Source organism: Porites lutea, chromosome 4 (genome assembly GCF_958299795.1).
Source record: "Porites lutea chromosome 4, jaPorLute2.1, whole genome shotgun sequence".
Taxonomy (NCBI): Eukaryota; Metazoa; Cnidaria; class Anthozoa; order Scleractinia; family Poritidae; genus Porites; species Porites lutea.
The window spans coordinates 17,660,834-17,732,922 of NC_133204.1; the positions used below are offsets into that span (position 1 = coordinate 17,660,834).

The 72,089-nt window shown below is 39.1% G+C and overlaps 2 protein-coding genes and 2 pseudogenes across 2 annotated transcripts; 2 read left to right on the forward strand and 2 right to left on the reverse strand.

Moving 5' to 3' along the window:
- The first annotated feature begins 34,235 nt into the window (after positions 1–34,235).
- Positions 34,236–45,053, forward strand: LOC140934322 (uncharacterized; annotated as a pseudogene).
- LOC140932848 (uncharacterized) lies at positions 41,526–42,209 on the reverse strand. The gene has a single exon (XM_073382352.1). It carries the CDS (start codon positions 42,207–42,209, stop codon positions 41,526–41,528), a length of 684 nt encoding a protein of 227 aa, XP_073238453.1.
- Positions 45,054–49,863: 4,810 nt separating the features above from the next.
- Positions 49,864–50,340, reverse strand: LOC140934323 (uncharacterized; annotated as a pseudogene).
- A 10,477-nt stretch (positions 50,341–60,817) lies between these two features.
- Positions 60,818–65,180, forward strand: LOC140934324 (uncharacterized). Its single transcript, XM_073383968.1, has 8 exons — positions 60,818–61,018; positions 61,676–61,686; positions 61,762–61,909; positions 62,217–62,395; positions 62,642–62,738; positions 63,227–63,562; positions 64,314–64,407; positions 64,775–65,180. The coding sequence occupies exons 1-8, from the start codon at positions 60,818–60,820 to the stop codon at positions 64,906–64,908; spliced, it is 1,200 nt and encodes a 399-aa protein (XP_073240069.1). The 3' UTR covers positions 64,909–65,180.
- Positions 65,181–72,089: the final 6,909 nt, after the last annotated feature.

Here is a 72,089-nt window from a genome sequence, read left to right on the forward strand (position 1 = left end):
GCTCTACAAGAAGTGTGAATTTCAGATTGCATCCAATGCATGATTCGAATGGCAAAATATAAATACTGCTGTGTGGGTGAAAGGAAATATTAGTACGGGAATCAACCACGAGGGGGTACTCCCCTATACTGATAAGCTATATAGGTATGTGCGGCCCATCGGGTAGGGTTTTTACGCCATTGTGGTCTGAAAACTGGTATACACTTTGCCCATTTTGGTCTGAGATCGGGTATGGTTTTCGAGGGAACTACAGGAGTGTCTGAACATATTTGTCGTTTCAATAGCATACAAATGAGTAAGAAATAAAGAGAGATATGCAAATTGGAAATGGATTTGAAGAATTGTTTTGTTTGCGCTCTAAACTAAGTAATGATAACATAATTTCTGCCTAAAGGCCAGGTCTGAAAACGGGTATGGATTTTAGAAGTCTGGTCTGAAAACAGGTGTGGAAAATTACTTTTTTTGGTCTGAAATAGGGGCAGGATGTCAACCAATGTTTGATGTTTTACATTTCAGTAAGCTGAAATACCTGTTTGGTACATTCACCCTCAGTGATGAGAACTGTGCTCACACGCTTCACCAGGTTAAGTTCATGCCATCTCTCGCTCATAAGCATCACTGTACAGAATATTCTGAGTTTAGATCAGACAGCGTATTGTCTAGAAATCGAGCCCTTCGAATAAACTGATCCATTTTTTCTACGAAGGTAACGCAAGTCCCACACAACATTGTTGACCTCGCTGACCTAGTATCGTCCTCAGAAATTTTGATCCCACATGTTTTTTTTAACTTTCTAACACAGATCTTTAGTTGAACTGGCCTTGCTGAATATCGGAAGCATATAGTGACTCTGATAGGAACCGCCACATAGCCTGCAAACTGGATTTCTTGCAGAAATCTTTATTGGAGTTGAAATACTGCCATTTCGATTTCGGTATAATGCATAAATTATTTTTTGTTGATCATTTTCTTACATAAATTACCTAAATCAATCAACCAATGAAAATGACAGATCGACTGGCCAATGCCAGGGCCTTTTCCCGCCCCACCTCCCAAGCCAGGGAAAAGCGCCCTGGGCACGAAGTTGCTTCTGCCTCATTCTTGTGTTATAATCAGTGCTACTCTTTCTGTTTTAATTTGGCATACTTCCTGGTAGACAGTAATAGTTTGCCATCCTCACTTGAAGAAAATAAACACAAGATGATGCATGTTTTTGGCAGCTCATCAACCCATGGTGTCCGCCTGCTGAGACTCCACTACCCCTTAAAGGACACTTTCCACTAGTGGATCTTGACCATATTTTCACTCACTTCAAGAACCTTTCCAATTACTTGCACTTTATCGTAATTGGCCAGGTGGACTGCAACAAACGTTCCCTCCTCAATCTTCTCCAAACAGTTATCAACACCTTCCACCTGGTTTTCCCACTCCCATGGTGAGCTCATGAATCCAAGAAAATTTTATGGTAATCAACCAAAATGTAAACAATGACGTCAGCCAAGATTAGCCTATAGCAGTCTGTCCTGATGCGTGTTGCACTTAACATTAGGGAGCTTAAGCAAGAAACATAGCGACAACGGGAACATGAAAAACAATAGGGGATTATAAGCAAAACCAGAACTCTATGCATGTGCATCACACGTTTTTGTACATTTGTTTCCTGTCACTGCATGACTATGACGTGAAACATCCTAATTACACATTTTCAGGACAAGAACACTGTCACAATAAGTTTCTTTTTTTTATTTGCCACTTAATTACTAATGTATTACATCTATAACAGGATCTATTAGCAGGAGATCTCTGCAAGCTCAGCTCAGCTTTTCCAGGAAAGTCCCCTTTAATTTATGCATTAGAAACATTCGTATTGAATATGGTGGCTCTACATATTATTAAGCAGGAAGAGTATCACTTGTGAACAACACAGCGTTAATGTTACTTTGAAAATTGTAAAGTCAACACTGTTCAAAAGTCTTAACTGACGTTTCAGCAATGCTGCCTTCTGCAGGGTACAAGACTAAGTACCATTAAAGAGTTCATTAACTTAGCTCGCATGCCTGATTGTGTACACACGTATGGCGCGCCGTTGTTTCAAAATTCATTTTTTCTTTGGTTATAAATTTTTAATCTTTTTCTGTTCTGAATCATGGATATAAGCGCTGAAAATGAGAAAGAAGGACTCCTTGATCTTTCCATTATTGCTTTTTCGTCGTCATTATTAAGAACACTCTCTTAGTAGTTTACTATCAACTCCAATCAATCAGTTTTGCAGATCGGATTCACCGACCAGTTATCGATCAAATTATATTGTGCTAATTTTCTACCAGATACATAAAATCAACTGATTGAAAATACACTCAGCTGATTGATCATATAACAACTGATCGATTTTAGTCACAACTGAATGAAAATACGTACAACTGATCGATCATATAACAACTGATTGATTTTAGTCACAACTGATTGCAAATACACACAACTTATCGATCATATAACAACTGATCAATTTTAGTCACAACTGAATGAAAATACGCAATACTGATCGATCATATAACAACTGATCGATTTTAGTGGCAACTCAATGAACATATGCACTACTGATCGATCATATAACAACTGATCGATTTTAGTCACAACTGAATGAAAATACGCACAACTGATCGCTGATATGATAAATGTTCCATTTTAGCGACAACTGAATGAAAATACGCACAACTGATCGCTGATATGACAACTGTTCGATTTTAGTTACAACTGAATGGAAAAACACAACTGATCACTCATATAACAACTGATCGATTTTAGTCACAACTGAATGAAAAACACAACTGATTGATTTTAGTCACAACTGAATAAAAAACGTACTACTGATCGATCATGTAACAACTGATCAATTTTACTCACAACTGAATGAAAATACGCAGTAATCGATCATTTAACAACTAATCGATTTTAGTCACAACTGGATGAAAATGTGCACAAGTGGTAGATTGCACAAGCCGAGTTTATGCTGATCAATAGTATAGTACCCGACAACTGATCGATTATCAGCAAAACTGATCGAAATTTGAGACAGCTTATCATGGTTGGTTACGGACATATGATAGGCCATTTGCACTAAGCAGTCACGTGACATCGTTTTTATGAAAATGAAACTTATATGATTTTGCCTTCGAAAAACGATGAGTGAGTCACATCTTGAACAAAATAATAGTAATTTGGTTTTTCAAACCGGCATCATTTTCTTAAAATGAGTAAGTTCGTAGCTGGTCAGGTGACCAAAATGTGATTTTTAAAATTATGAATCACCTCTTTCTGAATTCAATTTTTAAATTAGACTTCAAGGAATGTTGAAAAGATGATGTGGTAACGTTTAAAGCACATCTGAGCCTAACTGTCACACGTTTAACAAGATATAAGCAAAAAGTAGTTTTGGCTGCCATGTTGGAAGGCAAGAGTGTGCCCTCCAACATGGCGGCCAATACAAATCAAACTGCATTGTTGAAAAATCAAAGTGCCTTAAAATATCTTCCTTGAATGTTTTTCCCCTCAAATTTAAGGTGTAAGATAACTTTTATGTGCTCTGTAAATTTTTCATATAAGCAAGATTCCAACTCATTGTTTAAAGGAAGCATTGGTCACGTGACATCTTAGTGCAAGTGGCCTATTGATTTTACACGACAGATTACTGATTGATGATATGCTGGCTGATCGATTCTACGTATCTGGTAGAAAATTAGCACAATATAATTTGATCGATAACTGGTCGGTAAATCCGATCCGCAAAACTGATTGATTGGAAGAGACTATCGACAAATTTACTTCGACAGGAAAGAAGTTATGTCTCTTAGGTGATTTTAATTTTATGTCTACAAAAAATCGAAACCTGTAATTACAGTCGCGACTTCTTAATGGCTCTTTAAAGTTGTTATCTCCTTCCAACTATTGACAAACCAACACATGTTCACAAAAATTCTGCAAGCTTAATCGATAACATTTTTGTGAACAATCCTGAGCAGGTGCTAATCAGCAGTAATCTCATTACTGATGTCGGCGATCATTTTTCGCAGTTTTGTATTTTGACATCAACAAGAGATAAAATTAAACGGAAGCAAATTAAAAAACGCGATCTTTCGCCTTTCAATCGTGATAGTCTTAACAGCGACCTTGCTACGATTGACTGGAGTTGCATCATTAAAACGCATGCAAATAATGTAGAGGAGCTATTTTCAACTTTCTATAGAAATTTTAATAAAATTATAAATAAACATGCACCGTTTAAAACCCTTTCTCAATGTAGGATTAAACAATTTTCTAAGCCTTGGATTACAAAAGGTATAAGAACGTCAATCAAAGAAAAAAACAGACTTTACCAAATTGGCGATCAGGAAAAGTATAGATATTATCGAAATAAAATTTGCAGTCTTACAAGTTTGAGTAAGAAACTATTACTGCGCCTTTCTTAATAAGAAAAATAATATGAAAAAAACATCGCAAGGCATAAATGAATTATTACATCGCTGCAAAAGAGAGTGTAAATCTGTTGGTAAATTAAAAGACCCAGATAACAACAATAACCTTACTAATGATTCCTCGTGTATACCTAATATCTTAAATAACACTTTTCAAATGTTGGCAACATCTTAGCAAGCAAATTAGCACCGGCAGAGCGCCCCTTCACAGAGTACCTAAGAAAGTCCAGTTCACCAGAACATTCGTTTTTCTTCAGACCTGTAACTCCATCCGAAATTCAATTTCAATTTTATCTATACCAAACAGCAAATCGCATGGCTTATACTCCTGTCCCAATCAACTTCTCTAATACTCAAGCGAAGTCATATCTCAAGTTCTCTCAGATATTCTCAGTACATCTGTCTCTCTTGGGGCCTACCCCCCAAAACTTAAAATATCAAAAATTATACCTGTCTTCAAAGCTGACGATAAGACCAACACTTCCAATTACATGCCGATTTCATCATTATCAAATTTCAATAGAATCTTCGAAAAAATTATGTACAACAGAATGAGAGACTACAAACACCCGTTCAATTTAATTGGGACTCGTTCAATATAATTGGGACTAATTGCTGTTAGCTGTTATTGCCTGTTATCAGCTATTAGAGCCAATTGGGATCAAGATTATCTTTGGCTAAGAGCTAGTCTAATGTTATCAGATAACAAACCCATTAGATCCAATGGCAAGCTTGTTAGTGAATAACAGGATAACAGCTAATAACAGTTAATAATACTTCACCCATTATACCCAATCACAAGTTTGTTAGAGAATAACGGGATAATATGCTACATTCCACAAGTGTGAATTTGACCCGTGAGGTAAAAATCTATTTCATGACAAGTCAGTGCATCATTCTCGAGTTACATACTGGAAGGTTGCACGCATATACGCACATTTGATCCATTAGCTGCCGTGAACTCATCTAAAACTCCTTTTGGTTTATTTATCATGGTTTTGAAAAACGTCAAAATTTTGCCGTTTTCAAATAACCGATAGGCTTTTTAACCCAGCACCTACGAAACAGTGGAATGTTCAAGACTAGAACAAGAAAATCAGAAAATTACTTTATGATCTTTGAAGAAGCGTAGCTCATATCAAGCATGCAACTATCCAACGATCTCTCGATAATAGGTCAGTGATACAATAGTTGTGAATAGGAAACTAAACAAATCAACACTGCCCAGAGGAAGTTTATCAGTTATCAAGTGACAATTGCTGACATTCCATGCCATTCCTGCACGCAAATTTCTTAGACAGTACACTAACACATTTATTTTCTTAAGTTGAAATGATCTTTACACTTCTGTTTATTTCACTTAGATTTAACGATGAAATCTGTTTAGAATAAAAAGAAAGGCAAACTTGACATCACCTAATGAAAAACCGCCGTTTCCGTTTTTCATTTTGCACTAAGCATCACTTTTTAAAGACATATTTATACGTAAAATGTAATAACTTTTATACAGAAAAATTTTGAATTGCCAGAAAGGTTTTACTCTGACACGTTTTGAGAAACCTTTTGTTTGACCATTATTCCGCGATCGATCATATTTAACGGGCACATTTTTACGCGCCCTTAAAAGTTGTTAGAAGAAAGTTGCGAGTATAAGTTATTTAGTCATACGGCAGGGCGACTTGACGGAACGCAAAGAGAGCGTTACAATCTAATGGCATACAAGCGACTGCAGGCATCTCATGACATGTCGACTTTGAGATAACTATCAATGGCTTTGAATTCTTTCCATGTGCGAGAAAACAAAAAGTATGCAGACAGGACCAAAGCGGCAATATGTTATGGTGATAATGGCCGATAATCAAGGCACCATCAATTGTGATGAATGGTGAACAAATCTACTCTTTTTGCTGAACATTTTAAACGGTATTACAAAACAAACGCACTCTCTATTTAAGTCATGCTTGTCACAAAACCCTTTCATTTTCCCATTCATATGAAACAATTACTTTCGTTATCCGTTTTGGCGCCAAAGTCGGTACCTTTGCGCCAACTTTAATTCTCGTCACGTCCACTGGTGTAAAATCGATGTAATAGAAACAGAAGCCTGTTCGAAGGTGCAGTAGAAAACTCAAAGTTTCTTACGAAAAGTTCTCTTAAAAATCGACATATTATAATGCCCCCCCCCAAAAAAAATAATATAAAAAGCTTACCTCGGGTGTTACTTCATTTTCATCTAGAAGAATATATCACAAAAAGTATCATGATGTGTATGTATCCTTTCGCGTCCAGCAATGGCCTTTTTTCTCGTCTCTCTTAATTCCGGAAGTGACTTTTGTATTACGACACCTTTCGGAAGTAAAAATTTCCAGGACTACGCTTTCTGCTCTCATTTTTGGACTTGCCCCAGAGCAAAAGATTTCCTTAGGAATTCTCCATGTTCACATGAAAGGACGGCTTACGTGGGTGAGTGGGTACGCAAACAATAGCCCTTTCTGCTCTCGTTAACTTTAACAACCGGCTGATCAACATTTTCCGGCTGTACTCTCTTCACTATTTGATATTCCCGTATTCTTGCATTTAATCAATTTTGTATATACATTGTTTTATTCAAGTAAGCATACTACATATTATTTCCGAGCATGGAATTTGCTGACAATAAGAAAACCATGACTCAGGCCTTAAATGTCAAGCGGGCAACATTTTTTGGCTTATCTCTGTTCTCCCGCAATGGCGAATTTTAACAGCTTTTCATATCAAATGTTTTATTCGCGTGAAATATGCTACGATAGATCACATTGATTAAAACGTGTAGTTATTAAGCATTCTAATGGAAGTAAAACCGTGACTTATCGTGAATCAGTGTGTAAATTAATATAGGTACAAAAAGCATTATACATAATTGTTCTAGGTCCACTTTGCGATTTTAGCACCTTAAAATTTTCTAAAAACTTGCAATAAAACTTATTGTCAGATTGCCATACCCACAAACAAAAGAAAAAGCACCTCAATAAACCAAGGGTAAAAATTGAAACGCCAACATATTTTGCAGAGTCTTTCAAATAATGCTATGCCGGGCTAACAAAATCATAAATTGGAGGTACAATTGTCTCGGGTTACAACAACGATGAATCTCGAAAATCCTTTATTAATGGATAAATAAATCTAGAAATAAGTGTGCATGCTTGACTTTAACTATGGTAAAGAACATTTCATACGTATTGCGGCTGGACAGATTCAGCCACTTACAACACCGGCTCATTTTTAACCGGCCCTATGCGTCTTCTTCAGTTCCACAACATGCACACAGAAAACGCCAAAAACACTCCAAATACAGGGAATAGATACACGTCTTAGCCTAACTTACGTGTTTTCTTCGCCAAAATATTTGCGACAAAAAGCGCGAAATTTGCTTTTTATTGATGTCAAGTTTTTCACTTGCACACTCTTAGTATCGTCAATGACCTCTACATTGCGATAGAAGATGAATTCTGGAGCTACTTTATCCCAGTCCTTTTTTTCAGGTCACTGAAAAATTCCATTTCTCTCTGTCAGAAAATGTTCAGCAGAAAGAGTAGATTTGTTCACCATTCATCACAATTGATGGTGCCTTGATTATCGGCCATTATCGCCATAACATATTCCTGCTATGGTCCTGTCTGCATACTTTTTGTTTTCTCGCACATGGAAAGAATTCAAAGCCGTTGATAGTTATCTCAAAGTCGACACGTCATGAGATGCCTGCAGTCGCTCGTATGCCATTAGATTGTAACGCTCTCTTTGCGTTCCGTCAAGTCCCGCCGCCATATGACTAAATAACTTATACTCGCTACTGTAGTGTTTCACGGTTGTGAAACATCCGGATTTAACCAAAATAAATGCACACAACAACAGATTCAACTCGACACTTGACCATGTGCTTTTTTAATTACCCATAACTCATTTCGACCGTACACAATTACATCATCGATACTACAGCTACTATCTTCCAACAACTTTTTAGGGCGCATAAAAATGTGCCCTTTAAATCTGATCGATCGCAGAATAATGGTCAAACAAAAGGTTTCTCAAAACATGTCAGAGTAAAACGTTTCTGGCAATTCAAAATTTTTCGGTATAAAAGTTAATACATTTTACGTGTAAATATGTCTTTAAAAAGTGTTGCTTAGTGCAAAATGAAAAACGGAAAAGGCGGTTTTTCGTTAGGTGACATCAAGTTTGCCTTTCTTTTTAGGGAGCGCCTCCAAATATCGGTAGGGAACCCGATCATGGGAAACGGACCCGATTAATTTTCCGATTGTTCGGAATCGGTACCGATCTGTAGGCACCAGTTGCCGTTTCCGATTACGATAAAAACTTTGCCGATTCAATCGGAGCCAGTTGACATTCCGATGTTCATCGTCATATTATTTTATCTGATACATAAAATGAAGCGTCACAAAACCAAAAGAGTCGTTTCACTCCAAAGTAATTTGTATCGACTGTACCTTTTTCCTACTCCATAACAAATAACAATATTGTATGTTCCATGTTGTGTTTCTAGTTTGTTGATTTGATGCGTGCCTACACGTGATTTTGGACGTTTTGCAGAGGTATTTCCTTCAGTCGATCGCAGACACCACGCTGCTCCATAAAATTTATGCTATGAAAATTAAAAGGAGTTAAATATTACGGCGCAAAACACCACTGTTTTTCGTTGATACATAGCAAACAAAACACCATACTGAGTAGTGTGTTCTTTACTCGATACTTTCTAACAATGCAATCCAAAAACATAACTCACTTTCTCGAAACACAACTGGATGCATAGACTTGTTACAAGTAGACCTCAACGGGTTTCCTAGCGGAGCAAGAGCAAACCCATGGATGATATAAAACCACGGGATAAACTTTTATGAAAACTTGCGACTTTCATTCAACGATCCTCAACGCAAGGTGCAGTGCGATCTGCGGCAAAAAATACTGACCAATTAGATTGCAGCCTCAGATTGTCTCCAAAGAATTAGCAAAAAGAACTGAAAGATTCCCACACTCGTGAGTCACGGAAAACATGGAACGAAGTTTCATACAAAGAGAGAATAGCTTAGCGACTTAGCTGTTTTGTGAGCTTGAGCATGGTGCCACGTGAAATTGCTTTCCATTCTCAGCGCTTAGGAAAATTTGCACTTGACTCAAGGTGGCTGACTTTTTGACAAAAAGCAGAACCTTTTTTACCGGAGTGTTCAACTAAAGCAAACTGTGCATACATCCGGTAAGTTTGACTCAATTTAATGGCGGAAAGAGAATCGAGGAAGAGAAAACCAGTTGAGCGCCTCGATCAGTCACTTTTTTGAGTTCATATGCAACCAATAAACAACTTGCAGCCTGATTCTCAGACGATGTCCTCTTCTCTCCTGTGGCAATTTAAGCAGTTAAAGTACACAACATGGTAACAACATTTGCATTTTGGTCGTGGATGTTCTGACTTCTTTGTATTTTTTTCGCTTAAAGTCCTAAACTGGTTATTCCTTTAAAGATTTCTTTCATCATGCGTTTTGGGTTCCGGTTAGCATGGGCCCTAGCTATTTTAAAATTGTCATTTTGAGATCGTACACTTGAAATGTACATGCTCTTCAGCGTTGTTGAATGACCTGCTGTTTCTTCTCGTGCCCATTTTGATACACAAATTTAATATTTTCTGGTCATACTCTGTCATGGGTAAATACAAACAAATGTTCGAAACTGTGACGTTAAATTTCGGTTGAAACAAGACACATTTATAAGAAAGATAATGTTAATAATAAGAAGAAACACTTTATCTGCTGGTCTAGAACATTTAAATTGGAAATTAAAAGTGTTTGCATCGAGAAACTATAGCTGCCAACTTTTTCTGAGATATAAGCGTCGAGAAACAACATTCACGATTTGAGCTGCCAGATATTTTTTATTTATTTATAAGAAAGATAATGTTAATAATAAGAAGAAACACTTTATCTACTGGTCTAGAACATTTAAATTGGAAATTTAAAGTGTTTGTGCATCGAGAAACTATACCTGCCAATTTTTTCTGAGATATAAGCGTCGAGAAACAACATTCACGATTTGAGCTGCCAGATATTTTTGATGACCTTTGTTAATTGGCCCGATAAAGACTTGAGACCCGTTGTCGATTCCGACATTCAACGGAATCGGAAAAAATCGGTGCCCAATTGATCAGCATCGGTGTGACCCGACGCAGATATTTGGACGCGTTCCCTTATTCTAAACAGGTTATTTGAAAATGGCAAAATTTTGACGTTTTTCAAAAACATGATAAATAAACCAAAAAGAGTTTTAGATGAGTTCACGGCAGCTAATGGATCAAATGTGCATATATGCGTGCAACCTTCCAGTATGTACTCAAGAATGATGCACTGACTTGTCATGAAATAGATTTTTACCTCACGGGTCAAATTCACACTTGTGGAATGTAGCATATTATCCCGTTATTCTCTAACAAACTTGTGATTGGGTATAATGGGTGAAGTATTATTAGCTGTTATTAGCTGTTGTTCTGTTATTCACTAACAAGCTTGCCGATTGGATCTAATGGGTTTGTTATCTGATAACATTAGACTAGCTCTTAGCCAAAGATAATCTTGATCCTGATTGGCTCTAATAGCTGATAACAGGCAATAACAGCTAACAGCAATTAGTCCCAATTATATTGAACGAGCCCCAATTAAATTGAATGGGTGTTTATATTGAAGAGCACAGCCTATTATATTCGTTTCAATATGGTTTTCATCAAGCTCACTCTACCCAACATGCTATTCTTGATATGGTAGAAACTATACAAACCAATATGGACAAGAAACCCTTTTCATGTGGTGTTTTTATTGACTTAAAAAAATCATACGATTTTACTCTATAAACTAAATTATTATCTCTTCCGTGGAATTGTCAATCAATGGTTTTCCTCTTATTGATCAAATCGCACACAAACTACGGAAATTGGCTCTCATAGATCTAGTAAACTAAATATCAATTGTGGTGTATCCCAAGGGTCTGTCCTAGGTTCACTTCTCTTCTTGCTATATCTTAATGACATCCAATATTGTTCGAGCAAACTCCAATTTTTCCTTTTTCCTGATGACACCAACGCTTTTTATGCTCATAAAGATTTAAAGGCACTGGAACTAACAGTAAATGCAGAATTACACAGCTTTTATAACTGGCTGACTTCAAATAAACTTTCTCTGGATATTAAAAAGTAAACTATGTAATTTTTCTTCCATACCAAAAAAAAACCAACTATGATCCCCAGGTTAATGTTTTTGACAATGAAAGCAGTAAAAAGGCTACCCTTGAACGCATACTTACAAAACATGTGCCTCGACCTCTGAACATTTTTGTACTAAAGAATCTCGACTCGACGTCAAACGAAATGCTTTTTCGCTTGTTGGGGTCAAAATTTGGAATGGGATACTTTAAATACGCCGATTCAGGAAAAAACCGGAAGTTGCATGGAAGCGAGGCCTAAGGGCCCTCACACTTAAAATGGCGACGTAACAACAAGATTCTTGTAACCAAAATAAGACAAGTGCTGCACCCACATAACATAATCGAAGTGAAAATCGGCCGGATCTCACCTATATACCAAAAAAGCTTCATCAGATCCTGAATCAAGTAGAAGATGGGAAAAAGAAATATTGTTGTTCAGAGCATTTCGTACCAAACGACTACAGAATTAGTCTCGCCGGTCATAGAAAGGTCGACTTAAAAACAGGAGGCATCCGTTGCTGTTTCTGCTTCGTCTTCAGCCAAATCAAATGTTAAAGAATAACGGGGGCATAAGGAAAAGTATCCCATGAGAAAAAAAAGGTCAGAAGAATCGTCATTGAGTGATAAAGTACAAGCTGTTAATTCATAGGTCTTCCAGCGATCGAACAAATTGTTGAAGCGAAACGTTTAGAAGTGGAAATCCTTTAAAAAGGATTAAGGAAGAAGCAGTAGTTTTTCACGTTTGGTCTGGAACGCGTTTTGTAAAACCCAGATGATATTCATTTAGTCTACACTGGGTTTCGAGATTATGAAACTTTACTTTACGTTTAACGTTTTGGAAGTATTATAGAACCAAGCGTTTCCCGTCTAACGTATTATAGCAGTGTGAGAGATGTCACTCAAGTGAATACTGACGACGTTTTCCAAAAAATAAATACACCTGGAAAAAATATTTTTCAAATTTTTACTTTTGGCGGGAAGGAAATGGATATAAGGTATAATATCACACACAATTAATAGTTAGTGTGCAAACATTAAATTTGTTACAGGTTGTGACATGACAGATTATAATAAGGGATTCTTCACATGTAGGATCAGAGTGAATAAAAGACCTGTGCTAACAATAACCCAAGCCGACTTGCTTGATTTACAAAAACTATCTTAACTTGAGGTCATACCACAGGCCAAACTTGAGCCTGAGGTATGCTAATTCTGGTAAAATGTATTGGTCAAAAAAGTTCTAAAGGTGTACTAATTTCTCCTTCCATGATGCCATAGTAAAAGGTACCTGCTGCTGAAACAATTCCTTGTTGATCCATGCTGAAGGGCTGATCTATTAAATGATTTGTGTTCAATTTCAGGTAAATTACAGTATCTGTATTGTTGACTGTGTTTAATGGGCTCAGTGAGACAAGATTGTATTTTTTTTGACACATGATATCATGAAATTGATTTGTGGTCACATCAGCTATTGTCTGTGTGTATTGTTGGCTGTGACTGTTAAATTGACTTGAGACACTGTTGTATTTGTTAAACATGGATTTGGTTGGAGAAAAGAAGTATATGTACTATTGTCTTTCGATGAAACAGATGTGAATAAAATCTTTCATTTCCATTTGTAGAGCAAATCCTTTAGCAGCAATTTCAATTAGGGAATTCACAAGTACTATATCAGAAGCATTGGGATTCATCTTTTAAAAGGGAAGACCTTTGTTAACTCTGACAATGTTCACTTTGAGTTTTTAAACAGCATAGGGGTCTAACTTTCTCAATGTCAAACGCCAGGGATCATAAAAAGTAGACAACATGCCCCTCCTCTTATGACCTGGTGATATGCATGGTGCCTTGGCTTGATAAGCTTTAAGGCCATGATTGACCGCTAATGTTCCACTATTCATCTACCTGGAATTCCCCATTTTCTTGACTAAGAAGTGCAGGGAACGTCATTCTCGCATTGATTTTTCATTTCATTGTTCCATGACATTTCATCCAATTTCCATTTAACTGCCAAGACATGGCAACTGCAGCCGCTCCTACCAGCAGGACATAATAAATCATACGCGGCTAGTCATAAGTTTGGGTTTTCCAACTGGGTTAACAATCCTACGTGCTTTATATTTGACACAATATTTTTTGTAGGAGGAACAACAAAAAGCCCTAGCCTAACGTAAACAACGTAGTTATCAACAGGTTTAGATACTTCATGATCAAGATCATGTACAACATTTCCGCAATTGTATGCGTAGAGAGAGATTTTTTCAGTAATCTTGCCGCAATCCTTACGGTGACCTAGGGTATCGGTCAGTGACACTGGAGATGGGCCTGGTGAAGCCTTTGCCTGGATCAGGATCATAACCTTTATCTCTATTTTCAGACATAACATTAAGGTTCTTGTCTCTGTGGGCCGGGAAACAAATGAATTTATCGTATCTATCGGTCGGTTTGTAAAGTTATAAAATCATTTCACCTTAAACTTAACTTTCCTAAAGGACTTTCTTGTTACTGCCTTGGTTTATTCTTCTACATTTTTATCAGAATTTTACCTGGTTTACTTTTAACCTGCAAATTTTTAAGCTCCCGTTCTTTTTTCGGGTATCAATTTGACCACTTCAATATTTACTTACTAGGTCTTGAAACTTTTTTCGACAACCATTTGTTTTTATCGCCAGGCGCCGCAAAGGCCGAAGGGCCCTTAGGCCTCGCTTCCATGCAACTTCCGGTTTTTTCCTGAATCGGCGTATTCTCAAAGAAAGACTGAAAAAAGCTGTTAAATGATCACTAAAAGCAATTCTACTCGATATCCTTTAAACTGAAGACTCGTTTATTGATGTGGATAAGATTATTGTGAAAATGAGAAAGTAATTCTCTTGTGCTTAAGTTCATTTTATTTTAGTTTTAAAATTTCACTTTAATATTGTCCTTGTATTCAAGTAGAATAGTATTTATTTACTGTAAAATATATATACTTATATAACGTCTAATTTCTTTGTATTTGTCTAGTTTGTAGTAAATTATGTAGCCTGGCCTGCCTCGAATAGCCTTGCTAACTGCAGGCCAGTTCCTATGTATTTCTTCTTTTTTTTTTGTTATATTTCCAAATTTAAATAAAGTTTTAAAAAAAATTGGACTTCATAGTAAACTACTGAGAGAGTTTTCTTAATAATGATGACAAAAAAGCAATAACGTAAAGATCAAGGAGTCCTTCTTTCTGATTTTAAGCGCTTATGTCCATGATTTAGAAGAGAAAACGATTAAAAATTTATAACCAATGAAAAAATGAATTTTGAAACAAATGGCGCGCCATACCGCACATGTGTCAAATGCGATAGTGTGCCCTGTTACACAAGTAATCAAAAAGTGAGTATTTTATGTGAAAATAAAGTCTTGATTAAAGCCACCAGCACCCACAGTCCCATACTTGAAAAACAACCTCATTTGCTTCTTACAGTATTCCTGGTTGGCTAGGCCTGCCTTTACTACAGCAACCGTCATGTTCCCTAGTGCATGATTGGCTTGGTTGAAGTGAACAGGTACAGGAAGGTCATTCCTTTAAATGATGACATCTCTGCGGTGCTCTCTAAAGTGGTCAGCCTCAATGTACACTGTCGACAGACATTTGTTGCACGACAAACCACATTGTCCGTGATGCAGGAAAAATATCCTGTGATGTTAACATGCCCTTTGGGTGTTGTAATTGTGGATGATGAATTGATATGGGTACATGTGCAGCAAACGGTCCAGTGTTACAAGGGAAAGTACCTGGGGTGGAAAGTGGTGACAAAAGGTACTCTATCATCAGCGTTGTTGTTTACAGCGTAATTCTTCAAAATTTCAGCCCTTGATTTGGTAGATGCTAGTTCTCTTCCCCTTCCAATGGGGTCACTTGCATAACTGTGTATTGCAAAAAAGGTCTCCATTTTTGCTGAGTCAATGTCAAAGTCAACGTCATCACTACAGATCTTATGCAGTCTGAGAAACTGACTATAAGGTATGGATGACTTGCAACTGTAAGGTTTGGATGAACTGAAGTTGAGGTAAGAGTGGCTATCTGTGTTCTAGTAATGTATAGAAGTGGCTATGCTATTAGCTCGAGGCTTGATGTCTTTTTGTCCGTCAAGGTGAGGGTGAAAGAGGAGGCAAACTCAAGGAACTGACGGAGGTCCTGTTCACCACATGAAACAGCACCGTCCACATCATCCATGTACCACTTGAACAAGCCTTTTTTTATACCAATATAACTGGAAAGCATGCGTTCCTCTACATAGCCAACAAAAAGACATGCATAATCTGGCCCTAGTCGACTACTCATGGCCACTCCACCTGTTTGTTTGTAAAACTCACCATTAAATTCAAAGGTGTTAAGAGCGCCTGTCCGTAAAAATCAAACATATCGCGGCAAGGGTAGAAAATTCGATTTCTTTCATATTTTAATGTTACATAGGCTAGGGTATAACCAAAATCACTGTATGGTTTTTTTGGGTGAAATATCCTTTTATTTCAGAGATAAATGCAACTAAGCAAAATCCGTTAAAATCATCATTTGAGGCGCTCCTTTATTACATGGGTTTGAAAGCCTCGCGTGCAAAAACCGATTACTCTACCGTCTTTAAAACATCATAGCCTTCTTTTACAACTTATAAATATCAGTCCAAATGATTTGGGGAGATAGTGCTCTGTTCTTTGTATACAAAATAATTTAATTTCGAAAGCATACAATTTACTTCAGTAAAAGTAATGCCTGAAAAAACATAATTTTCACCATGTGCGAAACCTTCAAATCTATTAAGCTACTGGTGGTTGAATCTTAGAAGGATGGTCTACAGATTCCTGTAAAAATTTCTTTGGGCAAATGATTACTAGCGACGCGAGAGCTTTACAAAATCTGTTAAAAATGCAGGTATTTGACCTTCCGCGGTCAACTTTGAAGTTGCGAGTCGGACATAAAATTTAGTCCCTTCACCTGTCTAAACCCACAGTAGATTAAAATAAGCAGATAGAAAACCGTTTTGAAATGTTCTTACCTTATTATGAGCAGTGAAGGACCGGTCCAAAGATCATTTTAGCACGATTTTCGGGTCGTTGGTCGCTTGACCTCTGGTTTGTAACGTGTGCAATTTACACCTCACACCCGACACACCGCGACAACTTTCGACGTCTTCAAAGGTCGAATACCAATCTTTGATCAGTTTTAGGCGAATTTTATCACGATTGCATCTTCTTCGACGGCTTAGCCCTTTGTTAAACAATGCTTTACACTGCACGAAAGTATATATCTGACCGGTGCTACAACGACACAATAATGTTGACGCTGTTCGTCACGCAATACTGTCATGTGCATTTTCACGGGAGAGGAGTGGTGGTGCTTGAAAGTACATGTAGTAGACCTAGAAACCCTTTATACACGACTAAAGATTTTTTTTAAAGCCAGTTTATCAACGAATGCTACGCATTTGCACGATAGCGTTACTTTACTACTACGACCAGAATCCTTTTCGTATTTTCCTTTCATGTTTTTTTTTTTTAAATTTGGTAATCCCAGCGAGATCAAAAGCCCTGATTTGTACAAGAAAGCGAAACTCCTGAGGATTCTGGTCGTACCAGTAAAATGGCGTCATCGTGCCAATGGCCTTTTTCTTCTTCTTGCTTGCTTCATCTTTGCTAAACTATAGTTTCTACTTTAACCACTCTGGCACTCTACAATCTAGCACTGTTGTTTGTTACGACATAGTAAAGATCGACAAAAAACTGAACCTGTTCGCACTGCGACAGAAAATAGAGTTTGGTCTTTGCAAAAAAATGGAAAATTTCGTAATTACCAAAACTTTAAAGATGCCTACAGCTTTTTGTCAGGCAACAAAATCCTCTGTTCCTTTTATTTTGACAGCTATCCTTCGTTGGGTCATCTTTGAACGGGCAAGGGCCAATTCCAAAACACAACACGTGAACTCACAATCAGCAAATGTTTTACTATTACCAAACCCAAAAAACAGTAAATTCCTACAAAGAGCGAAAAATAATAGTTACAATACAGAAAAACTACTTTAAAGCGACTACAAAATGAAATTAATGAAAAAACGATGAAAACGAAGCTGCTTACCAAATGCTGAGGATAACAGAGTCGGTGGTCAGGGCCACCGAGGAAAGAGATAATCTACTTCGACGAATGATGTTACACTAATAGACACGTAAAAAACTGGTAATAAATAGGGGCGAGATAACAAACTATAACGAAATTTACATACAGCACGTAACAAAGGAGCGTAATTAACAAAATACCGGAGAGCGAAAAGAAAAAGAATACACGATAACAAGTAAGCGAGAAAACGAAAAAACAAAAGAAAAAATAATTGCCCCAACAATCTTATTTCGCGAACGTTACCAATTAACGTTATTGGTTACACTAAAAACTCGCGTGTCTCATTTGCGAACAGGGTTTCAAAAATGAAAAAGAAGCAAGAATCATTGTTGCAGGCGCTAATCAAAAGGGATATGCTGCTAGTTGCGACCTGTTGTACACAAATTTTTGTGAGCGTACGTAATCAGTTTTTGGTTTGTATAAAAAGGTTATCAAAGTTTTCTGTACAGATGCTTTGAGACATGTGCCTTTTATTCGTTAAAACAGAGGTTGTTATAATCAAGAGTACCGAAGTCCCATTAAACACTTTACACAAATGTATAGTGATTGCGTTTCGGGCGGGGGGTTACTCCCTTATATAGGCTATATAGGTGTGTGCGGCGCCAAAGGGTATGGTTTTTTAGCCGTTTTGGTCTAAAGAAAGGTATCAATTTCGACCAGTTTGGTCTAGATATTTTTTTTTTAAGAAAAGCTACTTCTTCATCATTAGGCGATAAGACCATTTCGCTTTGGGTTCTAAGCCAACTGAGTACGTTCCGTAACAGTACAGTTTTGTATCCTACTTAATAAAATCGTATAAACATTGCCTTTAACAATGGTCTGACCTAGGAAACTGATTATAAGGCAGGTCTGAAATAGGGTATTGATTTAAGTGTCAGGTCTGAAATAGGGTATCAAATTTTTGATCAGGTCTGAAATACGGTAGGGAAAACCACAGATTTTTGGTCTGAAATAGGATAAGGGTTTCAGGAGGCGTGCCGCACATCCCCACTCAATTTTTCGCGCGCACTGCAAAAGATTGTGACATCACAGCTAATCCAAATCCGACTTTTACATGGGCTGATTTAGCAACAGAACGCGAACGTCAGTTGACGACGGAAGAGCGCGCGGAAAGGACTAAACGCGACTTTCGTTGCCAATTTGCCGCTCTGTTGTTTGATTTGCGCCCGCTGGCGTCAGTTGACGTTTCCGTTTTGTTGCTAAATCAGCTTGAAGTTGTGTTTGCAAGAGGGTTTGTAGTAATGACGTCACGATCTTTCACGGTGCGCGCGCTATTTACGCGCTGGCACTTTGCTCTTTATCTTCGAGATTATCCTCGTCATCAATAAGCAGATCGTCCCATTCCTCTTGTATTCCTACTATTTAAGAAAGTTATGAGGAGGAGAGAGGGCAAGTGTTTGATATTATGGCCAGCTGGGTGAGTGCTTATTCGGGGACGGGCCCTTATTTGAGCGTGGGCTCTTATCGAGGAAATACGGTACACAGATATGTAACAGGTTAAATAAAAAAGAGGTAAAATGAACACACAGTACAGACCGCCAAACGCATTAAGATGCATTTAGCCAAAATAGAAATACCGTTTGTTGAAAGGAAAAGTTAATAAGCGCCTCCCTTATTAAGCGCCCGCCTTCCTATATAAGCGCCTCTCCTTTTAGCCGAAATTTTAAGTAAGCGCTGGGGCGCTTGTTCGAGGAAATACGATATTTACATGGCTTGCAAAATATAACGAAGTTTTAAAGAGCTGTCTCGTAACACCACCACTACTATGATTCTAAGAGAATTAGAGTTGGGAAATGACCTTAATGCCAGAGGTCCCTAGACTGCGACTGCATGCTTACGTTGGAGTTTGTTCTACAGAATTGCAGCTGCTGCCTTCTCCTAAATTATTCAACAGTTCCAAGTACGGCTTGTTTGGGCAGGTTATGGCACTGATAACGGTCCTGATACCGTTTAATAAAATCGGCCAGTCCAGGAGCTGACAACCAAAATTGTGAATAAACAAAATGACCAGTATTTGGATTTTAACAAGGAAAGACCGTGTCTAAGGGTATCACTATCTTAAGCTATAGATTTTCTTCTGTCACTCTATTCCGGATAGCTTTTGTGCAGGCACAAAGAGAAAGCATACCCGATAGGGCTTCTGTTCACACAAAGAACGGTGATTTCGGCCCGAAAAAGCAAAGCTGCAACGCGCCGATCACTAAACAGGAGAGTCACATACCGGATAGGTGTTCATACTTTACCGGATAGACCGGATAGCTTTTTGTGTCTGCACGTAAAGTTATCCAGTGTAGTGTGAACTTAGCCTTAGTTATTGCCTTTGTTCTCGTTGTGGCCGTTTGCTACTTCACCCTCGTCCACCCCTCTTAATTGGATTGCGTGACTTACAAACAGCTGCCTGCAATTCAAGATGTGAGCACAGGCATTTTTGTGTCATTCTGTTGTAGCAGTCAGATGTAATATCTGGTAATATTTTCCGATACTACGTTCTAAGCTATGTGTAACAAATAACTGAGCCGTCGAAAAAGATGCAGTCGTCTTGAAAAGCCCCGAAAGTTGATCAAAGAATTGTATTCGTCCTGTGAAGACGTTGACAGTTGGCGCGGTGTACAATTACACGTTACAAGACAAAGTTCAAACGACTCCATAATCGGGCTAAAATGGCCTTTGGACTCGTCTTTTACAGCATATTTTAAGGTAAGAACATTTCAAAACGGTTTCCTATCTGCTTATTTTAATCTACTGTGGGTTTAGACAAGTGAAGGGACTAAATTTTATGTCCGACTCGCAACTTCAAAGTTGACCGCAGAAGGTCAAATATCTGTTTTTAACAGATTTTGTAAAGCTCTCGCGTCGCTAGTAATCATTTGCCCAGAGAAATTTTTACAGAAATCTGTAGACCATCCATCTAAGATTCAACCACCAGCAGCTTAATAGATTTGAAGGTTTCGCACATGGTGAAAATTGTTTTTTCAGGCACTACTTTTACTAAAGTAAATTATATGCTTTCGAAATTAAATTATTTTGTATACAAAGAGCAGAGTACTATCTCCCCAAATCATTTTGACTGATATTTAGAAGTTGTAAAAGAAGGCTGTGATGTTTTAAAGACGGTAGAGTAATCGGTTTTTGCACGCGAGGCTTTCAAACCCATGTAATAAAGGAGCGCCTCAAATGATGATTTTAACGGATTTTGCTTATTTGCATTTATCGCTGAAATAAAGGGATATTTCACCGAAAGAACTATACAGTGGTTTTAGTTATACCCTAGCCTATGTAACATTAAAATATGAAAGAAATCGAATTTTCCACCCTTGCCGCGAAATTTTGAATTTGTCTGATTTTTACAGACAGGCGCTCTTAAGTGTCAATAGCTGGTTCAAGGATCTCTTCCTTATTAAGATAGTATTGCAGTGCGCGGAGACCACCATGATTTGGTATAACCGTATACAGTGACTTAATGTCCATCGTGAAAATTCAACGCTCTCTGTCACCGCCCCTGAATTGAAAGGAATCAAGGATGTTCAGCATGTGTGTGGTGTCTTTCACATAACTGTCTAGGCGCTGCACAAAAGGTGCTGTTAAATGATCAAGATAGATGGCGAGAAGTTCAGTAGGGCACGAACACATGGAAACTACCAGGATTAGCAGGCTTGTGGATCTTGGGTAATGAGTAAAATTGGAGGTACGTTGGCGTTGGTGTTCTACAATGAGATTAGTAGCAGATGGAGAAAGCTGCTTGCTCTCTATAGCAGTGTTAATAAATGTCTTGGCCTCTTGTTGAGAGCTTTGTGTGGCAGCACTAGGAATCTTGTCGTAAAACTGTTCCTCTGTCAGTTGTCTTTTGCCTTCAGCTATTTAGAGATCTGTTCACACAACAAAAGCCCCTCCTTTATCAGCTTATAGTCCAAAGACTAAGCAGCCAAGGAGAGAAAAAAATGGGTATACAAGAAATTATTCAGCAACAACATGGAAATAATTCAGACAGATTAGCTTGTTGAGCTAAAAATGTATGTAAGTTCTTTTTAAAGACATAAGATTCGTCTTTGAGTTCAGCAGGGTATTCTAAAACTTTTGGTCCTGATATGCTATGGTAAATCTCCTGAAATTGGTTCTAGAAACTGAGATCTGTTATTCATGGCATTTCTTGTATTATAAGAATGAGGTTGAGAACTAGACAGGAACATATCATGGAAGCCTACTGGAAGTAACGTATTTTTGAAGGAGAACATGAACAAGCTGATCTGTAGCGTATCAATATTAATTATACTAAGAAAATTAAACTCATAGAGTAATGGAGCACTGGGGGCATCGAAACAGGACTTAGTGATTAATACTCTTATGATACGTTTCTGCAACACAACAACTCTATTCAAGGTAGTTTGATATGTAGACCCCCAAACAGTGGTTTCATATTGGAACTGTTCCCTTTAGAGGGTCTTTAGTGCGAAAAGCATATGACAGTCAAACCACTCGATTATAACAGCTATTTCAGTGGTTGTCCACTGAAGTAATGCACTCTGGGACTAATTTGAAGGAAATCTTGCCTTGTTCCTAGAAGGCCAGGGCTCAGGTCAATAAGAACCATGAGCATTGACCTAGAGTTGGTTTACTCAATAATAACACTACTTTACCTTTCATAAACTGTTTTGGGCCTGTAATTTTGAGACTTACACAACTGACTCTCTGCGAAAAACGAACTGCAGTAACAACAGTTGTTTCTGAGACAAGGAATTTGGTGTGAAATTTTACTTAAACAGGGTGAAAGCTTCTTACAAAACTGGCTTAGAAGTTGTAAAAATTATCATTTTTTTCACAAAGAAAGCACGCATAGCGAGCGCAAGGGCGCGTCCCATGCCAAAACTTTACTGCTCACCTTCTAAAAATCTACAATAGCTTATACACCGAAGATCATGTGTCCTTTTTCCAAACCAATTTTCTAGAGGGAACTTTGTTTGCTTTTTTGAGGACACAGAATAAATTGGGCCTCATGCTCTTCGGTGTCCCTGGTATGGGATATGAGGGGGATTAGGCCACCTTTCCCGAACATCTTTGATGACACAGTGTGGCATAACCTCCCTCACGTCATCAATGTGGCAGCCAAGTTGTTCGTTTCTGGCCTGGTACACAGGGTCCTCCCATAGACCACAATCTTTGAGTGTCCTCCAATACCACTTGTAGTCTTTTCTCCGCTTTATGTGATTATTAATCCGTGCATTACCTCTTGCCTGTGGTTTGACAGGGGAAGAGGTAATGTGTGATTCCAGAAAATATCCATACCCCTCCCACGGATGGTTCTTCAATTTGACTCCCCCACCCCCTCGGAATTTCCCTTCCAGGGGGGTTATGTATAACCCACCCCCCAGGAATTTCTTATTTCCCTTTTCATGGCCTTTATTTGCCGCATTTAGAGATTATCGAAAGTGTACCGCTTAAAATTCTCTTATAATCTTTGACCTATTTGTAATCTTTTACAAGGGAATTTGTATTTCTTACGCAGGTAGACCACGCTTGATAATGAGCAGTCTCTCTTTTTTATTAGTCCATCCAGCGAAACGCGCGATGCACGAAAACAGAGATTAATATGCTTGTCATCTCAAGAAAACATTTACAGCATAACTTCAAATTTGAACTATTTATTGAAATAAAACTATGTGAACATTTTCGAATTTCAAAACGAATCTTCTTCTTCTGTAATTAAGTTTCAATGATGTACACGTCTAGTCTAAGTCAGTTTCATCTTAGAAGCAACATTTACAGCATAACTTCAAAGTTAACTATTGATTTAACATTAAACGATGTGAAGATATTCGAATATCAAAACGGATCTACTAAAAACTAACTTTCAAACAAAGTTAAGCGTAAAATGTTCGGCCTCGGGTCCTAAAGTCACCACAAAGTCGATGTTTGTAATTAATTTTAACTTTGAATGAATTATGCTTGCAGCTTAACAAATTTCAGGAATTACAATAAAACTTATTTGGGTTATGAAAGAACAAAATATGCAAACATTCATGTTGCGTCCCATATTTGCATCGATTCATGTTCAGAAATGAACACCAGTGAAATATGATCTATTTCGTCGCCTAGCACGTGATCGAAAGTCTCCTTGACAAAGAAGAAACAGATCGTTAATATTTTCGGGAAAAACTTGATTTGGCGAGAAGTCTGTTCGACAAACAGCTTGCCTTCAACGGTACTTTATGCAATGCTTTGTCACGATAAGCTCCCTGAATGTCAACAGAAATTTGCATAAAGTTGTTTACACGAAGCTTGAGACATACAGCGCCGAGATAGACGACATTGTTTTTTTGATTAACCTAAGTTTTTATCAGACTAATCTGCAATCGAGTCCGAATCTAGATACATGTTCGACGTTATTAACCGATGCGCTAAAATTTATTCCTGGAGAAGCAAGGGACCTGTTGAATATTTATTTAAAGACTTCATCATAGTCAAACGTTGGATGGACAGACCGTTACATCTTTAAGTTTTTTCTCGAAAGGGCATCTATTTCTGATTTGTGTTGTAATACAAATCAAAATAATCCACATATACTTAAGTATGACTCGTGCGATCGTTCACGTCTTTTACAACCCCGTGGAAAATTCTTCTCGTGAGCATCCCCCCATACCCCTCAGAAATTTCTACGCTTTAGCCCCCCCCACCCCTTAGGAATTTCCAATGACCATCCGTGGGGGGGGGGGGGGGGGGTATGGATATTTTCTGGAATCACACAATGCACCGAGTCTGGAGGCAGTATTCAAAGCCTGTGGTGTCTGTAGTGTTTTGGAGATCTTCTCCAGGTGATGCAGGGCCAGGGACAGGAATATGGCTTTGTGCCAGGTAGCATTTAAAAATGCTTACATTTTCACGGGGCTGATCTTCATCAGTCACAGGAACAGAAAATCGTGGACATTTCGTTGCTACAAGCAAAATGTAAAATTTAGATGATGTCAATAAGATAGAGTCTGCTAAAAAAAAGATGAGATTGTTGTTTTCTGCAAATGAAAAATAATATGTGGCTGTTTTCCTTTGCACTTGGTAAGCTGCATTTGGATTTGACTACTGGGATGAAACAGAGTAGTTCCTTTACGATTATTATATTGCGTGTGGGAAGGTCTTGACCTAAATCTTCACGTAACCCAGACAAGAATTGAATTTCTTCTACGCTCTGCGGGTAAAAGATAAAGAAACTGCACGCGCGATTCGAAATCTTCTCTAAATCATGTCTTGTTTTGAATCTGAAAGAAAAATGTTCTCTATAAAATTACATTCAAATAGAAGGAAAAAGTTAAACACCAAAAACTAATTGCACTAGAACGACATAGTAGTGTTTATAGAAAATTAAATTTTAGACGCGATCTTTTACCGCACTAACCGTTTGAAGATGGGCGTAGCATTGTGAAGAAGTTCCAGAAAACTTTCCCTATCCTCTTTTTTTATCTCGACAGTAATCTGTAGAAAGGACAAACTGAAACAGAAGATTCAGTTGATTCTGTGCGCTTGCTTGCCGGGCGATGGGGGAAAAAAGACACATATAGACACCAACCCAACAGAAATGTATGAAAAATCCACTCACCCGAAGTCGTTTGGGCGAAGACAACTGACTTGAGCCGATCATCTTTGTTATTTACAGACTTTAATGAGAGAAATTAAATGATTTAGTTAATCTTTATTTCCAGCCTGAGCAGGGCTTCGGCCAACAGTGTGTCTTGCTACTTGAAAAGCTGTGGTCTCGCGCTATTTGATGTTGACAGTTCAGTGTCTGGATTCAAATAAGTGGTGGCTCGCCTAGGGCAAAGGTCTTTTTATACGCAGGGTCTGTGTTTAAATATAACAATGATAAACATTAATTCTCAACATTCACCAAAATGCGATTTAATTAGTTTTGGTTTGTTTGGTTGTTTTCTTTCACTACATTTTTTTGGTACGGAAATCAATGTAAAATGTAAATTGTATTAAATTATTGTTACTAACACGGATAATATAAAATTTTCATAGAAATAAAATATATCAAAATTATATGTTTAAAAATTATTCTTATTGCAATATGCACTAGAATTACTGCATAAATCCTCGTGCCCAACAGTAACTGTAACACTGAAACTTTGAACCTGCCTAAGATCTTAATCTCCAAACAAGGTCAGATACAAAAGGTCAATGCACAAGAATTGTTTTCTTTTCAACTATAATCCAAAGTAGAAAGATAATTAGGGCAAAATGATTTTTAAACAAAAATAATTGATCATAGCTGCTAAAAATGCCGAAAGACATTCTCGGAAAACGATTTTGGAAAAGTCATTTACTATGGGAATGAAGATTAACGCTGCTCTCAACTTTTGTCCACACCAAACGTTCAGGTTAATTGCTGAAAAGATTGCTTCACGCTCATGTCAAAAGCATGCAAGATTAACTAATTTATGATCATCTAAAGCCAAACTGCATACATGTATGGTATGGAACCAATAGTTTGTAGTGATATGCAAACAGGAAATCGTGCCATTTATGAGTTTATTTACATGTCATGAAAAACTTAAATATTGCATAGTTGTTGAGCTCCTGGACATCACGAGCTCCAGCAATCTGAAAAAAAGGGAGATCATATTAATTAGTATTTCAATTTGGTACAGAATGTATTTCAACCCCAGTCAGGGGAACATTTTGGCACAAATCTTTATCCAAGATTACACTAGATCCTGCAAAGCCACAGCTAGTCAATGAAAATGCCAATCTTTATTTTGTCACCTTCTTTTGGAGGGGGGGGGGGGGGGGTCATGATCAAACCAGTTCTTTGCCAAGACGTTAAATTTAAGAAGGATATAACAATGTTTTAAAAATACACATGACAGCAGAGAGCATAAGAAGTGTTTCCTATTTATTTTGTATTGGCCCTTTTGCCTGCACATTACAATGAATGCACAGTCAAGAAAAAGTCACCAAAACTTAGAAACGGAGAGCTTTCAAGGGCTTTTTCAAGAATGTAGATGTTTTTGCTAAGATTTCCAATTGTCCCTTAAATTTGCCTTTTCTCACCTTTGTGATCAGATCTTGCATGTGCAAAGAGCAATCATCTGTTGTCATTGTTTTAACTGCTTCCTGGAGGGCGCCTTTACATTTATAATTGTAAACTGCTGGGCTAAAAATGGGGAAGCCAGGGCCTCCTTGTAAAATGCTGTGCACAGCCATCACCCCCACCAGCTTCATAACCCCTGCAGCTACAACATCGCTGCTGTAGATTGGTGTGCGGTAGTCTAGGCCCTGGAAAAACTGCTTGGATACAGCACAAAGCAACAGTGTGTAAAACTGTCTTACTACCCCTTCTGTGTCTGCTGCCGATTGTCCAGAATATACAATTCTAAGCCTCTTTGTTGGGTAAAACTCCTCAGCTTTGTAGTATACCATGGCATCTTCTTGTAACAAAACTAACACAGCTAGCGTAACAGTTACACGAGTCGTAGGTCTCCTAAACTGCGCATGTCCGACCCAACTCAGGCTCAGGCCCCACGCTACACTACCCCCTCCCACATAAGGTCCGAAGTACAAGAGAGAATTTTTAACTTAAGCATGCAAATGTTCCTACAAAGTTCAAGGGCCAGGTTGAGTAAACAACAACTGTTCTAACATAGTCTCGTAGCCAGACAGGCTCCCTTCGCTCACGTCTCGGCCTCGCAGCACGACACAGTTCACGACGCAGCTCATCACTCACTTGAGAAACCTCAGATTGACACAGCAGGTCAGCAGTTCGAGGGGATGTACTTAATGTACCACTAGATTCACCACTAGATTCATGCTCCTGGAAGGAATGAGAAACCTCTGTGACTGTAGCAACTAGATTTTCCAGCCATTCCAATTCAACATCTCCAGAGTCAACTAAGGTTCCTCGAGAAGGTTGCTGCCCGTCTCTCAGGTTCTCCGTTTGTGGCGTATCTTCCGCATAGCTGGAAGAGGTTAACTGTGAGGGCTTCTCGTGGATTTCAGGTGGCAAAAAGCCTCTCCTCTTCAATGCGATAGGTAACATCAGATAGAGCTTTCACCACCTTCCAAGGACCACACCAGGGTTTGAGGAATTTCTTCCTTCTCGTCCTGGTTCTGTTTCTATACCAAACCCGGTCTCCTACACGGAACCGCTGACCATGGCACTTGGTGTCATAATAAGCTTTCTGGGACCTCTGCGCTCGCTTGAGGTTCTCTCTCAGTATCTGCTCCGTCTCTTCCAATTGCTGCTTCTGCTCAACAACATAATCGGGGTATGTCCGTGCCGACCCTTGGGAAGATGTTGTCTCGAGCCTAAGGAGAGCATCCAATGACAGAATAGCTTCCCTGCCAAACATTAAGCGGTAAGGGGTAAATCCCGTCGACTCATGCACACTAGTGTTGTAAGCAAGAACTGCTTTCGGCACAAAGTCCGCCCAGTCCCGGCGATGGTCAGAAATCAGCTTACTAAGGATCTTCACCAGAGATTTGTTCAGTCTCTCTACCTGCCCATCCCCTTGGGAATGGTAGGGCATTGTCCTTGTTTTCGCTGCGTCAATTAAATCGCACAGACCTTTGAATACAGCTCCATCCACATTGGCTCCCTGATCAGAATGCAAACCCTTGAAACACCGGAAACGGCATATATATTCATCCATCACCTTCTTTGCCAGCGTGGCTGCTGAGGTGTTTCTCACTGGGAAGGCTTGAGCAAACTTAGTAAAATGATCGGAGACCACCAGCAACCACTCATGGCCAGAGGTAGATCTTGGTGTGGGACCTAAGATGTCTATTGCAACCCTTTGTAGGGGGCGCCCTGCCTTAATGTTTATAACGGGTGCCTTTGGAAGCTTGCAAGGGTCGTTGACTTCAGCACATGGGACACCTTCTCATGTGCATTTCGACATCTTCCCGCATGCCATGCCAATAAAATCTCCTCCGCACTTTTTCTAGAGTCTTTGAGACGCCAAGGTGGCCTGCTGAAGGATTGTTGTGCAAGGCGCACAACACTTGTGACACGACGCTCTCGGGCAAGCAGATTTGATGATAAATCTCTTCACCTGTCACTTCGTGTTCCCAACATCTAAACACCGGACCGTCCCTGAGAAATACCCTTCCCCATTGTGACCAGTATGACAAAAGTTCCCCCCTCCTTCCACATCACCTCTAGCGGGTCTGACACCAGTTTCAAGCCACCTCATAACTTGCGACAGAACAGGATCTTGGTTTTGGGCTGCACGTATACTTTCTCTCGACAAGGGTTCCATATTCACAGACTGAATCAGGGTGGCGTCCCTCTCTACCTTAACCAATGCACCCTCGTCCCAGGGAAGGCAGGACAGTCCATCCGCATTGCCGTGCAACTGACCCGTACGATGTTCCACCTCGAAATCAAAGTCACTAAGCCTTTCAAGCCACCTAGCCACCTGGCCTCTAAGGTTTTTAAAGTTCCATAGCCACTGCAGAGCACTATGGTCAGTCCTGACCAGAAAACGTCGCCCGTAAAGGAATGTCTTGAAGTGCTCCGTTCCCCACACGAGGGCCAACAGTTCCTTCCGGGTGGTACTATAGTTACTTTCAGCCTTTGGTGTAGATATGCCCTCCCGTGACACGACGTGACCTAACACAACCACCTGTTCACACAAAAGCTTGCATTTCTTGGGGTTAATATTCAAGCCTGCTTCTGTCAAGCTTGACAACACAAGTGACAGTCTCTCCCTATGCTCCTGTAGTGTTCGACCAAAGACAATGATATCATCTAGGTACACTAGACAGTCTGACTGGCATAAACCCTTCAAAATAAGGTGCATAGCCCTCATAAAACATGCAGGTGCATTCGTAAGGCCAAAACTTAGTTTACGGAATTGGTAAAGACCAACCAGAGTTGCGAACACTGTCTTTTCCCGATCTTCCTCTGCCATATCAATTTGCCAATATCCCCTAAGGAGGTCGAGATGAGAAAACCACTGTGCCCCCGATAAACTCTCCAATATGTCATCACACCGAGGAAGCGGGTACAAGTCTCGCTTGGTTACCGAGTTAAGAGCGCGGTAGTCCACACAGAAACGTTGACTGCCATCAGGTTTCGCTACTAAAACCACCGGAGAGGACCAAGGGGAATCGGACAGTTCTATAATCTCTGCTTCGAGTATTTCATCCACTTGGTTGCGCATTTCTTGCCTTTTGTGAAAGGGAACTCTTCGTGGCAGTACCTGGATTGGCTTGGAAGAGCCTGTGTTGATGGTATGTTGTACGCCCTTTGCAGTACCTAAATCCCACGGCCCCTTTGAAAGGCAGTCAGCGTAAGTGGACAACACCTCATAATGCCTAAGTTTTTCCTCTTCCGGGACCAAATCACTGCTGATCGGGAACATCTCTTCTACCAATAAACTGTGAACGTCAGCGTCCCTCACAAAAACCGCACCACATTGTTTAGCTTCCAATTCAACCTCAACATGTTCCTTTGAGGCCGCAGGGGTACCACCTTGTAGCCCACACCCACATTGATTTCCTCCTGTGATTCCTCCTTGCCAGCTAATGGGTAGAGGTCCCCCATACTGCTACACCTGTAAATCTTGAGGGGCTTGTTAAGGTTATTGAACACACGAACTGGGATTCAACCTCCTTTCACAGTCACGGCCATCCGAAAGGCCCCAGCTGAATATCTTTCTGAAAATTTGTCCGCTGGTTCCAGTACACCCATACATTTGTCTAAGTCATCTACCCCTTGGACCTCACAAGGTATGTCTGCGACCATATTTGGAGATAATGTGACGGCTTCGGCCACAGTGATCCTGTAAACTCTATCAAGGCATCCAAAAACCATTCTGTTGCGTCCCTCTTTACTGTAGACAGTGTTAGTGTCAAAGTTAATGATACATTTGTGAGCTGTTAGAAAATCTATACCAATCAACACTTGCTGTGCCAAGCCTCGGCACACCAGCACTTTATGCTTAGCCCTGATTGCGCCCAGCTGAATTGTTACTTCTGTTCCTCCAACCACATCAAGTGGCATATTGTTAGCCCCCAGGACAGGCTTCAGTGCGGGCTCAAGTTTGTTTATATGTGTCTTAGAGCGACTGTATAGGTCTTCACTGATAATTGTTGCTTCTGCACCTGTGTCTAATAAGGCTTGGGACTTAACACCATTGACATCACAAGGCAAAAATGCTCCCTTTGGATTCTCGGGAGGGGTCACTTTCGGCTGCGCCCCGCCCATCTCCCATTTCCCTGGTCGGGACGGACTTGATGTGGACATTCACGAATAAAATGAGACAGGCTACCGCACTTAAAACATGCTCTGGGGCCTTGTCCAGGTTCTACACCTTCATTCCTACCTTGCCACCCTTGAGGAATATTCTTTAGCTTCTCTAAGATTTCAGCTTGCTGCTGAAAAAGCTCCTTAGCCCACGCTGGGGGTTCCTGGGTGCCCTGTTGGGAGCCAAACTTTTCCTGCTCCCCAGATGTTGAAGACTGTACTCGAGCACTTCCCTTGTTTAGCACTTTTTGATTTGATTTGTATCGCTGAGCTGCCGCTAGGGCCTCATCCAAAGTATTGGGCCCAAAATCCAACGCCTTCTCTCGCAATATAATAGGGGTCAAAGCACCCACGAAGAAATCTCTGGCCGTGCGATTGAGTATATCCGGGGGGTCATCGGGATAGGCCAGCTCCACAGTACGAGAAATGTCGCACCTCAGTTGATGTAGATCTTTGTTAGGATGTTTTAATTTGGCTTGTAGAGCGGAAATGTGTACCTGACGAGATTCCTTAGGATGAAATCGATCTGTCAGAGCGCGTTCAACGGCTGTCCATGTGGCTGTTTGTTCGGCAGTCAGGCTGTAATAGGTCTGTTCGGCAAGGCCTTTCAGGTACGCGGGTAATATTTGACATTGAAGTTCAGGACTCCACTTGTTAAGGGCTGCAATACTTTTAAATTTCCGTATCCAAACCACCCAACTTTCGCTGGACGTCGCAGAGAAGCTCTCCGGTTTGATACGAAGCGGGTTTTCTGACGACATGGTCGGTGAACTGCCGCTTGCACCAGCCTTACTTTCACTTTTCTTTCCAAGTTTCGCCTCGAGGAGCGCTACTTTCTCTTCTAAAGCTTTCACAGTATCTTCCATGGCAAAAATCCCACCGCTGCCACCAAATGTAACTATTGTTCGAATCACTTTACTAGAACTAGCATAACAGTTACACGAGTCGTAGGTCTCCTAAACTGCGCATGTCCAACCCAACTCGGGCTCAGGCCCCACACTACATTCTTATAGATCTTTCTCATCAATCTTCAGTTTAACTTTCTCCGCAGGCATTTTTCTCTGGATACTTTTTAGCTCAGATCAAAGGCGTTCTTCTTTTGATTGATCCTAAAATATACTATGTAGTAATTCATCATCATCATTGTCGTCAAAAGTAGCAGGAGCGTTTGTATCATAATCAGTTGGATTGTCGTGAAATAAAGTCATAGAGTTTTGACCGAGAAGGGAATTCACCGTCTTGCTATAACTCCCATTTTGGATTAGAGAGGCCTCCAGTTCACTTGATGTCTTATCAGGGAACATCTCAGAAAGGTCCTACAATTCCTTACTTCTGTTTGTACAATCCTTAGTTGTAGATGAAGGGATCAGCATTGGTTTGGCTTCAGGTAGGATTGGGACTTGGTTATCATCATCATCACTATCAGAACATGAACCAAAATATTATCAGCAAGCAGAGCTTTTAACAAAGGATCCTACAAATTATACAATGAACCAATAAGCTTCTGTACGTGGGCTCTGAGTCTAAAAGCTAGACGTGGAATTTGATGGTAGATTAAAATTGGTGCAATAGAGAGGAGAAGACTTTACGTCATGTTGCCATAGTAGCAAAATGTTTGGATGACAACAAACCAAAAGCATCACTCAAACTGTGAATTCACACTGTTACAAACTTCATCAATCTTATTCAATTTCATTTAATTTGTTTAGAAAAAAAAAAATTTGTGTTGTGTTCATCTACTTCCTAAAGCTGGCATGTATTAAAAAGTTTCATGGCGCAGTTGTGCAGCGACGGCTAAGAAATGTACAAAAAAGCATGATGCATGTGCAAAGTTGTTGTTTTGCTAGTATAAACCTATTCCTTTTTTTGCAGTTCTCATTGCCGTTGTCGTTGCTTAGCTCGCGGTTGTTGTCATCCAGAAGTTCTCCTTCCATGGTAATGTGACGTCACACTTCTCTCTATTGGAGGTTGATTTTTTAACTTATTGCACAACCACATCAAACTTGAGACCCTTCCTTGAAGTGCATACCTTACAAGATCAACATCAAACAGGGTAGCTTGGCGCCAAAAGGTAATAATAAAAAGATGTTTTTAGAACACATTACATTGTATTGAAAAGATGAAATACAAAACAGAAACTTTTAGTGTCTCTTTGGGTTGAACTGGACACTTATAACATGGTGTAGTTCCAGAAAATATCCATACCCCCATGGAGGGCAAGTGGGAAATTCCGAGGGGAGGGGGTTATGGCAAAGGAGGCGCTTATCAAATTATTTTTGGTAAAGTTGAGGCGCGTATTCGAGTAGCGGCGCTTAAACAATCATTTACGGCATAGTGCAACACTTTTTCACACAAATATTCTTTCCAGAGGCTATCCAACTTTGTTGAAAAATTAGTTTTCATGCACAATGCGATTACTCCCCTGTAATTCACATCCACCAATCATGAACTGTTCGTAAAATGCATAAAGAGCAAACCTGGTAGACTTGTCGATTCCACCGATTGTTTGTCTTCATGGTTTTAGTGAACTTGTTGGAACAGCAACTTGGGAGCAGTCGTTGTCATTCGATTACAAATCATGAAAGCTTATATACCTTTCTTTGTCATGGCTGGGTGCTCCTGGTCTTGATGCTCCCGAAACTTATCCATGTCAACTTCATGCATTGGAAACACTGCACTTTAGGTGATGGCTTGTTGAAATAGTTTGGGAAACATATATTCATAGGATTAGAAGAGCTACTTAACTAGCTTATCTTTTACAACAAAAGCAGTGTTCATTGTGTGCAATATTTGTAATAATAATGCACTTACATGTATCTTAATTTGTATTGTTTCAGTGAAAAAAAAAAGATAGATATATAATGACACAATCTGTGTGGAAAATTGCAGTAACTGAAAAGGATCAGATTAGTTATTTTCAATTCTAATGCCAGCTAGCTTCTTTGCTTCATTATATTTATCACTTTTCTTTAAAAAATTACCTCTGATATGGAAATGCAAGCATAGAAGACAGAGGAAATGATGTTAGCAAAAAATTAACTGATGTTTACCTCATGGTAGACAGTCTTTGATGTCTCTCCTGTTATATCCACCTGAAGTGGCCTAATATGTACAGTGGCCTGATTCACCAGAGCCTATATCTTACTTGGCATGTATGGAGCTGGGATTTTATGAAAACCCTGATCACACCCTCCTCGTTGGTATAACAACAGCGCATATCCTCCGCCAGAAGAGAGTGCTGGGAAGGTGTTGAGCAGTTCCTGGTGGATTGAAGACCCATCCATTACAGGATTTAAATTAGCTAGTCCCAATCCAGCATTAGAAAGTGCAGTGCGGGCACCCAATGAAGTAGGAGGCCTGTTATCAAGGGATTCCCAAGACAAAAGAACTTGATGTTACATGTAGGGTTCTTCTTTTTAGCTGGCTCTTTCCCTTTTCCAACATAAGAGCTTCTCCCTTTATAACTGAACAGTCTTCTGTGTTCCTGAACTTGAACAGCCATATTCGGGGCGGCAGCAGGGGCAACCGAAGGGGTCCGGTTGCCTGCGATGGTGGATAGACCTACAATGCATAGAACAGGTGTTAAATCCACTTACTATAGAATCACTTAAAGTTTCTGAAGAAATTAAAACTTCTTGGATTGTTCACTTACTTAAAGTACTGGATCCAGGTGCTGGAGCAACAGTAGTAACAGTGGGGTTGCTTTCTGCAGCATGGGATGGACCTAGTACAGATAACTGTTATCATTAAGTAAAATATTGCTGAGAAGCTCACAAAACCTTGAACACCAGAAATATTTATGGACATTGTCACACCTTGAACATTCTCACACCATAGTTAAAATTTAACGAAGGTGTACATTTGGGGTAGTTCTTCTGAGAAACGTTCTTCAAGTTTCCAAATCCGGTCTGTTTGAACGCAGTCATTTTTAAGCCTTTCTTTGATGCCACATTTGTTTGATTATTTAAGGTTACAAGTTTCTATAGCCAGTAGATGTGTTTAGACAGCTGGTTTAAACCAAGCATTGAGTAAAACTAAAACATCTGAAGGTGTGAATTCAGATCACGGTAATCATGCACAAGACAGCCTTCTACTTTTTAAATTTAAATGATATAAATAAGATGCTTTTACAAACACGAAGGGATCGGCTTGTTTGCAAGAAAAAGCTTGGAAACTATAACAAATCTGAGTTTTCTAATTTCTTCCTGTTTCAATGGCCCAAAATGATTATTAGTGTTTTGGTTACATGGATGATAGTAGACTGCAATTTGGTTGTCAGAGTTGTTATGTCGTTTTAGTTGTGCGCTGTAGATCAAGTCAAAAATGCCCGATTTTTTGCTCGTTTGCAGACACTGAGTTTAGGTCAGATAAAATAAGGAAATTTTAGTCTTTTCCGTGGCTACTTAACAAATCTTATGGTTTTAGAAAGTAGTTCTGTGATGTGTTGTATCGCATACAAAAAATAAACTTCGTTCGTTAAATGGGTTCTGTGAGTTACAGAAAATGGTGAAAATTTGCTTATAAAAATGGCGTCCGAGGGGGTCGAATAAAGTGATGCTCGTTTCTCGAATACAAGAGCAGTGAAGAACCTATGTTTGGTATATTTGTCCAATACTCCACCAGACCTATCTATGATGTTAGTATGAACTTATTCTGTTGACCCCCTTCCATTGACATTTTTAACATTTTGCCCAGTTTTCTCTGACAACCACTCTTAAAAATTTCAGGTCTCCTTGCTTACAACCATATGGTATCCGGCTCTATTACAAGTGTTCTTGGACAAGCATTGCGAGATAAATACGTGTTTCTTGCGAAAGTGAGACATTCCCAACGAATGAATGATCCGCACGTGCCATTGTGAATAACATCAACCAAAGAAGGAACTGTTCTTTCAGCTCACTGTGCTGGGTGTATGGCCGGGCTGGGAGAATGCTGTTCTCATATTGCAGGTGTGCTTTTTTATGTTGAAGTGTGGACGAGATTAAATGGGAAGCTTCTGCACCCAAGTAAAATGTACATGGCTGTTGCCTACCACAGTTAAGCAAGTTGACTACGCAAGGATCAAAGAAATTCATTTTTCTTCTGCAAAGAAACTAAAAGCCGACCTCGATAAGTCCATTGAAACGGTTGCTTTCCCTGTTAAAAAACCTAAACGTCCAGAAGTGAAAATGTCATCATCACTAGAGCCTTCTGCTGAAGAAATGGACGCTTTTTATCACTCTTTGAGTGAATGCAAAATTAAACCAGTATGTTTAAGTTTAATTCACCCATTTGCTGATTCATTTATTTCAAGTACTAGAAATGGCGGTGACAGACTTGTTTGATCCCAAGTATCTAGAGTTATCGATAGATAGATAGTTTATTCTGATTAAAATCGCAGCCAAAAGCTGAATTAGATTAATCGTTACAATAATAAAATCTATCTAGAGTTATCGATAGATAGATAGTTTATTCTGATTAAAATCGCAGCCAAAAGCTGAATTAGATTAATCGTTACAATAATAAAATCTAATAAAAATATGAGAAAAATATAAGAAAAATGTACACATATGTAGCTAAAAATTTAATTACAGTTGCTATATATAAATGTGTTCTTAAGTCTCTTTGTCTTAGCCAGAGGGACATTAAAATTCCTCTTTCGTCTTAAATTGGATTCACAGTTGTTACGAGGTGGCAAGAGCTAATGCAGTTTATGGTCTGAGTTACAAGTGATGGAATCAAAAAGCTTAGTTGTGATAGACTGCCTGTGTCGAGAGAGCGTCTCCAAGTTGGCTTGATGTAATGCATCGCTATATGGTACAAGCGGAAAAATAATTCGCATGGCGCGCTTCTGTAGCCGTTCTAGCTCTGCGGATAAATATGCAGGAAGCGCGTTGTGAAACACTGGGCATGCACATTCCGTTACTGGACGGATACAGGTCAAGTAAAAGATTAGCAGATCTTTGGCGGGAATATTCGCTCTCTTCAGTTGTTTAAGAAAATATATTTACCTCGCTACTTTTTTACTTATTTCAGCAACATGACAGTTCCACCGGAGGTCGGATGATTTTTTTTTTTTTTTTTTAAACAGTTTTTATTGAATTAAAGACAAGTTTTACAATTTTACTTAAGAATAAACATTAAATACAATTCTACTCAAACAGGAAAAAGGATAACAACAACGAAAAATGTATGTATGTATTACAACAACGACGATATTAATAAAGATGCCTGGTAATTTTAACGAACCTATGGGTATCAACTACTACAAAGTGCATTAGTTAGCTTCTCCCACTTTTGAAAATGAAAAAGAAGTTTATTTTTTTCCCTGGCGATATGGAGCTCAATATTGAAGACACGTCTTGCCCTAGCAATAAAACCTCTAATTGAAGGTACGCTATTATGACATTTCCTACAGTAGATATAATATTTAGCTAATAACAAAATATGATTAATTAGAATATAGTCTTCTACAATATCAAATTTTCCAAATATCACATCAGACTCATTAATTGTCTCAACATGAACATAATTATCTCTTAGCCAGGACAAGACATGCTTCCAAAACTCAGAAGATATCCTGCAGGAGAAGAGTAAATGCTCGACGGATTCCGCTGCTTCTTGACAGAAAGTGCAGTTTGGCGATTCCACCACACCAATTAAATTAAGTTTCACGTTTGTAAAGATTATACAATTTAAAATTTTGTAATGAAATTCCCTGATCTTTGTGTCCAAAGTGCAATGAAAGGCCAAAGTGTAAGCCTTTTCCCAATCAATATCTATATTTGCGTAATTGTTTGACAATTTCTGTTTTGCGGTGGGCGCAATTTGCTTTTGCTGCAGAAAGATTTGATAGATCTGTTTAGGAGAAATATCAAGGATTGGCACTACATTACCACTTGGCAACTTAATAGTTGGGGTAATCGGTATGGGATTGGCTGATATGACGTTTGTAGATGCTTTAATAAGTGAGCGCCATTCTGCGGGAATCGAATTGATAATACTCATAAGAAAAAATCGTTGTTCAGGGTTTGTAAGTGAAGAGAAGTCGCACAAGAAGGAGTTGTGCGCAGAAATTAAATCCTTAATCTTCACGAAGCCTAAATTTACTATATCTCTTCCGTACATCGATTTTTTGTCATAACAAAGAAATTTGTTGTTCCAGATAATTTCGTTAATGATTTCCTCGTAAAAACTTGGAGTCCTCCCATTAACCTCCGACCACGCATCGAAGCATTCCTTATAATATGCTGGTAGACTGATTTTCAATTTAGAAGTTTGAAAGTTGCAATGCAATACAAAACGTCCTCCGACTGGTAACAGAAGTTTGTCTAGGATTACTTTCCAAAGACTTGAGTAATCCTCCAATAATTTCTTTAAACATGTTATTCGTTTAGCGCAAATCATAGATTGAATGTCCAACATTTTGAGTCCACCCATTTCTATATCAGATATCAATGCAAGACGCTTCACTTTGTCCTTCCCATTCCAAATAAAGTTGTAGAGAACTGAGTTTGCCTCTTTAATTAGTTCTTTAGAGACTGGTATAACCGATGCTCTGAACATAAGCTTTGGGATTGTGAAAGTTTTGACTATCTGTATTCTCCCTAAAAGGGAGAGCCCTCTCCATTTCCATACGTTGATTGATTCCTTTATACTTTTTAAAGTTTGACTAAAGTTAAGGTTGTTCCTTTGTCTATCATCATAACCAAAATATATCCCCAAGATTTTTATGATCTCACAAATACTATGAGTTGGGAAGTCTTTCTCCTGTAGGATATTATCTCCTAGAGGCATGATTTCTGTTTTTTCATCTTTCACTTTTAGGCCGGAACACTCTCCAAAAGAGTTGAGAATACGAAACAGATTTGTATAAGATGTTTTGTCTTTTAAGATACAGGTCATATCATCTGCAAATAGAGACAGTTTAATCATTTCTTCTCCAATTTTAAGCCCCTGTACATTGCAGTCCTCTCTTATTTTTATAGCTAAGGTCTCAAGCGCTAGGATGAAGAGGTAAGGGGAGAGTGGATCCCCCTGTCTGACACCTCTACCTAGTAGAAAAGGACCAGTCGTAAATCCATTGTTCATTACACAGCTAGATGCATTTTTATACAGAACACGCATCCACTGAATAAAAGATGGGCCAAAATTGAATTTGTGTAATGTTCTGATTAGAAATCGAAAATCTAGTGTGTCGAAGGCTTTTTCAAAGTCAATTGCGATCATAAATCCCGACCAACTGTTCCGTTTGGTGTAATCCACAATATCATCAATCCTTCTAATTGCGTCAAATATGGACCTACCTTTAACAAATGCATTCTGACTGGGATGTATTAAATTTGGCAAGACCTTTTCCAGGCGCTTCGCTAAAACTTTAGAAATAATTTTCGCATCGACGTTAATTAGCGATATAGGCCGCCAATTTTTAATTACTCGTTTATCCTTTCCTTTTTTTTCAATTAATGTGATTATAGCCTGTTTTTGTGAGTTTGAAAGTTCTCCAAACTCATAAGAGTAGTTGATGCAATCTACTAGAGGTTTCCCAATCAAAGACCAAAAAGCCAAATAGAATTCTATTGTTAGTCCATCGTTCCCAGGCGTTTTATTTTTTGGAAAGGATTGTAAGACATTAAAACATTCATTATACTCTATCCTTCCTTCACATACCATTCGCAACTCTTCAGTCAAGGTAGGAACTTCCTTTAAGTCATCTAGAAATGACGATAAATGACTATTATTCTCTTTGTAAAGATTGGAGTAAAAGAAATCTAATTCACTCATAATTGTATTAGGATCAACTGCTATTGTTCCGTCGCTTTTTAAAATTTTCCGCAAACAACTTTTATTTTTATTTGATTTTTCCAAATTCAAAAAATATTTGTTGTTCTTTTCACCTTTTTCGTACCACGTTGCACGGGAACGAACAATAGCTCCTTGAGTAATGTAATCATACAGTTGGTGGTATTCTGCCTGTAAGCATTCTAAATCTTCAACATTTTGTCTCGATGGATCATTGTCACACTTTTTGGTACAGTTCTGTAATTTTCTTCCAGTTCATTAAGTTTAGCTCTCCGGTTCCGAGCTTTTGTTTTGCTATAACTTATAGTGAGCTGTCGAATTTTGTATTTTAGCAAGTCCCATAAGACACGCCTATCAACAACATCCTTAAATTCTTCGAGCCAACTTTTGATGTTTGTGTCAAGGAGATCGCAATAATTAGTATCATTCACTAAAGAACAATTAAACTTCCAAAAGCTTGGACCGCGTTTACTGTCATCTATACAGTTAATCGACAATGTAATTGCAGAGTGATCTGATTTAATAGATGGTATTATGTCAACTGAAACAATGTCGTCCTGCAAAGAATCATTTAGCAACCAATAGTCCAAACGTCTCTGAATAATTGGGGTCTTCTGTCTCCACGTAAAGCATTTCTCCGTCGGATTTCTAACACGCCATATATCTATCAAATCCTGCTCCAAACAAATATCCTCCAGAATTTTGACTGATTCCTTCGTTTTCTTAATACCCCCACTTCCATCAAGATCTTGGTCAAAAATCACATTAAAGTCTCCACCGATAACACAAGAAGAATCCGCAAGTGTGAGCGAGCTTTTAAGCTCCTCTGAAATTTTGTTGAAAAAATCGCACTGCTCGGCACATTTATTTGGTGCATAGATGTTTAGAAGTGCAAATGGAGAATCCTGAATAAGAGCCTCTAGGAGAACATATCGACCTTGCGAGTCAACCTTTAAGGATTGCAGTCTGAAATCTAGCTGATCTTTAACAAGAATAAGAACGCCTCTACTATGATTAGTTCCATGGGAAAAGAATGTTTTGCCTTTCCACTGTTTTTTCCATTCATTCTCCACTTCTGGGGTGCTATACGTTTCCTGAAGGAAACATATATCGGCAGAAGATTTAAACAGCCAATTAAAAATAGACTTCCTTTTATCAAAAGAGCGAATTCCACGAGCATTTAATGATAAAAGTTTAAAGTTTATGTTTTGGCGCTCCATGTCCGACGAGATAATCTGTAAACTTCAAATGAGAGAAGCCAACGCAAACGGTTCTTTTGAACAACAGGCATAACACGCAAATAACAAAAGAAAACAGAACAATAAGAAAATAACAAACGAAGGCAATCAAACGTAAAACAAAAAGTAAACCTAGATCTAAATAAAGCAAGACAAATATTACAATAACAACTAGAGAACAATACAATACGAAAATAACACGAAAAACAATGACAAAAACTAACAATGGCCACAAAGAACAAACACTACACATACAAATAGAAATAAAATAGCGGCCAGCCAAAGCTGTTATTGCCACCTCTGACTGGCACCTTGCAATCTTGATCTTAATTAATAGCATTCTGGTTTTTGCTCCACAGTTCTTGGCAAAATAATAAAAACACAACTAGAAAATATATGTGGCCTAAATGATTTTTCGAATGTTCTTACATTTCAACACCGTCAATAAACAGTTTATCTGGCTCCGCTCTACTGAAAAAAGCGGTCTTACCGTCCTTTTTCGCTTGTTTAAATTGCTTCATCTTCTTCTTTCTTCTTTCCAAAATTTCACTTGGAAGGTCCGGCGAAATTCCAAAGTTTTTTCCTTTTAGCTTTCTAGCATTGGACATAACTTCTTCTCTTTGAGGATATTTCAAAAAGCGTGCGATTATTTGTCGAGGTTTACCACTGGAAGAAACACGCTTTCCAACACGATGGACCCTTTGGAATTCGATTTGGTCTGCATTTTCCATACCAAGCTCTGTTTTAAGGAATCCAACCAAAACCTCTCTCGCATCCTCCTCCATATCGGCTTCTTCTTTAATTCCGAAAAACCGAAGATTTTCCCGCCGCTGATAAACTTCCATGTATAGTTTCTTGTCCCGGAGCTGATTAATTTCGCATTTCAGCTTGTCAAATTTCTCCTTGAAAGACTCGCGTTCCGTGTTCGCAAAATCCAATCCTTCTTCCAGTTCTTTGATCTTTTTTTCTGTTTTGTTTTTGAAAGCCTCGAAACAATCCACCTTTGCCTGCAAATTACTAACTTTTTCATCAACTGCTTTTACATACCGTTCCAAATTCTCAAGTTTTTCCAACACTTGTTCAAGTTTCGGGATAACTTCCCCCGCCATATTCAGTATAGATAACACTTCGTCCGATTCACACAGTTCGGAATCTGAGAGCGAAGCGTCTTGTCTTAACTTTTTGCCATCTGGGGAAAGATTATCGTCTGTGGAAGATGCTGAAGAGCTTTTCCTCGATTTTCGTTTAACAGTTTCGGCCATACAACATTGCCAAGCAAGGAGCAAAATCGCACACGTCTACTCCGACATCTTGCCTCGACCCAGTCTCCGGTCGGATGATATATTTAGACCTAGTGTCCACTGTTAAGTTGTTAGTTGTCCGGTCGGATGATATATTTAGACCTAACAACTTAACAGTGGACACTACCTCTATTGCTTTCCCGTTGATAACAATGGGAGCAAAGTCCGCGGCTGATTTAGCGAACGAAATTCGTAGTTCCTTACACTTCAACTCGTTTAGCTGGAACTTGCTTTGGTTAGAGTTACTAATCAGTTCCTCCACATCAGATTGGATACGGCTGTCTTCCTTACTGTCAACACACTCTGCAATAGTTGTGTCATCCACGTATTTCCACAGTTCTGTGTTACTGGTGTTGATGTCATCAATCATGAGAATAAACAGCCACAGCCCGAGCTTGGTTCCCTGGGGCACCCCTGCCGGTACGTTTCTCCATTCAGACAAGCAATCTTCTCTCAATTTAACTCTCTGCGTGCGATCTGTAAGGAAATCGATGATCCAAAACGATATGCCAACCGGCATGTCCAGGGCCAGCAACTTCCTAGCGAGAAGCGCGTGGTCTATCAAATCGGAAGGCTTCCGGTAATCGAATAAGACGACCCTGACGGTGGATCCTGTACCATCAGTGTGTTTGGTCCAGGAGTGCACCATACTGATTAGCGCATAGATATTATCATATACTGATCTTCTAAAGGAGTGTAATAAAGTAGAATTGAACCTATCTGATGAAGATATTAAGTCAATCGAAAGGGAAACCGTGGATCAGGCCAAAGGGAGTGCTTTTTTTAGACACAGGGCTGGAAGAGGAGGGGCTTCCAAATGCCTTGCAGCCAGTCATGCAGATCCTTCACAGCCCTCCCAGTCTCTGATCAAAGCTATTTGTTATCCAGATATTTTTCGCCTTTCCACAGCAGCCACAAGATGTGGATGCAAACATGAGGATATTGCCATCGCAGAGTATGAAAAAACAATGCGAAAAACTCATGCTAACTTTGTTATGACTAAATGTGGAACAATTATAAACAAGAAGTACCAATTTTTACATGCCACTCCAGATTTCCTCTGTGAATGTGATTGCTGTGGACAGGGATGTGGCGAAGTCAAGTGCCTCTACTGCATAGATGGAGTTGACTTTGACAGCTATGTGCAAAAGAAATCTTCCTGTTTGCAGAAAAATGAATCTTGTTTCCAACTCAAAAGAGATCATGACTATTATTACCAAGCACAACAGCAAATCAATACAAGTGGGAGAGGATATCTAGATTTTATTGTGTTCGCCTCAGATGGGCAAACATCGAAATTTTTCTTGGAAAGACTTGCTCCAGACATGAAACACTGGGAAACACAAATTCACAAACTAGAGACTTTCTGGAGAATTTGCATATTACCCGAAATATTGGGAAGATGGTATACCCGAAAGATGGATTTAAAAGCCCAGCTTTCCCCAGAAGAAGTCGCAAAACCTGGTGACTGTTACTGCAGGGAAACAACTAGTGAAGCACCAATAACATGTGCCAACCACACATGCAAAATATCCAGATTTCATGCTGTTTGGGTATCAAGAATGTAACAGTTCCAAAAATGTGGTACTGCCCTCACTGTAGAAAGTTGCCTCAATTTACAAGGGCAAAAAGCAAGAAACTGCCTGAAATGAAGGATCAATTCCTAAGTGAGGCAACAAAACTTGCAACTATCTGCACATGTCAAAAAAAAGCACAGGCAAATGATAAACTGCTGAAATGTCATAATGAACAGCGCTCAAATGGTAAATTTTTTCATCTGTCATGCATGTCTTACAAACGTTATCCAAGCAATGCAAGAACAACCTGGCTTTGCTATAACTGCAAGATTACAGCACCTAAAAGTAGACCATCAACACCAGCTCAAGGGGATTCTGGTTTGGTAGGAGAACCAGCTGGAACACCCGATAGTGTAATGTCAGCCCCCATTATTAATGATTCAAGCTCCCAAAGTGATAATGATTTGAAGGCAGCTTCACGGGCACACCAATCAACATCGGTGCAAACACCCCGCAGGATAGTGATGAGGAAGGAGAATCATCCCCAAATCCTGACCCAGATGTTTTGTTTGTCAAAGAAACTGTCAACACAAATGTTAATAAGACGGGTTCACCAGGGAATCTGACCGAAAGAGAATTTGCATTGATGGAGGATACACATGGCTGGTTAGACTGTTCTATAATCCACCAGGCACAAATCCACCTTAAACAGTTAAGTCCGAACATTGAAGGATTTCAAAGGCCAACACTTGGTCCAATAAGAGCCTTTGACATTATCAGTGGTGAATTCATACAGATTTTGAACACTGGAGGTAACCACTGGGTATGTTCAAGTTCCATTGGCTGCTCATGTGGCCATGTTAATTTATATGACAGTTTTTTTCATGATGTTGTCTGTGACGACATTGAGGAACAGGCAAGAAGTCTACTCGGACAGGAATTCAGGGGAATTAATGTTGTCCCTCTTCAGCAGCAACTAAATGGATCTGACCGTGGGGTATTTGCTATAGCATTTGCTATGAGCCTTGTTTTTATGCAAGACCCCTTGAGTATTCAATTTAATATCCTGAAGATGCGTCTTCACCTTTCAAGCTTGGTCACCTGGGCCAGGTTGTTCGAAGCTGTGTTAACATAACCCAGGTTTAGTGCGAAATTTGAACGCAGACGTGAAAGCTTAGAAAGTAAATTCAGTTTAATTCTTTTTGTCAACAAGTTGATGATTGGATGCCCTTGAAAATAACAGAGAAAATTATCTGACAAAATGCTTTTGAACAAAAGAAAAAGAAACCAGGGTTAGAATTTAACCCCAGGTTAGCGCTAACTGGCGTTCGGCCCTGAAACTCATCTTGCTTGAATGGATTTGCAGCTGACTCCCCACAGAGCCGCAGTGTTTTTAATCACCCTCTTTTCATTCATATTACTTTTCAGGCTTAAGTAACAACAACTACACTTTTAACAAGCTTGCTACACTTCTTGGCTATGTATTTAGGTGTACCGTAAATGGACTGGTGCTCAGGCAAGATGTATGGCTAATTCGGACAACTTAACGAGTTATTACCCATTAAAGAAATCAATCAAAACTCACAATAGGAGGACAGAGGTTAACAAGGGCAGCACAAACTCGAATTATCTTGTCAATCAGTGGGGCTTTGCTCTTGTCCTCACATGCTAAGTAGTCAGTTGACAGAGTACTTTGTAAGATTGTGTACTTTTGTCTCAGAATTCCAATAACTCTCTCCACATGAATTCTGACATTGGCGATTTTACGTGTCTTTTCTACATCGACTGGATCCAGCTGTTCTTTGCCCCTGGTAAATGCAGGGACGTTCAGTTCTGCCTGGTGAAACCACACCTGCTCGTGGACAGTGAAACCTCTGTCTGCAAGGACAAGATCCCCAGAAAGTAAATTTTTTAAAAAGCCACAGTTCTCTGTAAGAAATTTGTCTGATGTGCACTCCCCCAGGCATCGCTTACAAATGATATTGTTCCTTGTGGTGTTATCCCAATCAACACTTTCGCAGTGTTATGGTGTTTGTAGTTCGAAAAAGTCTGTGCTCTTGCTAAAAGATTGGATGGCCTATCAATAAATATCTCGAAACAGTCAATGATCACACTTGTCTTTAGACCAAAAGAATCAATGAAACATTTTGGCATTGTTCTTTGAAGCTCTTCACTACTTGGCCAGGAAATTAAAGGAGATAAACGAACATCCATGACAGTTAACCAGGTGACAATAATGCGAGAAACAACAGTTCTAGAAACATCAAAATGATAAAAAGATAAAGATATAAAGATCTTGGTGTGGGACGGCCAGCCGAAGTTTTATCAACACCAGAACAAACTCCTGAAATTTACTCAATGACAGGGAGTGTCTGTTGACATGTGGAGATACAAAGGAGAATGTTTCCATTAAAACTTCCCTCGAGGGTAACCCAGCGTAAAAGCAAACTTTACCGTCATCTCCCTCAAAAAATTCCTGTTTAAATACAGTGGATTTTTCTGGCATCCAAGGTTTAGGCTTTCGAAACATGTAATCACTTTGCTCAGTTTGCGTTGACCGTGATTGCGTGAGTTTGCTTGGCTCAGTTTGCATGGCCATGTTGTTCCCCTCTTCCTCCTCATCTGGAACCTCTGCCAAATCTTCTCCATCTTGAACCGCGAAAGTAATATCCCTAATTCTATTGCCATGGGCTTCTGATTCATCTTCCCTAGACATTTTTTCTTTAACAGCCTGATCCTGTTCTTCACGCTCCCTCTTGAGTTTACGTCTTTCTCTTATTCTCTGGGCTCTTTCTTGTTGTTTCTCTTGTTGGTCTGAACTCTTTAACTTGCTGTGGCCCAAATGCAAGCTAGGCACCCGTCTAGATTGAATTTATCCCAGGGGGAAGGTGCTTTTCCAGAGTGAAAATGAATTCCACAAACATGGTCGTTTTTCAAGCTTGCTTTCTGTCAAGTCATCATGACTTATGGCCGCTAACCATCTATTTCGCCGTTCATTCGACAAAGTTTCCGTCTGCTCGCCTTGACAAGTAAAAACTTTAGGCACCCTACAAAAACTAAGGTTTGGACGTCTCTTTTTATCGTAGGAACATCCAATGATCAGACAAAACGAAGGCATCGCTAGAAGACGCGAGGAGTCATGTGACAGATTTCACTCCTCCAATATGGCGTATGTTTTCACCTACGTCATAGTCATGTGACCGCACAGACACTATAATAGTTGTCCTGTTTCCTAATGTCCTTTGGTAAAATGTTCCAGATTCTAGGGGTGGCTTCTTTGAAAGTCCTGTCTCCAGGTGTCTTCTTTGATCATGCACTATAATCCTCGAGTAACATCTCCCCGTCTGATCTAAGATTATATCTGGTGGTACTCCTAACTTTTATTTGATCCTGAAGGTATTTGGGTGCATTGCCATAGATACACTTATGGGCAAGCATTGCTATCTTAAAATTTACCCTATATGTTACTGGAAGGCTCTGCATCCACAGTCGTTGGGGGGTTGGCTCCATGGATTTTATCCATGGTCTTCTGATCTCCGAAGATGACCTCGATCATGACGATAATGCTGACTGTTTTGCTAACCAATAATTTTTACTAATATATTTTTAGAAGCTACAGTGAAAGGCTGTTCTTCTCATCTTAGAAGATCTGAGTGAATAATACGAATAACTGTTTTTGTGGGAAATGATATTACCTTTGTTGAGCACTTCCTTATAGTCTTAGACTTGTGTCAAACATCTGAACTGTGGAACACTCTTTGAAACTCATCAGCTACAAGAAAAACTGAAAAACGTTTTTTCATTTCTGGTTAGAATGGAAAAGAGTCAGTGTAAGAGCCATTAAGTTATACCAAGTATAAGGCAAGAAGTTCATGCGTCTTTCTTTTTTTTGTGCATGGATACGCAGTAAAAACACCAAAATAAGGAACAAAATTCTAGCATATAAATAAAGCAATATTGATACACCTGTTTAATTATTGCTTGCAATATCTTGCCAATCAACTTTTTCTTCGTCGAAGATGCATCAGTAAGAAATTTCAAGAAATTTCAAATTTCGTCACTGAAGGGCACTACGCAGGGCATTCTTTTCCATGTTTACTGATACAAAATTGACAAAGTATTTGTCATTCACTTCAACTTCCAGGATGTAACTTGGCTATCACCACAGACTAACTTCTTTACCCAAACATTCTTCGAGAATTTGCTCCCTCTGCCATGACCACGTCGTTTACAACAGGTATTAGGTACAATCTCTGCACTCTGAAGAATGTGGCGTCTGAAAGAAGAACAGACCCATAAATCTTGTTGTTTTTTGAACTTTGTTCCCTTATAGCTGGTTCTATCGCATATCCATGCTACAGACGACTTAGAGATGCCACATTTCCGTGGAATTTCACGGAGCGATAGCCCCGTATTTTCTTTAAGAAACCAAACTCTGACCCATTGTTGGGCGGAAATGTTTCCGGTATGCACCATTACATACTGTGAAACCATTTGCTCCTGTAACCACTTGACTGTTAATCTCGTTTATTCTTTAAAATATTGTACGCGAGACTAGCAATAAAGCAGGTGTTAAGTCAGTTTCAACAGTTTTCGTACTCTTCAGCACACTTGCACATAGCTGTACATCTTAGGCTAACCTTCTGACAGCCACAGCCTCCTCTACAACGCTTCTTACAGCCGCACTTTACTAGCTCTTGGCATGACTTTGTGATTTCTGACAGTGTTGTCCAAAAGCCCACCACTCGCCACTTTCCGATATCCATCCCCAATCTTGTGGGCTAGGAATAGGTGGGTTTGGCATGAGGGCTTGTCCCCAGATGTGGCCAGCCTGGTATGCAGTACGCTTGACATGTTTGGTAATGAATCTTGCGTTGGAGGAGGGGTGTCAAAATTTCGAGCCTTACGGGTAAACAACTGCTTTCTGGTGTCATTTACAGATGAAGACCTGCTTGTTCTTTCATATAGTAAAACGGCAAAGCATTCAGGGGTTGACACCCACCCTTCGGCTATTTCTGTTTGAGCTCTGGACAAGGCGATAAACACAGGGGTGACTTCTGGAAAACTCTTCCAGGCGTCCAGCGGGGTCTTCTTGTTTTGCCCATAGAAACAGGACACCGTATTGCATCCTGCGAATGTGTGGAATGCAGGTAGGGCAAGTGCAGCGTTGTTAGTAAATGTGTTGGCAATCTCGTGGGCTGCAAGATAGCGAAGATGTTCCCCAGTACCAAATGCTACCCAGAGTTGGATGCTCTCTGAAGCAAGCGCCTGTAACTTCTGTACCAGAGTCTCGGCCAGTACTGATCTTGGTGAAGCTGGATTGGATAGCATCCGCAGTATGGAGAAACATTCTTGTGTCAGCTTCTTCATGGATGGTGCCAGGCTAGAGGTCTCATCTCGTGGAAGGCTCATCAGTACGCCTCTTGCATACGTAGAGATCTGTCTCTGACCCGAGTTAACAGAAGTAGCGCATTGTGCAAGGAATCTAAAGAGCTCCTGCTTGTTCTGATCTTCATGAAGGAATTCTTTCCAGTTTCTTGGAAGCTTATAATTAGCTGCGATTAGTCGTACTCCAGATCCACGTTTGCTGCGAGTTGTTGCTTTCAGGCTGTTCTCCACCTATTCGTCCCAGACAATATCAATGCGTTTCACATGTTGAAGCTGAGCAGTGACATAAGGAATAAACTTATTTGAGGCATATTCGGAAAATGTTTTTTCTTTCCCTGTGGGGTTAAGCAAGTTTACCAGTGCTGCTCCGTCCATACTAATGACTTAACAATTGGCTGGGACTACATTCTTGGGAGTAGTTAAAGCTTGAAGACAAGAGGCTAACTGTTCTTGATCTAACAATTTAGCAGGGATGAGTGTCTTTTTCAAAAAGGAAAATAAAGTAGTTTCTAAAGATATGAGTACTGAAAAAATGGCAGAATATTGGTATCAATCAATCAGTCATACCGGATACAATTGAGGGAAATGTTTTCCTGAGGCTCCCAAGCTGATTCGTATGGAGAGTAACCTCTCCATAAAACTTAGTATTCAGGAGAACCCTGTTATCTAAAAATATAAAAGCAAAACGCCCAAACGTTAAAATGAAATCATCCTTTCTTCTCCTTCTCTTTTGAAAGTAGCTTATATAGCTATAGCCGGTTAATTTCCATAAAATAACTGGGGTTTCGATGTCGCATGCAGCAATAAAAGCTTACGGTTCCAAAGCTTTGGCCGATTAACAAGGCTTAAGTTTACACGAATGAAAGAATTCAACTTACCGTGGCGTTTTCCCTTCGAGCAATGAGTCGCTCCACTTCCCACAACCTTCCTATTCCTTTCCGCTTGCTTTTTTACATCTGCGGAAGTACACCAATGCTTGATACGTTATTTAAAGTGGCGTAAAAACCCTTCTCTTTTCTCTCTCTAGCTGCCATTTTGATTCACAACTGAAAGAATGTACCCGAGCTGGTACACGGGCTGAACCAATCAGATATCACGAAAAACAAAAGCATGATAGACAGCTTATATGATATGGTCAAGTATGTTGGGAAAAGCATCACCCAACACGATTCAACTTTTCTGGCAATGGTGATAGCGGGCCCTGCAGCCGCAATGCTGTCGCCTTCATCTAGTCGCGATACGTTTACGTCCTTGGGCATGCAAACTGTTTTAAATTGTCTGCAAGTGTTTGATAGCCTCCACCTTTATCTGCTCGCCATGAGTCTGCGGGGCACTGAAGTCCTTCCTTGTTTGATTCCTGGCAGATAACGCACAGCTCCCAATCGGTCGCATTGCGATTACAGTCGTCCATGAGGTTGTTTGCAACAAAATAAAGGTTTTTAAATTAGACAAAACTAATCCTTTCACCACTTTACCAGTACTTATAGTTCACCTGTAGTCAGTCTCATTTTAAATTCCTTACCAAGCTGGAACAATAATGTTAAAGTCCCTGGTTTGGTTGCGTATTCGTTATTAAAAAAAAGTAACACTTTTCCAATTCTGAATTGAATGTTTTTGGATTAACTGATGACTAAAATTTATATTAAACTCCATAGAATAATCTTAATATGCAATCTAACTGTTCATTTTTACCTTAAGAGAAAGAAGCCAGTAATCTCCTTTCTGGCACCCGATAAAATTTGCCTCTTTGAATACTTGTGGCTGCCCTTGCAGCTGATAATCAGCCTTTAAATGTGATGCTAGCAACCGAACACTTGTTGACGTCACTTTCTCTCCAAGCATAAACGTGCCTCCCCCAAAACTACTACGTAATGCATCGATAAATCGTTGCTTGGAATCGAAAACACCAACATTTAACACGACGGTCCTGGAAGCATAAGCCCGTTAATTACGGAATGTTGAATCATGAAGTAACTGACTTGTGCGTGTGTGGCATTTCAAGAAATCAAAAACATTACACTTCTAATCTGTGCACCACTGGCACCACAAGACTTATATAGTTTGTCATTACTTTCAAAATAATCTTGGAGTATGCGTATAATTGTTTGGGGCACCAAACCACAAAACCTTCAATCCTTTAATAATATTAATATATTAACTAGCAAGTATACACCTGGCACATTTCTCGATAGCCTTGCAAGGGTTGTGTTTCTAGTTGTCGTCACTCGACTCTCACAACCAGCAATTTTTAGTCCATGCACGTGGGAAAAGTAAATTGTGTTGTCTCACATTTCAATTTAAAAACAAAGTACCTTATGTGTGCCTGGAACAGCTGGGAAGCTGACTACTATCTTTTTACCCTGTGGGGACTTAACACTACTGTAAAAAGTAGATTGAGTTTGATTGTCCGGGTGAACGTAGTCCTGAATAGGATTGTTGTTGTTGACAGTGACTCCGTTCAGGACTACGTTCACCCAGACGATCAAACTCTATCTACTTTTGAAATGACTCCTGGGTTCAAACCTTTCACAGTAATTACTATCAATAGTTTGTGCTATCAATCTTGTTAAAAAAAAAATCAGCCGAAGTCAGAAGTCGAGAACTAATCAGTCAGATTTGAGAACTAATCTGCTATTTATGACCAAACAAAGCAACGCATAAAACATGTGATTGACAGCTAATTAATTCTGACAACCACAATTTTTGCAGTCTGGAAAAGACTGGGAAAAAAAAATGATCCAAACAATGGGCCTGCGCGCTGCAAGTGCTACAGACGTTCCGAAATTTAATTCAAAATGGAGCAACTCTATGGAAAAATTTGCCTTATTGCAGGAATAGCGTTATTACAGAAATACTGAATCTGGAATAAATTTATCAGCCGATTTTTCCCTGAAATAATAGTTACCCCTGATACATTAGCTGTGATTACACTACAGACTTTTACCTAGGTAAAACAGATTTACCTAGGGCAGATTCATTAAAAATTCCCAAGGTAAATTCACCTCGGTTTTCTTTACCTGGGTAAAAAGTTCTGGGAAGGTCACACTACTGATATCAGCTCCCAAGGTTTTAACGCACAGTTGAATATTTTGACGCGTGAATCGTGAATTCAAGAAAGCAAGATTCTCAGGGATCTAGCCGATCAAAGAGACGTTTTTTCTTTATAATTATCATTAAGACAGGGAAAGACGTAGACGACTGGTGCCCAAATTAAGAAATGGTAAACGTGCAGCGTGCAACCATGGAGTTATGGATGCACCCGGGAGGTTGCTAAGCACGAAAGAAGCGTAAGACTCTAGCTTCTTGAGTGCTTAGCAAACCTCCCAAGAGCATCCATAACTCCATGGTTGCACAGCTGCAACGTTTACCATTTCTTTTATAACATAATCAAAAGAGAAAAACATTATTTTCCATTTGCCTTCGGTTGACTCATCGGTCCAAGTTGATGTATGCTGCCATCTGCCCGTGCGTAAACAAATCATGTTCTGTTTTTCAAAAACTTGCCTTTGAGTTTTTCTTTCGCTCAATCAACCGTTCACCGTCTTCAGGTAAACTGCAAAACGTTTTTTGTTGTTATTCTGAATGGCATCTGTCTACTTGATCTTAATATTAGGGTAAAAACTTTGAAGGAAAACTATAGCTGCAAGTATAAACACCAACTAAAAAGACTCTAACAAATAAGCTAAAACTAAATAAATGAAATAATTATCAAGCTTATTTATGTGACAATTTTTGAAATAAACATAAAGTAGAAATGAGAAAATTTGACTGTAATTCCTTTAGTATAACAAGTAGCACTATTTTTAAAAGAAATTAACAAGCTTTGTATCGAAATCTGTCTGGGGAAATCCTGCTATGAAAGTCAAAGTTGCAACTGAAATTCGCCAACACACAGCCGGCGCTGAAACGGTTGTTTTTCGACCATTCTCTGAACGACTGTTATGAATGAACACTGAGGAACAAAATAATACACACAGAAGTTATTTTTTGAAAAATTTATTTGAAAACCCAGGTGTTTTTGTACTCAAATGAAATTCGCTTATTCCAGTGTAATGTGTCCGTTTAAATTCAACTAAAATTTGTAATCGATGCGATGAAAACTTCACAACAAAGCTGTCTCGAATTTGAGCGTGTTTCCTAAAATATTTGCTTGAATTTAGCATCAGCTTGACCAAAAAGTCAATAACACAATGCTAATTGATAAATTTACATTTCAAACAGACTTTCTCTTCTACAAAAAACACAAAATGTACCTTGAATCTTCGCTCGCTTGATTTTCCTTCAGCCGATTCTAGCCGCGCGGTAAACAGTGATTAATTCGTCCAGGGCAAACTTGTTGCTTGATCTTTTGTCTTTTTTCCTTCAAAACGACAGCTTAGTATTTTCTTCAACTTCAACTTTTCATCTGTCCTTTTCATCAGTGTATTTTACCGTCAGGAGAGGAGATTTGTTGAATTTGCCTAAGTTTTACCGCGCTAGCTCAGCTTCTTGGGGTGCACCCACGGGCTAATGGTAGTGGCTAACTGACCAATCAGAGCGCGCGATTTGCTTTTGTTCTGTTATAAAAGAGTTTTTCACAGCGTGAGCTATGTCCGGTTCTGTCATCAAGACCTTCGCCGATGAGCGGCTATTGGCTATCGCTTTGGGGTAGCTGTCAAGGGAAACTCTGTTGTTCTCGAGACATATTCAAGCCCCACAGAATAAATTTTCCCCGAGGTAAGTTACCTAGGGAAAAATCAGTCACATAAAAAATCAAGTTTCCCTAGGTAAACTGTCAACAAGTCGAGTCTACCTAGGTAAAAAGTCTGTAGTTTGACCACAACTCACCTTTGTCGTGAGACAAAGGTTTAAGCTCAATATATAGACACACGTACTTGGCCGCTGGCTTAAATAAATCTAGTGCCACACGATATTTGCGCACTATTTTGCTACCTGAACCAGATCAAGAATGCCTGTAGCAAAATCCAATCACTCAAAAAGAAAATTTCATCAATACAAAGAGGCACTGTAGAACACGTGCTTGAGATCCTGTCCAACACACAGTATAAAAATCACACATCATACATAATATCAACGTAAAAGCTTTACCTTGATTCCAGCTTTCCTCGAATGATTGTTGAGCAAACACAAACCCACTGCCCTGCTTCCTTGACACTCGAGTTTATCTCGCCCACAACTTTCAACGTAAAGTCTCCAAATAGGCATAAGCCGCCGGAACCAAAATAGGTTTTACCATCGTGAGTAATGAACTGGATTTCGCCTGAGATACCCTGAAAGTCAAGGAATTAAACTGAGAATTTCACAGAAAAACAACGGGAATACTAAAGCTCTGCGCAATCACCCGGGGTCAGTAGGCTCAGTAACTATCTTAGCTTAGCGGTACAGCTATTTCCTAGATAGAGTAGGACTAAAGATTATCGACCAAGGCCACATTCCAGGAACTGCGAATTACCAAACAGAGAGAGAAAAAAGCTAAAAACAAAAAAGAAAGGTTAATAATGCACCTCTACTGGTTCTTCGTCTGACATGATACAGAGAATTCAGTGAAATCCCGTCCTGATCTATAAACTCGCAAATCACGGCAGTGTTTCTCAAAGAATGAATGTCACATGGAACGTTTCACACTGTTGCAGGGTGGCGAACCCCGGCAGATTTCTGATGTCAGTCAATCAGTCTGTCACTCTGGTATCCCCACCTTTTCCTCAAAGAGCATCCCTCTTATATGGCGCGCTTTCCATTTAGTCAAAATTTCCGGAATTTCCACCGCAAATGGAACACGCGCGTTTCGTCAGTCCCACTGGAAAATTACCCCCAAAAAGTGAAAAGCCTACAAAGGGTGGCCCGTTTTCCCGGTTGAAATTTCGTGTTCCATTTACACGTTTCTAAAAAAAATGTATCCAAAAAGTCACTTCTCATATTCTACAAACCATTTTTTAAGGCTAATTATTTTCCAATATATACACCTTTATAGCCAGTAATCAACGGCAAAATGTTTTCCATGTATATGTGAAAACGTTCCACTTAGCCATTAAATAACGGCTAAATATTTCCAGCATATATGTGCAGAAGTGCTAACCTAGCCGTTAATTAACGGCTAAATACTGTAAACTGCCGCTTATAAGCCCTGGGCTTATACAAGTTTTGGGTGTGCTTATAAACGGGGGGGCTTATATCTGGATGGGCTTATAAGCGGACGAAAAAAAACGTTTCAAAATGAGCAACAGCACTGTTGGTCGACGTATGATTTAAATTTGTTACTCTTAAAATTGAAGCCTTAAAAAGGCGGCAATAAATGGAATTCAGTTAAATAAACTGGAGGGGGGCTTATATCCGGATGAGCTTATAATCGGATGTATTTTTTTGTTTGCATGTAGGTGGGCCTATAACCGAGGGGGGCATATAAGGGGATGGGCTTATAAGCGGCAGTTTACGGTATGTCTTCAGTGTATTTGTAGAGGAAGTCAAACTTAGCAATTAATTTACGACTAAATAATTCCAATATGTATGTAGAGGAGGTTAAACTTAACTTAGCCGTTAATTAACGGCTAAATAAATAATTCCTATGTATATATGAAACAGTTCCACTTATCCATTAAATAACGGATAAATATTTTCAACATATATTTACAGAAGTGCAAACCTAGCCGTTAATTAACGGCTAAATATTTCCCATATATATGTAGAGGAGGTTGAACTAGCCATCAAATAAAGTCTAAATATGTTCGTATTATAAGGACCGCGCAAGGGAGAGGCTGGAGAGGTTCATTACCGGCCAAGAGGTGGTTTTTATAGTAGGTTGCGAGTCTCGCTCGCAGCCGTTTTTTGTCTCTTCATGCTAAATGGCTGTGAGGGAGGATGAAAGGATAAAGAACGTCAGAAGCTAGTGAAACCTGGAGAAGGCCGTGGGCGAACGACTTTCGTTGTGTGGCTGACTGGAAAATATTTCTTTTTAGCAAGAGTGATCTTAGCGTAGGGGGCTTTTGACACGGTAGAAAGTTTCAAGTTGGAAAACAATGAAAAGTTGAATCATGTGGCCGTCTGGCCTGTATTTGATGTTCTTTTCAAGTCTGTGTGTTTCTACTTTCTCGTTCTTGATTTGCCATTGAGCTCTTAATTAAAATTTTTAGGCCAACTAAAAAAAAAACAAAACAAACAATTGTTTCTCGTCCCATTACATTTGTTTAGTAGTAAGAGTGACTTACAGCTAATTTCTTGTAATGTCTGTAGACAAAATTTATCGCGAATTTAGCTGTTGTCTAAACACTGATGATACTATTGGTAACAACCACTGCAACATAAGAACCCTTCGTTTGCAAAGCCAATAAGTCTCTGGTTAGTAAGGGTTGAAGGGCCACTTGAGGAAGATGGGAATTCCGAACGTAAAAAGAACGATGCCAAAGTCTGTCCTCCTTGGATCGGCGCATATCTTAAGTAAAGTAAACAGATGTTTATTGAGAAAACCAACCTAATAAGTTAGTGGTTCAACAGAAGAGTCCTTATTAACCTATGATGGCCCAGGAGGGTCACAGTCCAGTATTGGTTTTCGGCAGTCCAGTTATGGTTTTACACAGTCCAGTATGGTTTTAAACAGTCCAGTTATGGTTTTACACAGTCTAGTTTTAGTTCTTGTACAGTTTTAATTTTTACAGAGTCCAGTTTTAAAATTTACAGAGTCCAGTTTTATTTTTACACAGTTCAGTTGTATTTTTTTACACAGTCCAGTTTTATTTTTTTTCTAATTAGCTACCAGATCTCTCTAATCATCTACCAAAACTGCAGGAATTTCAATTCGGTGCCATCTTTGATTCCAATGAACAAATCTATCAAATTTTTAATAAATAAAAACGGTAAAAAAACAACAACAACGTTCGGCTGTTTTGCCAGCACCCGACTTTTAATGGAGTCACGTGCACCAATGTTAACGTTGGTGTTGTCAACTCCCAGTCCTGTTACGAAATTCCAAGAAATTTCATATTTCTGAAAAAGAGCATCAACATGTTGAAAGATAGTCGCAGCTGTTCCACTTGTACTTCCTTCTATGAGGTTCATGTCCAAAAACTTTGTCATTACTCTGTTGAAGTTCACATCATAAATGCAGACTGTGAGGAGATACGTTTTTGCTATTCCAGTGTGATTACTTCCATCAATCATAAAACTGAATGGAAACTTCTTCATATCATCTACCAATTCCGCCTTAAATTCGTCTCCAAGGCAGTTAATAATGGCAGAAGTCTTAGTACGGCCACAAGCAAAATTTTCAGCTGCAGCACTACCTTGGAATTCAGATTTAACAATTTGTGTCAGATGGTCTGATAAATTGAAAAATGTATTGTGTTGAACGATCATCATGTCCATTTTAACCTCCGCTTGTATTGATGGATGAACAGTTGTCGGATCCTCCTCAGCCGGTTTCTGCAAAAACCTGCGTAATGAACTATTCGTTGCTGCTTCCTATTCACTTTATGCTTTGGGGTACCTAAAAGCCATGATGAAAAAATCTTTAGAAATCAATCTTTACTTGCGTGTTTGGCAACGTCATTCATGCCTCCTTGCACACACGAGAGATTTGAATTGCAACAACTGTAGTGGAACTTGTACTCCTTTTCGTAAACAGACGTAGGACAAGCCTTGAGGAATGGATTCGTCTTCTCCCACTCCTTGGAGTATCTGGTTTTATATTTTTTTGTCTTCTTCCTGTCCTGCTTCTGATCATTATTACGGCTATCTTCTGAAGAATCACAGTTAGAACCTCCAGAGTCTCGGTCAGGATGCTTCGCCTTGTCTGCCATGATTTTGCAGCTAAGTCGGGTAAGACTGCTGACCTTATGAGCCTGCACAGTCATAACTTACCATAATGCTCTTCGCGAAGAAAGTAAGTATAATATGAGTGTTACACAGTGACAGATCGCCAAAAATTCTAAAGATAAGCAATTTTTCCCCAGTTTCAGAATTTTACAATAAACCGGGAGAATTTGGTAAAAATCGGGAGAGCGGGAGGCAAGACATCAAATCGGGAGACTCCCGATCAAATCGGGAGGGTTGGAATCTCTGTAAGTAGAATATTATAAATAGATTAAATATATAACCCATCACCAAAAATCCAATTACACTTAACGAACATTAGTCAGAAACAACTCCCACTTCCAAAAAATGAAACTTTTAACAATATATTGAAATGTTTACTGGTCAAACTCACACTCACCATTTTCACTGCAAGTAGTTGTCATCTTTTCTGCAGCGCTTACAGACTTTGAAGAAGTCCCAGATAACTCTAATAAACGACCAACCTCCCCGGTCAGTTCAGTTTCAATGCAAGAAAAGACGCGATAGTAGTACATAGGGCTAACCTGGTCGGTAACCAATCAGAACATGAGAAAGACAATAGGGGTATTGTTTAAGAGGGTCACGTGTCTCATTAGCATTGGAACGTAATCACTTGTGTTCACGTGACCCATTTCGACCAATCAGAGGGCGGGATTGACATCATTTGACCCTGGGTCCCAGGCATGGTGTAAAGAACACACGCACACACAGGTTCAGACGTTGAAAAAATCATTTTTTAAAACAAAATGTCGACGGATGGCCTAGGTCACAAGCGGGACGTGTGTGAGGTCCAAGTGACGTCACGCCCTTGACATGCATGAAATTACAAATCTAACACAATATATCCTCCTACCGAAATGATCAATACAAGCATTTGTCAAATGTGTCAGAAATGATCGTATTGATCATTTTAGGATCGACTCACCAGATGTCAATTTTGAACGGCCTTGCGCATCAATTGTACACGTTAATGGCGGATGTCGTGATTCATTAGTAATACGAAATTGTTTTGTGAATTGCAATATGGTGCAAAGAGACGGTGGAAGTTCAAAGAGAGTCAGAAAAAACGAGATCGATCAAGGGTCCTCGCTGAAGCAGCGGAGTTTCTCGCTGCCTGTGAACAAAAGCGAAAGAAGCCAAAGAATAGGACTGCTTCTGTTTTTTGGAAAAACCCGTCAACCGGTTTGAGAACTACTCACTCAAAGTATCGCCCTAGAAAAGGCCATAGGGCTTCGTCAGTTATTCCTGAAGCAGGTGAATTATACTTGAAATTCTTAAACATTTTACTATTATATTAGGTGGGCTAATTTAGATGGTTTGTATCGGCTTTGTAATATAAAAACAGTGGAGCCAACATTCCAGGATGCTGATCACTCTTCCCTGCAGATGAAACGGATCATGCTTCTCAAGGTAGTTTATACATATTATAGTCAATCAGTTTTTTTTTCCGTTTCGTTCTATCACCAAGGTGTTAAAAGGTAAACGCAATATGTCCTGTTAAGTACGAAGAGTCGTTTTTGTCAGTCTGTGTTTGATGATCTTTGTGATTTAGGTTTCTTTGTTGGAAAGGTGGGACTATTAATTGTTCATTAGTCCTCGAACAAATTTTAAGAGTTTTTCTATAGCATGCTTGCTGATATACACAGTAAAAGCTGGCCATACTTAATCAACAGTCTGTCATTGTACTTTGACATTGCTGAGAAAATGGATTAATTCCATTGTTGTGTTTCCCAAGTTGTATATACCCATTTACACATAATTATTAGTTTTTTCCCAGCAATTATGCTTTGTATGTGGCTGGTTCTTTGAGCAGGCAATGTAAAGTCAATCCTAAGTGGGTAAGAGTGGCTTAATTTTCCTGCACACAATTTTTTTCCCACATGGAAAAAGTCCCCTTGGTGGCTGGATATTGTTTTCTGTCATGGCCCCTACAGATGCCCAAAAAATAATTTGGCTACATAACCTTCCATCTTTCCCTCCTGCTTTGTCAACAGAATGCATATATGTTTCTAAAACGGAAGTTAGGAGTAATACAGTCAACTCTCTCTTAACAGACACCTCTATAAGATGGACACCCTTTTTAGAATGGCACCTAAAGTGTGTGCCTGCCTTTCTTTACTCCCTTTTTTTACTCTCCATAACATGGACATCTCTGTAAGACTGAGACACTTGGCGGTCCCAAAGGTGTGGGTCATAATAATAATAATAATAACATAATTTATATAGCGCTAACTCCACTAAAGGTAGAGGTAGTTGTCCAGGCATATTTCTCTGCTCAGCCCTAATTTTGTACCCAAATCTCTTGTTCACCAAGCGGAAGGCAACATCTGCTCAAATCCGATTTGTACACATGATCGCCTGAAATCCTCAATTTTACATGTTTTTAACAACAAATTTGATAAAGCTGTGAAGTTTTCTCTAACAAAACGTGTTTATGCCCTTTTTTTATGATTCAACCAACTAATATTATTGTGTACATGTATGCAAAACTGTTGGTCCATTTCATTAGGTTATTCTTTAAAAAAAAAATGTTTATTTAATTTAATTCATGTTTTGTTGGTTTTTCTAGACTTAAGTCAAATTTTGAGTGAATGCACTGCTTTATTCTCTCAATCTCTTCCATCAACACCGTGGAATGAAAGGATATCAAATGTAGGTCAATCTTGGGCAAGTGTGCGCCCCCAAATCATGAGGGCAGTTCTGGAAAATGAATTTCTTAGAAGCCGTGTGTGTATGGTGTGTATGGAGGCCCAAGGCCTTGTTAAGTGTGTTCATTGTGGAATGAAGATCCTGTGCACACAATGTGATGACGAGGAGCATAAGAAAAATCCTCTTCATGACAGAGAAATATTCCATGATGGCCACCCAATGTTTCACTGGACAGCAATGGTGACTTAATTACAGTGGGTATGTGTTGTTTTCTCATTTTTTTAACTACAGTTAAACCTGCTGAGACATAAGCGTTCACCCAAAATGTGAAGAGTTAGTGATCGCTTACAGATGCTACACGGAATCGCTTACTGGTTCAAACACAGAATTATTTTGTCAAGGGACAATATCAAGTTATTTCTGAGTTATTGATTTTTATGGCTCATGGATGTAATTGGTTCTTTTTGGTGTCCTTTTACTTACTCTTTTGTTTATTTGCAGCAAGGCATTTTGCACACAATATGCTATTTTTTTGCCCCAGCTGTACGTCTACTGGTGAACCCATGTTAACATCTGAAAATTGCATAGTGGTGACTTCCGAGGGTTAGTTTATTAAATTTGTTATGTTTTGTTGTAAGTTGTTTAAGTTTTAGCTAGAAGGGTGTCCTGCCATCCTGACCTATGCATGGATGCCCATTTTTGGAAGAAATACAATAAAAATGTACTTAATCTCAGAAAATGTTATGGGAAAACATGCCGTCTGGATAGCCAGTGTTCAATGTCTAGCTAAAAGCCTGGTTTTTGTTGCTGTGATTCCAAAAAGTACAACTAAAAACCATTTTCCCCCAGCTTATCACAGTCCCTTTTTTCATTTCTTTTGGTCTTTTTTATCTACAGGGAGATATGATGTAAATTTCTGCATCTTTCACTGTAAGGATTGCAAAAATGTCTTCTCACCTCTGGATTCCTCCAATCTAATTCAGGCAGGCTATTGGCCAGGCTCAATTTCCTAAATATGTTTTTTCTCAAGACCTGTTTTTTAAGTGGGATCTATTGCAGAAAAGACTTCCAGGATCATCTGAAAGTGGTTTTTTAAGATCTCTGGAGGATTTCTCTGTTATTAGAGGAAGGGTAAGCTCATTTTACAATGCTTACTGAATAAGCAATGGATAAATTTACAACCTTGAACTTTCTCTGCCTTAAGTTTCTGTTCTTTTGTTTAATGGCCTCTACAGCAAAAGTGATTCCCGTACAAAACAGTTTGGAAGTAACTTACAACTCCGCACGTAATACTTTCTTTGTGTTACCTTTGGCAGTAGCTAATTACTTTTGATGAAGATGTACCAATGGTTCATTCATATATTGTTGGTTACTATGTACTCAGCCTCCATGTGTATGTATGTACATGTACATGTAGATGTTTTATTCATAATTTCAGGTTGGTGTGATAAATGACACTGCATTTAGCATTGCCTTCAAAGAGTGGAAGTTCTGCCGCCATGAGTTAGACGTCCTGCAATCCAAGGATTTCATGGAGTGCCCAACTTGTGCCGTCTTCCAGCATTCAGCTCATGTTGATGGAAATGCTAAGCTTTATCGATACAAATCAGCTGGGAGGTAACTGTTATTGAAGAGGAGTCCATCTGTTAATAATATTTTTATTGCTGCTGATTTCAGACACATGTATTCATAGGTTGCAAAAAATTAATGTGGGACCAACTTAATATTCAGCTATCTGTTTCAATGGTGTGATATTTATTATGTTATTATCTAAAACATGGGTGTTTTATTTTGTTTTCAAGATACATTTAATGTTAATTGGATTGAACTGACAATTAACTTTTTGTTGTTCCGTTGTTGTAGGAAAAAAAGAGAATCTTATTATGGTGAAAAGTTTATTCTGGATAATGTAAAAGTGGACAAACATCTGGCGAATCTATACGAGAATGCAAATCAACCTGTGAGACATTTTATTTCTCAGTATTAAATTTTTATGTTGTTTAATTACATGTAGTTCATAACATAACATATTCTTTCTGAATGTTTTTTTCATCATCTCAGTAAGTTTACTAAAATAAGGTAACAGTGATTTCCAATGTAACTACAAGTATTCTATTTTTACATGTTTCTTTATTTCTTGTGTTTTTGTTTTTGCTTACGTTTTGTTTCTTCCTTTCCTGCCTACATGTAAATAAAATGTACCTTTAACATACTGACCAAGAGGAGCTGTAGATTTCTTTCTTAGAATCTACAGACACTAGGGTTGTAAACCTTTAGTAGAGTTCAGATTGTGTAGCAAATGCAGTCGTTATCTTCAATTGACTTTGGATTCATGTCTTTGTTTTATACACGAATAAGATGTAAAGTTTCTGTAAGTTTACGTAATAAATAAATTAAAACATTGCCAATTGCTCATAAAGGTATCTCTACATTGTTGCTCTTTAATAGAAGTTGACTTCAAACAGCAAATGTGGTGAGTCTCACTGGCAGGCAGCACGGAACTCCTTGAAGAAGAAGAAGCACATTGATGAAACTGGGCTCTCCATCACTGGCTGTAGACATGCGATTGCACAGCGTGCTGTAAACATGTTTTATGATGAAGTGTATGGTTATGCCCACTACATCCAAATTACTGACATGATCCCTAGAAAAGTTTCCTTCTTCTGGGAAGACGTTGCTTGTAAGTACTGGCCATGGCTAACCAAAAAGGTCCAAAAAACAGCTTCCTCAATGAAGCCGGCATTGTCTGTTATGCACGGAAAAGCTCAAAGTTGGTCATGCCAGGTGATATATTTATTTGCTTTAGATTGGTAGATATATTAAATTGACTAGATTGTTAGATTAAACATCTGTAATTTTATATATAAATAGTTCAGATGCAAAATACTACACAATGTATTTTTAGTTTAACCTGTATTTCTCTATTATTAACTTCCCACCAACTAACTTTTGGTCAGAAACATGGATTGCCTATAGTTTATTGTTATTCTTAGTCTGAGACGTTCTTTGGTATTACCAGTACTGCACATAGTGCTTCATACCGAGTAGTAAGATACACTGTAATAAACTCAAAGTCAGTCAATCTAATTTATGCAGTAAGAGCAAACCTTAAATCTTTGCATTTATGTCTTTTGTATTGAATCTGTTGTTTTGCAGTCATTGCGTTATTGTTTTCTAGTAGCACAGGTGGTGTTACTTATTGTATCGTGTTTCCCATTGTGTGATTTTATTGTGAAGTGCATTTGAACTTTGTTAAAATGAAATGATCAGCATGTCAAGAGTGTGGGAGGAAAAAAAATATGAGTCCCCGACAGGATTTTTTTTTCATTTTTTTTCTTTGTCTCATGCTCAAGACATGCTGATCATTTCATTTTCACATTTCTTTCACCAACCTTAAAATTTACCTTCCTTCATTTGAACATAGAATTTGCACTATACAAATTCATTGTTCTTATCATTATAATTATTATTATCGTAATTAACACTACAATATGATTTATTCTTGTATAAGGTGCTCTTGGGAGGTTGGTGACAGGAGGGTGCTGCTTGTTCTACAGGCGAGGAAGTGGAACAAATTAACAGCTACATCTCTTGCTGTGGATCAACGACCAAGCATATGTGCCCGGAAGGTTCGAGGAATATGACTGACTTTTTATTTTTTTCATTAATATATTTTTATTTGTGATAAACTACTCAAATCAGATTGGCTTTTCCCAGCCTGTATATCAGCATTAATAGGACAGTTTAAGAAGACATACAAAATACTGGTCTGTGTCCTTAAAAATGCTTTTCTAATTCAATTGTTGTCATCAAGGTGTCTCTTTGACGTAACTCATTACATAAGAACTTATTAAATTCACCATTAGCTCACTTTATTCATACAATGTAATTATTGCTAAAAAAAAGGTGTACATTGTATACAATGACCAAAAACAATATTGGTCACTGTTATCAATAAATAATCCATTTTTTCATCATTTAATTTCTATTTTTAAGGTCGTGAGGAGTTGCTGACTGAGCATGCCATGGCTTGGAATAGACGCAAGATCCTTAATCTTGCAGATTCTTTAGCAAAGCGTTATTTAAAGGTGCCTGTTTTTCCTTTTGTTTTCCAGTTTCTCAGCTATTGAAGGTTAACTAGACAGGCGAGATAGTTGTTTGACGTTTACTTGACAAACAACCGCTTTGTGCTTCTTATGATGTTTCAGTCACTTTCCAAGATTAGAAGATTATTTTCTGTCACTTTTTCTTTCTTATATTGTCATTTTTGTTAAGGTGAAAGATGATCTTGAACGCCATTCTCGAGAACTCGTTGACTCGGCCAGTGACCTTGATGTGGATGTCTCGACCAGTAATATGCAAAATTGGGCCAGTGAAGTCAGAGAACACGCCAAAAGTATTTTTTTTTGCAATTTGTCTGATATTTTATTGTCTGTCCTGTCTCTACCAATCTCTTCCTAAGTTAGTTTGTACATACATGTATTGTTTTTTGGTTGTTGTTGTTTGGAAAAAATAGTACTTGACAAGAAATGTGTGTCAGAGACCGGCAGCAATGAACAGAAGTCTTTCGACTTACAGCAGAAAATTGAGTACTCTTCCTTTTCTATCAGTCAGAAAACGCGTAACTTTAATCGACTCGCAGGTTTGTTTGTACAGTCCTTTAATCTTTTTTCTTTATTAATTGTTTGACTTGCCACCGTGGTTGTACATACCAAACTGCATTACAATATGTATTTGTATTGCCAATTTTCTTTACTCATAGAAAAACGGTTTGACCAGCAATTTCCACAACACATTGCAAAAAGCACACTTTCAGTTCAAGGGTTGATGTGCGTTGCTCCTAAACGCCTTTGCGTAGGCTTTTCATTGTCCAGGAACGTTTGTGTTTACTGTTAGACTTACCATAATTGATTTTTAGACTTTGCTGGTCGCTTTCATATACACTTTCTAGTGGTAAGTGCGTACCAAGGGTTTTGAAGACTTTGTGTGTTTTGGGTTCCCACTTGTTCTACAGTCAATAAAGACTGCCCCAATTTTTTTTTTCACGTTCGCAAATGACATCGGTTTTCTGTTAACAACTTAAAAGTGGTGTGTCTTATAAGTGACACTTCCTAAATGTTGTTTAGAAGACATAAGAATAGTGCAAATATGTGTATTGCCATGCGTTTGTGCTACTTAATACACTGACCTTTTGCTTATCACAAACATGAGAGATGTGGAAGCATCTGTTTTTTCTCTTTTGCAGGCAGATCAAAAGCACGACATCGCTTACGATCGAAGATAAGTGCAGAAAAGAACGAACTAACTAAACTGGTTTCCGAGTATAACAAACTTCCTTCAACAGTGTGTCCCGCTAACCTTGAGGATGTACTGCAACACAAGTTTCCTTGCATTTATGGTGTAAACACAAACAGACCTCCTCTTTATAATATCCGTGGAAATAAATAGTAGTTTAAGGCTAATATCTCGAAAAAAGAAACAAAACTTAAGCTAGAGACTAAAAGAAGAAAAGGCTTTGCTGGAGAGAGAAATGGTCGGCTTTCTGAAGTATTACAGGGACAACATCATCACAAGGATTGAGTCAAGATTTGCCAATTTGAATGGACTGTTAGTTGGTAGAGCATTTTCACTTAGCGTTGACAGAATTGCAATATTCTATTTCTTTTCCTCTTTCTTTTATTTTTCCCTTGTAAAAACGTTGTTTTTTACCATATTATTTCCTTAGATTTATCCAATACGAATTCAAGTGATGAATCCGCATAGGCGGCCTCTCCTGTCTGCAACTTGCCGGTGCGTTGTTAAAGTTGTAATCAATCTATCTATACCGATTTAGGGATGTAGATATCATAAGTAATTCTTTCGTTTATGCTCTTTTCGGTCTCATGGTTGAAAGCGTAAGCGAGATACATTGTACATCCATCATAGCTAACCATCTCTACTTTTATATACTGATTTAAAACAGTCACTTTTTATTGAATCAATATCAAATTTAATCTCAGTTTGTCTGGTTTGTCTTTAATTATTTCCTGAGCAAAATCACAGAAGGAAGCAACGATTGCCCTTGTTTGCTTAGAAGGGGTTCTCCCCTTTCGTTGTTTCTTTTTGTTTGCAACGCTGCATTTTTCGACCGTAGATAGTATTGAAATTGTCGTCCGCAGTGGCTGATCCAGGAGAGGGCCCCGGCCCCCTCCCTTCTTTTTAGATCACACTGAGGCCCGAAGGCCCGAAAAAAAGTTTTTTCAAGACCTGGCCCCGCTCCTATCTCCGGGTCTGGATGACCACCCCCCCTCCCACCCCCTCCCCCTCTTATCAGAAGGTTTGGATCCGCCACTGGTCCCTGCTGTGCGCTGATTATTTTATCTATACCCATTTATGTTTGTTTTTTTTCCTTTTCAAAACAGTCTGATCGTAACTGTTGTAAAGAGGATAGTGCGTGTGTTGTACATGGAAAGATCGCCCTTGCACGGAAAGGACTCAGCTTTGCTAAGGCTCAATTACTTCGCGGAATGAAGATGTTCCAGGCGGCGACCAAAGGTGATTACGCAGATTTTCTTGATGACTCTGCTGTGGAAGCAACAGAAGTGGATGCCATGGACAAGCAGTCAGACTCTGTTGAAGTTGACTGGGAAGATATTTCTTTCGATCTGTCTAACCCGGATTTCATGGCTGAATCACTGTCCATGTGTGAGCAACCGGCTACCATTGTTGATGGCGATGTTTGCAAGTGGCTGTTTCCGCCTGAATTTTGTCATTCTAGTATCGACGGGCGTAATGGTAGCAACTCATGTAGCGTCATTTCTCTTGCTGTGACAAACTGGTTTCTTACCAGTAATGGCAACTTCCCGGGACCTGGTGCTCTGTCGTCAGAATGGATTAATCGTTTCCATTTGTGTATGATTCTTGGTAACTCAATTTATGACAATGCTCGTCAGTCCTTGCCCCATCGATATTTAACATGCTGCGGAAGCAGCTCAGCTTTTCTCTGATTATGCTGCTGTCAAAGTTGGACAACCATACCCTGTACGTTTAGAAGATCCACATCCTTTGTCTACCCTCCCTGAACAAATTCGTTTGTTAACGACAGAGAAAAAACCCTGTGCTGCGTTATTTATATATGATGATAAGACCGTTTCCTTTCTGGTTTGTCAAAGTGGTTCTGTCTTGTTTGTCAACTCACACAGTCACCCCCCGTATGGTGCTGCAGTTATTCTAGCAAGTAACTTGAGCCCTCGCTTTTTTTCGTGTGTTGCCGAAATTGCCCTATTGAGTAATACTACATTTGGCAATTTCTCCCGCATAGCAGTATAGTTAAACCCTAGAGAATTGCCTCACCAAGTGAGGTTGTTGCGTTGTTCAGATTCTGTTTTGTAGGTCAAGATGGAGGGACTCAGTAATTTTCGTTTTTCCTGCAGCTTACTTTAGATGAAAATTGGTGTGTCAATGCCCAGTTCATGAGGTGCTCTAGTGTAGCATTACTTTTTAAGAAGACGACATTTCTACATAACTGACTTTTTAAATTAGCATTCATACTGTTTATACTGTTATATAAGTAACTTTAACTCCGCCTGGACGATACATCGTTTGTATTGTTTTGCCGGTCCCAAGCCCGGACAAAGGAGGAGGGAGATCACTGCCGGATCAGATCACTTTTAAGCAATGTACATGATATGACATAGGTCATTACTATTACCTTCTTCACACTGTGTTATCAACGAAACAGTATATATTGCGCGTAAGCCTGACTTTTGTGAATAAATTACCTTTGTAAACAACCTACCTTCTGGGTGTGTATTTTCCCCCCTTATTACTGTTTAAGACAAGTGGGAGTAGTTGCATTTATTTTACTTTCGATGTGTAATTGGGCATTTTACGATGAAGCTCTCTCCTACTTAAATAATGTTCTCGACTTAGAGCGTCCAGGTTCATCGTAGACTTCCTGCATGCTGTGAAAGAGGGTGTACTTTGAAGGATATACCCACTTTTCATTCATTTCCACTGCTAGACGACCTTGGCAATCAAAACGATGTGAGATTCGATACCGAAAAAACAAAAAAGCATCTGCACGGCTTCGCATTCACTTATAGCATGGAAGATGCAACTCTTCTTACTGCCGTTGCTTGATTTCTTTGACGAAAAAATACTAACTTTTTCAGCGTCGTAATTTCCAGGGAGGGTACCACTTGTAATTGCGATGAATAGCCCATTTGCGCGATGGCGTCATTTTACTACAGCAACCACAATCCCCTTTTCGTTTTTCTTTTCATATTTAAATTTGGTAATCTCAGCGAGATTGGAATGTCAAAAGCCGTAATTTGCACAAGAAAGGAAAACCCTGAAGGATTGTGGTCGTAGTAGTAAATGATGTCATCATGCAAATGGCCTATGGCTGACCAGACAACAAGCAGCAGGAGATATGAAAGTGCATGGAATAAATCATTTGCAACTTCTATCTTTCATAAAAACAGAATGCGACATTGTTTAAATCTATCAGGTAAAAGGTTTTTGTCCACTGTAGATTGAAATTACTGATGGATTATGCCTTAATTCACTAATTATCTCCACCAGGGAGAGAGTGGTTTTCTTGTGTAACAAAATGCGTGAAAAAGATAATAGGCCACTTGCCACCCATGGCGTCATTTTACCACTACTACCATAGCATCCTTCAGGGTATTGCCTTCTTGTGATAATTAAGGCTTCTGTTATTTCTACCTCACATGGATTAACAAATTGGGATATGAAAGGGGAAACGAAATGAATTGTTGTCTTATTAGTTCTCAACAGACCCATTCTCAACACATTTAGTAAAAGTGTAGTCCTCGGAAGCCAATAGACATACTGAACAACAATCCTCTCGCGTCTCCTGTGTGAACATTTTGACCTCCTTTGAATCCTATGCAGGGCAAATTTTTAAAACACAAACTGATTAACTTAGCAGCCTTTCCAGTATCGTTGTGAAAAACGGAAACTGTGGTAAACCATACGTCTTATTAGCCAACATTCCAAAACGACTAACCCCGGACAACTAACTCGAATCTAGCTTTTCTACGACTACTCATGGCATAAGCGGTCTTTGCAGAATCATAAGCTCAAAAATTCATCTGATTAGCAACATTTGTCAATGAGTATTTTTACGGGAAATGATAAAATTGCCGGCCTTTCCAGTATCATTGCCGAAATTGGCAAATGGGTCAAAAATTCGTCTTATGAGCAACATTTGACAATGTCTATTTTCAATATGGCAATTTTAAGGCAGATGATAAAATTAGCGGTATTTCCAGTATCATCGCCGACATTGGCAAATGGGTCAAAAAATCTTCTGGTGAGAAACATTTAACCATGACTAGTTGAATATAGCCATTTTACAGCAAATGATGAAATGAGTGGTCTTTCCAGTATCATTGCCAAAAGTGGCCAATGGGTGAAAAATTCATCTGAGGAGCAACATTTATTCATGACTACTTCCATTATAGCCATTATACGGCACATGATGGAATTTGTAGTCTTTCCGGCATCATCGCCGACATTGGTAAATGGGTGAAAATTCATCTGATGACCAACATTTCACCATGACTAGTTGGAATATAACCATTTTACGGCAACTGATGGAATTAGCGGTCTTTTCAGTATCATTGCCAAAAGTGGCCAATGGGTCAAAAATTCATCTGATGAGCAACATTTATCCATGACTACTTCGATTATAGCCATTATACGGAAAATGATGGAATTTGTGGTCTTTCCGGCATCATCGCCGACATTGGCAAATGGGTCACAAATTCATCTGATGACCAACATTTCACCATGACTAGTTGGAATATAACCATTTTACGGCAACTGATGGAATTAGCGGTCTTTTCAGTATCATTGACAAAAGTGGCCAATGAGTCAAAAATTCATCTGATGAGCAACATTTATCCATGACTACTTCGATTATAGCCATTATACGGAAAATGATGGAATTTGTGGTCTTTCCGGCATCATCGCCGACATTGGCAAATGGGTCAAAAATTCATCTCGTGAGCAACATTAATATATTTATCCACGACCACTTTCATTATACCTATTCTACGGCAAATGATGGAATTAGCGGTCTTTCCAGCATCATCGCCGAAATTGTCACCTGGGTCAAAAGTTCATCTGATTAGCAACATTTATCCATGAGTAGTGTGAATATAGCCCTTTCACGGCAAATGATGAAATAAGAGGTCTTTTCGGCATCATCGCCGACATTGGCAAATGGGTGAAAAATTCATCTGATGACCAACATTTCACCATGACTAGTTGGAATATAACCATTTTACGGCAACTGATGAAATTAGCGGTCTTTTCAGTTTCATTGCCAAAAGTGGCCAATGAGTGAAAAATTCATCTGATGAGCAACATTTATCCATGACTACTTCGATTATGGCCATTTAACGGCAAATGATGGAATTTTTGGTCTTTCCGGCATCATCGCCCTCATTGGCAAAGGGGTGAAAAATTCATCTGATGAGCAACATTTATCCATGACTAGTTGTATTATAGCCATTTTACGGCAAATTATAACTAGTTGGGTTATAGCCATGTTACAACAAACGATGGAATTAGCGGTCTTTCCAGCATCATTTTCGAAAGTAGATGATGGGTTGAATAGGAATCAAGTATTTCCTTAACGAATCCTCTACGGAAATTAAGGCCTGGAGAACACGAAGCCATTGAGCTCGGTAGTTTGACAGGTGTTGGGCATCGCTCAAGGTTACGTTCATTTTCTCAAGCTCCGCATCTGAGGTTCCACAAAAAGTGGATTTCGGCCATTCAGGTTTTCCTTGTGCCAATAGTAGAGAAATTTAGGGGACCCTCCCATTGTCTGTTCTAGATACGTGCCGTAACTATCTGAGTATTAGCCCCTTGATCTTACCCTCCACAATTACTTGTGGTTCACCACTAGCAGTTATTCGACGAAGGTTAGTGGCTTTGTCCATGAAGGCACTTACCCTAACGTCTACCGGTCTTGTTAGTTAGTTTTAGAAAAGTACGACAGAGTTTGTCAGTCAATGCTTGAGAATCGTTTTCGTTTTTAGTCCCATGAAATATTCTAATCTTGTTGGCTGTCCGCGTATGAGGTTTTCATGACAAAATTAATGTTTTGTCAACCCTCACAATTGCCTACCTTCAATAACACAAAGTTGTTGGAGAAAGGTATAACAAAGCTGCGATCGAATATGGCTTAGAATTGTGCAGATATCCGAATCGGCGCCATTTCTTTTCCTTTTTTTTCCCGAGCCAAACAGTCCCCTCCTAGCAACCGTGATAGCCTTAGAAATGCTGTCTGTAG

Bases quoted from the DNA above. Each gene is read 5' to 3' on its own strand.
- LOC140932848 (XM_073382352.1), bottom strand. From the start codon at position 42,209: ATGGCGGGGGAAGTTATCCCGAAACTTGAACAAGTGTTGGAAAAACTT.
- LOC140934324 (XM_073383968.1), top strand. From the start codon at position 60,818: ATGAGGGCAGTTCTGGAAAATGAATTTCTTAGAAGCCGTGTGTGTATG. The intron at 62,739-63,226 runs GTGAGACATTTT...GCTCTTTAATAG, and splicing joins ACGAGAATGCAAATCAACCT to AAGTTGACTTCAAACAGCAA. The intron at 64,408-64,774 runs GTTCGAGGAATA...TCTATTTTTAAG, and splicing joins CAAGCATATGTGCCCGGAAG to GTCGTGAGGAGTTGCTGACT.